The sequence below is a fragment of the Callorhinus ursinus genome, unplaced genomic scaffold, assembly GCF_003265705.2.
Source record: "Callorhinus ursinus isolate GAN/ISIS: 27379988/994484 unplaced genomic scaffold, GSC_fseal_2.0 scaffold9, whole genome shotgun sequence".
NCBI lineage: Eukaryota > Metazoa > Chordata > Mammalia > Carnivora > Otariidae > Callorhinus > Callorhinus ursinus.
The window spans coordinates 63919842-63973819 of record NW_027397071.1 but is presented as its reverse complement, the minus strand read 5'-3'; the positions used below and the strand labels follow the sequence as shown (position 1 = coordinate 63973819).

At 49.3% G+C, this 53978-nt stretch overlaps 2 protein-coding genes across 7 annotated transcripts; one reads left to right on the top strand and one right to left on the bottom strand.

Annotated features, from left to right (window-relative positions):
• Window positions 1-17640: 17640 nt before the first annotated feature.
• SLC5A9 (solute carrier family 5 member 9) lies at window positions 17641-41718 on the top strand. 6 transcript variants are annotated; one of them, XR_012379489.1, is made up of 15 exons: window positions 17661-17793; window positions 19907-19978; window positions 22925-23029; window positions 23349-23513; window positions 24894-24999; window positions 25567-25647; window positions 25961-26166; window positions 26347-26482; window positions 26981-27088; window positions 28992-29142; window positions 30729-30897; window positions 32658-32873; window positions 35561-35720; window positions 39064-40371; window positions 41647-41718. XR_012379489.1 is itself a non-coding variant. In XM_025871873.2 (14 exons), the coding sequence occupies exons 2-14, from the start codon at window positions 19964-19966 to the stop codon at window positions 39270-39272; spliced, it is 1827 nt and encodes a 608-aa protein (XP_025727658.2). In that variant the 5' UTR covers window positions 17641-17793; window positions 19907-19963; the 3' UTR covers window positions 39273-40409. The 6 variants fall into 6 exon arrangements, 5 of the variants coding, with proteins under 5 accessions (XP_025727658.2, XP_073752891.1, XP_073752889.1 ...); XM_025871873.2 differs by lacking the exon at window positions 41647-41718 and having other exon boundaries at window positions 17641-17793; window positions 39064-40409; XM_073896790.1 differs by lacking the exons at window positions 26981-27088; window positions 41647-41718 and having other exon boundaries at window positions 17641-17793; window positions 39064-40409.
• On the bottom strand, window positions 41559-49247 carry LOC112823990 (uncharacterized). Its single transcript, XM_073896025.1, has 3 exons — window positions 48230-49247; window positions 45772-45842; window positions 41559-41708 (listed from the first exon to the last, which is right to left on the bottom strand). The coding sequence occupies exons 1-3, from the start codon at window positions 49245-49247 to the stop codon at window positions 41559-41561; spliced, it is 1239 nt and encodes a 412-aa protein (XP_073752126.1).
• Between the last annotated feature and the right edge of the window lie 4731 nt (window positions 49248-53978).

Here is a 53978-nt window from a genome sequence, read left to right as displayed (position 1 = left end):
GCTTTATAGTAAGTCTTGAAGTCAGGTCGTGTCGATCCTCTGACTTTGCTCTTCAGTATTTGTTGGCAGTTCTGTCTTCTGTCTTGCTAGATAAACCTTAGAGTCAGTTTATCAATATCCACAAAATAGTTGGCTGAGATTTTGATTGGGATTGTGCTGAAGCTGTAGATTCATCTGTGGAGTCTATAGTGGGGGGAAGAATGGAAATCTCATAATCTCTTGAATAAAAGTTTTGCATTTTTGTTATATTTATTCCTGAGGACTTTATATTTTTGTTGCAATTATTAATAAATGGTGGTTTTGAAAAGCTATATGTGCTAACTCTGTTGCTGGCAGAAATGCAAGTGACTGTAATAAAAAAAAACAAAGTATCATTCAAAAAGTATAATTTCTGTGTAAAAACCTGAAAGAATATGCAGCTGAACAATCATAAATGATAAGAGATCTTAACAAGTTGATTAATAAAAACATCAATTATTGGGGCACCTGGGTGGCTCAGTCATTACGCGTCTGCCTTCAGCTCAGGTCATGATCTCAGGGTTCTGGGATCAAGCCTGGCGGCGGGCTCCCTGCTCAGCAGGGAGTCTGCTTCTCCCTCTCCCTCTGCCCCTCGTACCCCATCGCCCCTGTTCGTGCTCTCTCTCTCAAATAAATAAAATCTTTAAAAAAATCAGTTATTAACATTATGTTTGTGAAATGATTGGATGGATGTTGATATTCTTTGGGGTTATATGTGTAGGCTTATCGTTAAGGATGTTTGTATTGATCCCAGTTTAGTCATTGCCAGTAGTGGAATCATGAAATTTATTGTATGTATCTCTTGTGCATATGTACATATATTTCTATTGAAATAAGTAGGGATATTTGAAAGCACTTGAGTATCTTCTCCCAAAGTTAAAAATAAACATAGCCTATGACCCAGCAATTCTACTACTTTTTCTTATCTTTACTGCTATTTGGATATTTTTTATGCTGAGACTGTTCAGGTCCCTGGCCTATTTTTCTTTTGGCTTATCTGCCTTAAAAATAATTTGCATCATTAAAATTTAAAATATATGTATTCAGGAAGAGTCCTTCGTTAGGTGAAGCTTTGCAAATATCTATTCCCCTCCGCCCGTGGTACTGCTTTCATCTGTCGCCGTCTCTCCAAACGCCCTCTCTTTTCGGTGGGTAAATTAGACTGTGGCAAGAGATGTCAAACCTGTAACTTCTTTTTTAATACCTTATTTGATAGTCTTGTATTATAAAACAGAAACTTCACCATAGATTACACCATTTACATTTTCCATTCAAGCATTCCATTTTTTTCTAGCAAATAGAATTCTATTTATTGGCATGCTTGAGATCCTTCACGAACCAGACCCAGCTTAACTATGGAGTATACGCAACCAAATATATGTGTTCCCCAGTTCAGCAGGCTAATATATACTCCGTATCTTAGCAGTATCATCTTTTCTCTGTCTAGGATACCTAGAAAAAAAAGCCTATGCCAAAACTTATTACTAACAGTTGATTGGAAGGGTGCTGCAATTATAGGCAGCAAAAGTGAAGGGGAAATTAGAAAAGGAGAAGCCTTTATCTGCTTGCTTCCTATTTCCTGTATCTGATTGATCCACAATGATTTCACAAGCATTTAACTCACCTTTGCATCGGAGTCATTTTACCCAAGCCCTCTGGGGAGCGCCTGGGGAATCCAGATGCCACCTCCATGATGTGGTATTTCATTTGAATGCGCAAGTAGTGAATGGAACCCGAAGGTCACGGACCCAGGCAGGTCAGACCCTGGCCGTGACAGCTGGGTTATGGAGGTTTGGTGAGAGCTGGCCTATTTGCCCCTGCCAAGGAGAAGGCACACAGGTGTTCCCGTTAGGGAATGAGACAACATCAGAGGCAGCAACCAGGCTCTCCGTCTGGCAAGTGGCCTAGGCCAAGGGCAGATGGGGCCAAGTGAGCACGGGGATGGGCAGAGCTGGGTGTTGCACACCTTTTATGCTCTTGTCCACTGCAGGTGCCCTTCAGAATAGTCATCTGAGGAAGGTACTGAGCCACAGTAAAAGCACAGGAAGGAAGGAGGAAAAGAGAGAATCTCAGTGGGTCTGACACCTGTGGTTTGACTAAGTCATTTGGTGACACATCAAAAGGAATTCCCTCAAAAGGCAGGATTTCTAAATTGTCTCTGTTTTTTTTCCCCCATGTTACAATGATTTTTGCTGCCTGATGCCATGATTATGACGTCATTTTCGAGGTGGATGGAGCCCCCATTGTCCTCTGTATCTGGATACTTGGTGGCCATTCTTCTCTTACAGGTAACAGTACTCACTTCAGGTTCAATATCTATTCCTGTGTCACGTCTGTAAAGAAAAACAAGGGGGTGCCTGGGTGGCTCAGTTGGTAAAACGTCCAACTCCTGATTTTGGCTCAGATCCTGATCTCATGAGTTATGGGATGGAGCCCTACATCGTTGGGCTCTGTGCTCAGCAGGGAGTCTGCTTAAAGATTCTCTCCCTCTGCCCTCCCCCCTCGTGCTTTTTTTCTCTCTCTCTCTCTCTAAAATAAATAAATCTTTTTTTAAAAAAAGAAAAAGAATGGAGGTAAATGACCCTGAAGGAAATGAGAAAGCATTCTCACTGCTGATCTTCAGAGTCTACCCTTCTGATCTAGTTGTGAGGATAGAAACGAGTGTTAAAACAACTTATGATTAAGAAATGTCATTTCAATTACTGTGTCTTTTTCAGCCCCAGCTCCATGCCACACCACTGCCACAATGGGCCCGAGAGAAAAGAGAGATGAATGTCTAACATCTTCCCTTGGGGATCTCATATTCTCACTGGCAAAGCATAATGAATATATCCCTTATACTTAGGAGCAAACCACAATCGTTTACATGACGATATGAATTATAAGTTTAGTAAGATCTCAGATAAAGGAGTTGTTGTGAGCTTGAGCCATCCACAAATTTTCCTGAGCACAGCGGGACTTAAGTCTAATAATTCAGGTTCCTTATGGTGAGAAGGATCAACATTCTTGGCAGCGTCAGGAATGAATGTGGCATGGTTGAAAGGAGCAAAAATTAAGAGGCTGGGAGGCGTGGGTCATAGTTATTTACAGCTTCAGAACAAATTGTCCGTATGTTAGTGATTTAAAATGACAACCATTCTACTATATCTCAAAACTTTGGGTCAGGAATTCTTGCCAGTGCTCAGGGGGCAATTCTTCTGTTCCATGTAACAAAGACTGAGGTACCTTGGTGTCTTCAGCTAGTGGGGTGGCCGAAAGGGCCCGAGCAGGCTTCACTCACATGTCTCCTACTTTGGGAGAGTACGTTGGAAGACTGGGGTTGGCCAGGGCTGTCAGCTAGATTGTCTATACATAACCTCTCTGCTGTGCTGGTCTCAAGGCAGTCAGACTTCAAATATGGCAGTTCAGGGCTTCCAGAAAGAATGTTACAAAAAATAAAATGAAACAAAAACAAACAAACAAACAAAACACACCACCACCACCACCAACAACAACAAAAAACAAAGAGCTGAGAAATGAAAGCTGCTCATTCCTTAAAACAGGCCCAGAAAAGTTTGCAGCCCGTCTTCTGCCATATTTTACTGAGCAAAGCAATGACAGAACAGAGAATTTTAAGAGGAGAGGGTATTCCTTCTGTTTCTGGAAGGAGCATCAAAAAAAGTCTGTGGCCATATTTAATCCGCCAAACACAGACAGAAAAGCAACTGGTATATCTGATAGGTCTCGGCCGTTGGTCAGCTCCGTGGTCCACATCCCACCTCTAGACAATGGGAGTATCCTCTGCTCCTTTGTTAAATATTTACAGAGTGTGTACTCTGTTCCGGCAATGTTTTATGCCCTGGGGTAATAAAGAGAAATTTTAAAAGGGAATAAAACAGAGATGCTGCTATAGCGGGGCTCACATATTAGTGGGCCATGAGAAAAAATAAGGACAGGAATTAAAAATATCAGGTGGTGATACCTGTCGTGAAGATAGTTCGGTATGATCCAGGGAAATGTTGAATGGGATGCTCATAAGAAGCTGCAGTCCCAGAAGTTGACATTTAAGCTGGGACCTGAGAAGTAAGAAGGAGGCAGTGATGATGGGAGGGTCTGAAGATAATAAGGCTGGGGTCAGAGAGCAAAATTCCAAAGTTGGGAAGGACTTGGCATCGAGAATCAGAAAGAGGGCCAATGGGACCAGGGCAGAGGGATCCAGACAAAGCGTTTTCTTGTGGCCTACAGACTAGATCTGTGGTCCCTGACTTCCTCTGCAGAGCAGTTGACTGTGGGCAACTCCAGAAGTTTCCAGGTGGTCAGAGTGAGCCAACAGGCCGAGCTCTGCTACCAGCTTCCCCACGACAGCGAGCAGAGGATATGGAAGCGGGCTGATCCCAGGATCACAGTCCCAACCGGTTTCCTTGTAGGAGGAGAGGAGAGAACTCGCTGGACAAAGCACTCACTATGATATGAATTGCACCATTTTCCTGAAGGACACCCTGGGAGAAGGCAAAATTACCCTTGAAATTCACAACATCAGTGTTTTTGATCAGTGCCACTGTTTGTTTAAAGATCATAACACCCGTGAAGAGGCCACCATGGTTCTAAGGTTTCCTTGGTAATGCCCCTCTGGACTCATGACCCTGAATTCACAAAGGCTGGATCGTGAGGAAATGATCTCAAGGCATTTAAGATATATGTAGTTATTTATATTTAAATTAATTTGATTAAGTTTTTTGTTCCTCGATCGCACATTTCAAGTGCTCTATAGCCACATGCAGTCAATAGCTACCATTCTAGACAGCACAGGTTTGGAATATTTCCATCACAGCGGAACGTTCTATTGGGCCACACCAGCCTCAAGGCTAAACACAGAGACATACTGTCCCGCAGCAACTCAGATTTCCAGCTGCCCAAGCAGTCCCCACAGATGGGGTCCCAGTAGCTAAAGGCGAGCAGCAGGGAAGGAGGCTAAGATCTGCTCTCTTGCCTTACCTGGTGCCCAACTCTTGATACTGCATGTTCAAAGCAAGCCATTCAGAGCAACAAGTAAATGCCTGCCTTAAGAAAAAAAGAAAGATTTCAACTAAACGATCTCGAGTCGCACTGCAAATGACTAGAAAAAGAAGAACAAACTAAGCACAAAGTTGCTAGAAGAAAGGAAATAACAAAAACCAGAGTGGAGATAAATAAAACGGAGACTAGAAAGACAATAGAAAAAGTCAACCAAACCAAGAGTCGGTTTTTTTGAAAAGATAAACAAAAATTGGCAAACCTTTTGCTAGACTGAGAAAAAAGAGAGAAGACTCAAATAAATTAAATCAGTAACAAAAGAGACAGCTTTTCATCCTCGTACGACAGAAATACATGTGATTATAAAAGGTAACTAGGGACAATTATACACTGACAAATTAGATAAACCAAGAAGAAATGGGTAAATTCCTAAAAACATACAACTCACGGAGACTGAAGCAGGGAAGTAGAACATATGAACACATCAGTAATAGGTAAGGACATTACATCAATAATCAAAAATCTCCCAACAAAGAACCCCCGGACCAGATGGCTTCACTGGTGAGTTCTACCAAATATATGTAAAAAATTAACACTGATTCTTCTCAAACTCTTCTCAAGAAATTGAAGAGGAGGGAATACTTCCAAAGGCATTTTCTGTGGCCTTCATTACCCTGATACCAAAGTCAGGCAGGGCACTACAAGAACAGAAGATTATAGGCCAATATTCCTGATGAACATAAATGTAAAAATCTACAACAAAATACTAGCAAACCAAATTGCACAGCACATTAAGAGGTCCATTCACCATGGTCAAGTGGGATTTACCCTTGGGATGCAGGGATGGTCCAACAAATACAAATCAATAAATATGATGCACATTTTATAAAATAAAGAATTAAAATCATATGATCTCAATAAATGTGGAAAAAGCATTTAACAAATTCAACATCTTATGACAACAAAAGTTGAACAAATTAAGTATAGATGGAATATACCTCAACATTCTTTCATGATAAAATTCTTCAGGGACGCCTGGGTGTCTCAGTCGGTTAAGTGTCTGCCTTCAGCTCAGGTCACCTCAGAACCCTGCGGTCCTGGAATGGAGACCCAGGTCAAGCTCTCTGCTCGGTGGGGAGCCTGCTTCTCCCTCTCCCTCTGCCTGACACTCCACCCGCTTGTGCTCTCTCTCTCTCTGTCTGTCAAATAAATAAATAAAATCTTTAAAAAGTTCTTCAGAAATTAGCTATAAATGGAATGTATCTTAACAAATTAAGTATAGATGAAATGCATCTCAACATACTAAAGATCTTGAACTTAGCACACAGCTAACATCATACTCAATGGTGAAAAGTTGAAATCTCTTTTCCCCCTAAGACCAGGAGCAAAACACAGTTGTCCACTCCAACCATGCCTATTCATATAGCACTGGAAGTCCTAGCCAGAGCAACTAGGTAAAAAACGAAATAAAAGATATCCAAATCAGAGAGGAGGAAGTAAAATATCTCTGCAAATGATGTGATCTTATATAAAGAAAACCCTAAAGATTCTACCAAAAAAACTGTTAAAACTAGTAAGCAAATTCAGTAAAGTTTCAGGATACAAAATCGACATATAAAAATTAGCCACATCTTTATACATTAAAAATGAACTCTCTGAAAAATAAACTATGAAAATGATCCCATTTACAACTGTATCAAAAAGAATAAAATACTTAGGAATAAATTTAACCAACGAGGTGAAATTTCTGTACAAAGAAAATTATAAAACATTGATGAAAGAAATTGAAAAAGACACAAGCAAATGGGAAGATACTCTGTATTTATGGACTGGAAGAATTAATATTGTTAAAATGTCCATACTACCCAAAGGGACTTATATATTTATTATACATTATATAAATATTCATATAATATTAATATCACTATATTGTGTTAACATTATATATTACACAATATATATTATATAAAAATATATATGGTAATATTATTCAGCCTTAAAAATAGAAGGAACTCTTGGCATTTGTGACAACAGGGATGAACCAAAGGGCATTTTGCCAAGTGTAATAAGCCAGACAGAGAATGGCAAATACCGTATGGTGTCACTTGTATGTGGACCCCAAAAGAACTCAAACTCATAGAAACAGAGAATAGAACGGTGGTTGCCAGGGGCTGGGGGATAGCGGAAATGGGGAGAGGTCTGTCTGCTAAAGGTACAAACTTACAGTTGTATAATGAATGAGTTCTGAGTGTCTGACACACAGCTTGGTGACTATAGTCAATAATACTGCATACTTGAAATTTGCTAAGAGAATAGATATTAAGCATTCTCAACCAAAAAAGGGAACTATGTGAAGCGATAGATGTGTTAATTAACCTGATTGTGGAACTCATTTCACAATGTAAATGTATATGATATCATCACGTTGTATACTTTCAATATATTACAAGTTTATTTAACAATTATACCTCAAAGCTGGAAAAAAAAAAAAAGAGTAACCCTTGCAGGTCCACAGTCCCACCAAATCTGCAGAGAAGGCAACATCATGGGCTAACACAAAGCAATTTCGGAAGTGCAAGAGACTCTGAACACTTCTTCTCTCTGCCAAGGGTTTAGGAAACACACACGCAAACCTCTCCATCCTCTGAACTCCTACTTACTTGAAGTCATGATAGTAGCAGGTGTTCACCAGGCATTTATGCCTGACTACCTCTTACTACCTTGCAGTCTGCACGGTTATTTTCACTGGATTAGGAGAGAGTTGGAGAGGCAGGAGCAATATTCTCAAGGTCACACAAATAGTACGATAAGGACCAGGGAATTGAGCCTCTTTTGACAGACTCCAAATGCCTGGTTCTTTTCTCTGGCTCTGATGCTTGCTGAAACTTCCCTGGTGGGAAGGCGTCTGATCTCCACCTTCCTCCAAACTAGCGAAGGTGTAGCCCTGAGCTAGGAGGCAAGCAGCTTCCAAAGCTGGTGAGTGAGGAGGGTTTGTCACAAACAGCCCTTGTTTTGCCCAACATCCATTTTCGAGATGATAATGAGCTATGGTAGACAGATGGACTGAGAGTCACTGAGATTCAGAGAGAACGTGTGGTTTCAAAGACTAGAGAAATCCAGAAAAAGACATCCACATAGAGATTTTGGATCTCAGAGATTTAAAGAAAGTATTTCAAGGAGCTTCAGAATATTTCAGAGAGATAGTCACAGCATTCCAGAGAAAGTTTCCAAAAGTTCAGAGAAATACAGAAAACTGCAGATATTTGCATATTTTCAGAGTTATATCGGGAGAACGACACAGACAACTGGGAAAAAGTATTAGAGCAAGATTGAAAGTAGAGAAAATGGAATCAAGAGATTTTTCTGCCACGCTGGCTCCCACATGTCAGGAATGTCTCTGGGAAGTTTTGACATCTTACTGCAACACGAAAAGCCCAGTGAGTCCCCATCTATCTACGGATATTGTATGTGGAAGTTTAGTTTCAAATACAAGGTGAAAGGTGGCGGGGGGAGTGAGGAAAGGGCAGTCACCTAGTGGTTTCCCTGCGCCCTGGGACAGCCAGCTGGAAGAGGTCAAAATTTGTCCTATTCCTCCCCCCAGTGGCCATCTCTTGTACTGCATGTTCTGAAAAGGGCAACTTTTCCGGGACCTCAGACCCACAGGGGTCAGAATGACCTGCTCTGCAAGCCAGGGTCTTTTAAGAGAATCCACAGATGACTCTCTCCCTCCTCCGAATTCCGATATGACTGAAAATAATTATAGTTGTGCGCCTTCATCCTGCGTTTGCCAGCTATCACCAACGCAGGGCAAACTACGGGCAAAGGGTTTTATAGTCTCTCCTTTTGCATTCACACCAGCCAAGCCAGGTCTCGGAAGAGGGAGCCTACAAGAGGTGAGGCCACATGCCTAGGGTCACACAGTTAATAAGCTGGTGTCGTTCGACCTTATGTTTGTCTTACTTCAAATCCCCTATTCCTTTCTCTGTTCCTACCCTTAAGCTCTCCAGCTCAGTCTCCTTAAAGGAGGGGTCATTCTCCACTTTATTTTCTCTAGTCACAGGCCAAGCACGGAATTGGATACACAGTAGAAGCTGTGAATGCTGATGAGTACAAACTAACTGGGATGATTGATTGATGAGTTGCTGATTGAACATATATTGATCATTATGGACCAGTACCTAACTAGAGCCAGCAACTGGCTAGAAAGCCATCCCAGGACACGCCAGATGATTCTCCTCAAGCCCTACTAGGTTTGCTGAGGTCAGTGAGCTAGAGTACACCCTATTTGCTGCAGGCGACAGAGGCAGTATTGTGCCCATCCCATTTGCCACATGGGGATGCAGGGGAGCCAGGAGCCCTACAGATATGAGGGAACGTCCTCAGATAATTCCTGCAGGGAAGGCAAAGGACATGCAGTGGAGTCTAGCTAAGCAGGCTCCACAAGCCTGACAAGGGGCAAGTCTCTCTCTTGGCGACCTTTCCTCTTTCCAGTTGATGGGACCTGAGTCTGACAGGTCCTGACAGGCTATCAGGCTTCTAGCTGCAGAATAATCCAGGTGGTGCACCTGGTCTGGCCTGGTGGGCTGCGAGTGCCGGCCAGGGGTCAGCGCAGTGGGCCTGGGGAGGGCGGGGGTCCAGCAGAGCCCTTGGGAGACCTGTGCTCAACTCTTGTGCCTGCCACGCACCTGCCTCCGGACCTTGGACGAGTGACCGGAACTCTCTGAGCCCCCATTTTCCCACCAGAAAACTGAAGGTCATAACTTGCCTTGAAAAGAGAACGAACATTTCCAGATCCCGGAGCAGCTGTGCTGCGTCACCACACCAAATATCAGCATCCGTGTCCTTCGCCTGTGCTCTGGAGCTCAGCGCAAGTTCTCCAGCCCCATCTCCTGTCCCAGAGGGAATACTCCCGAGTCTGCAATAAGCCTAAAATGTGTGCCGCGTGTCTCTCAGCTTAGTGCTCACCAGCCTCCTCCCCAGTGCTGACTGAACGCACAGCTTTTTGGGGGAATTGGGAGGAAGGAGCCAAACCACCACCCTTTCCAAGAAGCCCTGGGCCAAAGTGACAGAGAGGACAGAGCACTGACCCTGTAGCTGGTGGCTTTGGGTGTCCATCTCTGTCTTGCTGTAAACTCTGCCCAACACCCTGTGGTCCTGGGAAATGTGCTGACTTCTCAGGGCCTTCGTTCCTTCCACTGTCAAGTGAGGACAATGCCCCTACTCCTTTATTTTATGTGGTAAAAATCAGAAAATGATACTTCAGAGTAAGGACACTTAATTGGGCAGAACGATTTAGGCTTTACTCATGAGTGTCTCCTTTCCATAGGGATGGTTTCTGAACCAGCATGTCACAGTCCTGGCTCTTATGGGTTTATATGTAGTAACCTTATCTTCATTTCTTGGTCTATTATGTAGAAATTAGAAAATGAAAAATTTGTGGCTGGCATTGTGTGGAATTCAAAAGTAATAATAACCGAATCATTCCGAACGCATAGCTTTTCAGCTTGGGGTATGCATTTTAAATCAGGGCCAGTGGACGGTGATAATAAGAAAACGGTGTGCTGTTTGGACTATAAAGTGCGGGACTCCTAGTACTCCCCAGCATCCATTCCTCTCTGTTCATGAGTAAATAAGTAATGCAGATTCTTGCTGGGCCACAGACCCCCCAAAATCATGAGGGCATTTCCCATCCTTCCCTGCAGCCTAGATGTGGCGACGTGACTGAGTTCTGGACAACAGGATAGTAGTGGAAGTGTTGTGTGCAGTTCTAGGAAACGTACACTGGAATGTCGAGGCAACGGCTGGACTTGGAGCAGCCATTTTAAACAATGAGGTAGAAGATGGCAGCAAGATGAAAGGAGTTCGGTTCGCTTAAGAAATCTGGGACTATCATACCAGTCTTGTTCCGTCCACCTCCAAACTTTTATGTGAAAAAAGATCTTGTTTAAGCTGCTTTTCACTTGGGTGTGTGTTACAGACAAACTTAGTCCCAGCTGATGGATGTTAATTTGCATGGTTTCGAGTTTTATACTTTATAAAGAGCTTTCAGGGGAAAGGAGGAAACTGATGCCTTATGTTATCGTTCATTTATTTGATGAAAATGTAACAGTGATGCACGGTCTACCAGGCCCTGGGCTGTGCACTAGGGACAGAAATGAATCCAACAAACCCTTGCCTTCCAGGAATTCACCCCTAAGAGGGGAAACAGAAGAGCAGTTATAACACAACTGATGGGAGTTTTAGTGGGGCACCCACAGGCAGCCACGGGGTGTCACGTAACCCAGAATTCAGGAGAGGGGTGGTACACACACAGTTCCTCACAGCTATCACAGAGACTAAGACAGGCAGGCAAGAGATTAGCTGGGGGAAACAACTAGAGGACAAAAGCAAGGAAGCAGGCATAACCAGGAGGAAAGGAGGGAAGGACAGAGAGATTCTAGACAGTTCCAAGAAGGTTTCTGCTGGCCTGGGGAGAGTCCTCCAGCCAGAGATGCCCATTCGATGAGCCACGCTTCCTGCAGGAAAGGGCATGCATGGTGTCAGCCACACTCAGCCGCTGTCGCCAAGAGAGGCTGGGGCCAGTGGACTTCAGGGTGAGCGCAGTGTTCAGTGCTGAGGGGGTGGGGGGCACGGGCACGCTGAGCACACCACTGCCAAGGCCACCTCGGCAAGGCTCGCTAGGAGTTCCATCTCGCATTTAGGTGTGTGTGTGTGGGGGGGTGCTTGGCCAGGCACCTGTTAGATCATTCTCACCCTTTGGACCTCAGCCAAACCCAAGACAGAAATAGTCTGGCATCTCATAGTTCAGCATCTCATTATATACACGTTATCTTATTTCATTTTCCCAACTCTCTATTTTTCTAATGTATTATTACCTCATTTTACAGATGCAAAATTTTGTGCTTAGTGGGTTAAATAATTCTTCCATCACAGTGTACCTAGTGAGCCACAGAACCAGGACTCAAATTCCTACCCCATCTGTAGCTCTCCTATTTTACCCATCAGCCATCCCAATCTGGCCACAGGAACTCACGACGGAGATCGAAATCCTGCAGGGGCTCAGCTAATGTGACCATGCCTCCCACAGACACTGTGCTTGGCAATTTATAAAACGTTTTCAAACCCACTGTGTTAACTCAAACTCATTCTTCCAACCACTCGTGAGATAGTTACTATCTCCATTTTAGAGAAGAGAAGAGAAAAGGGGACTAGAAAGGTGAAGGGCTTTGCCCCCCTCACCCAGCTGGTGCATGTAGGAGCCTAAATGAACTTGTGCTCGTCTGACTTGAGATCCTGTGTATTCTTGATGACTTCACAGTGTTGCTTAGAGAAGCTACTGGTTACGTGTGCGTACACATGCTCGTGTGTGTGCACGTGCCAGTCACACCTGTGCATGAGCTCTGGCCCAACCCCAGACCTTCTCCTAAGCTCCAAACAATGCCTCGGGAAACCTGTCCGCCCAGGGAAACCGTCTGCCCAGATCGGGGAGGGCTGTCCCCACAGTCACAGCAGCTGACTGGGAGCTGCGGTCTTCCCGGCCTGACCCTGGGGTCCTGGAGAACCCTGAGCACAGAATAAATTCTCCTTTCCCCAAGACAAGGTCACGAAGCAAGGACAGGTGCGGCCCCTCAGAACAGGGCCCCGCGGGCTGGAGGGAGCTTTCGGGCCCCCACGCCCTCCCCCAGGGCTCATCCGCCAGCAGCTTGAGCTCTCGGAGTCCGGGCCGGAGCCGCCGGACCGGGAGCCCGAGGTTGACAGCGGCCGCAGGAGGTTCTGTCCAGGCCGGGCGGCACAGGTAGGGGTCGGCGGGTCTCACGGGGATGTATCCGTAGTGACTAGAGCTTATAACCCTGTTCTTTTCCTTTCCTCTCTTGTCCCCATCCCTGGGGCTCTGTCACTGTCTTAGTCTGCCCATCCTATGTAATAATCCTTTCTTTTTTGGAATTTAGCATCTAGCCTGCCCCCCTGGGGCCTCCCCCCTTCCCCACTGTGCGATCCTAACCTGGGAGTACTACAGAAGCCTTGGCCCTTTGGGGGCTCGGGGTGAGGCGGCTCCATGAAGAAGCCAGTGCCCCCACTGGCCTCCACAGACACCGTGGTTCCCTCCTCTGCGGAGCTTCTCCGGGACCAGGCCGTGCTTACCTCTCTCTCCCCACTGCAGAGAGCAGAGCCTTCCGCTCTGCCAGGGCACCACTGACACATTCTTGGGGAAAGGTGCCCCCGGAGTTGTGCGATGCACAGCCCTGACAAAGCCTAGTGCAGTGTGCTCAGGGAGTGGCTGGGATCAATCAGATGGAATTGCATTTGGGTTTGAATTGATGTGATGATAAGGCACCTGGTTGGGGGGGAGGAATCATCGGCCATGGGAGCTGAGAGCTAGAGCAGTGGTGGGGGCAGGGCAGAGGTGGCCAGGGAAGGAAGGGTGGCTGAGGGCTGGGGTGGCAGGAGAGGGGCCGAGGTCTCTGGAACCAGATCCAGACCCCAACCCAGCCATCTTTTTGCCCTGCTCAGGGTTCCCACCAGAGGAAGCCAAGCGGAGCTGATTTCTCCTTAGACCGATCCATCTTCTGTGTTCTCTCCCCAGAGACATAGGATTAGGAGAAAAAGGAAGGGTGGTATAGCACGGCTGTTAGAGTGAACCAAGCCTGAATTCAAAATCCAAATAAACCATAACTGTGGGACATCACCAATGAGCTCCTCCCCTCGCCTAACAAACTGGGAATCATGAAGCCAAGCCCTACAGTTAATGTCACAATTTCGATCACCTGTGGGCTGTGACCTACCCAATACTTCTGGCATGTGCTGGCAAACTCAGTCCTTACCCTTCATTGTTCTGGAAGAGGAAGTTCACAGCAGGAAGCTGGCTTCGAGTGGTTTCTCAGGAAGAACTTGTGAGAAGGCAGGCGAGGCCAGCCAGAGCCACAACTGAGCCTGCTTGGGGTTCTTCCTGGGGCTGGGGTGCCGGGGGGCCGGAGGAGAGGGGGTTACCCAGGCAGCAGTGTGACAGGCAGTTTCCTTCCACGTGGAAGACATCGATTCCACTGTGGATTTGGGAGGGCCCTAGCCTACTTTGTATCATCAGCATTTCATGCCTCGTGTTCAAGATCTTGCCATTAGTGCCTCATTCCCTTGGCCAAAGGCTTCCCACCCGACCTGCGTGGGCTACAAGGTCGGTTCTTTTGGGGATGGAACAATCCCCAAGGCTGCTCTCTTGTGGCTCTCTGGAGGGGATGAGCACTTGTAGGCACTGGGAGTTGAAAGGAAAGGGCACCCGCCATGGAGGATCCTGGCCCTGGCACCACGGTCAGAGCAGGGACCCCAGGGGAGAGGAAGCTGCAAAGATAGACACGCTTCCAGCTCAGTAAGAACAGCCGGGACCCTCTCCTCTCCATCCTTTCAACTAGGCGCCAATCTCACCAAACCCGTTGTGCCACTTCCTCATCCTCCTCCAACCCCCATCCCAGCCCTCAGAGGGATCTTCTAGAATGCCAGTCTCCCCGCCCCCCTTCTTCTCATGCCTCCTGCCCCCACACTCTCCCTCCAGACCCCAGGCTGCAGCCCCCGCCCCTTCCACCAGCCATTCCCTGAACACACCGCTCCTGCTTACACTCCTGCAGAGCCCCTGTCTGCTCCCGCCCCCGGCCACCCCCTCTCTCACCCCAGCACAGTCCCTCAGAAACGACCTCCCCTCTCTAAGGGCTCACCTGGCTCCAGTCCCCAGGGACAGGAACGGGAATGAGGTTCCTCGGTCCCTGTAGGGGCTCACATCTAGTGATGCCACAGCAGTGCGATCAGTGGGGGGCGGAGTGGGGGGAGTGGGGACCTTCCCCAGGCCAGAGGAGAGGAGTCTTCTGGGAAGGGTCGGTGAAGGAAGACACAGCACAGAGGAGAATTGGAGGTGAGGCGGTGCGTGGCCCTCCCAGGCATGCAGCAGCACAGAAGTGCAAGGATTCTGACCCGAACTCTGAGGACACGAGGGAAGGAGGAGCCTCACATGGGCAGGCTGCCTGGGGGACAACCTGGCCACTGTGACAGCTGTGGACAGCCTGCCAGTGAGGAGCAGGAGGGTGGAGAGGCCACAGGCCCTGGGCCCTGGGCTTGGCTGGATGTGAGCAGCCAGCAGGAGGGTGGGGGAGGGGCAGGGCAAACACAGCCTCGGGAGGGTAGGGAGGGGGCAGGTGGGCTGTCCAAAGGGACTGATATTTTGGGTGGTGACCTCCCAAGACAAGGCCATAAGTCTGGATGAAGTCGCTGGCCCCAGGATTCCAAGAACTCTGGTTTCCAGGATCTTCAATGACGGCACAGCCTAAAGCCTAAGGGAGATACGGGCCTGAACACCAGAAGTCAGGCTTGGCTTCTAGTTACTGCAAACTACACATGCAATAAAGAGGATATAGGGAGGGGGACCCAAAAAGCAGCCTTCTCAAGTATGGTTCTTCTGTCCCCCTAGACTGGAACCCACCCAGTTCCATGTGTGTCCCCATGACCAGTGAGCCATAGCCATCCCCGCAGTGGCTGTAACTCCGAGAACAGTCTCCCTGCAGCTATTACTCAGAAATTATAATGTCCCGCACCATATGTTATTCACCTGTATCTTCACTGAAAGTTAACCACTCTCCTTGCAGGTCCCCCACCTTCCAGGGCGGGCTGCAGGACCTGCGTGTCGGGGGGTCGGGGGAAGGGGCTGTTGTCAGCGGGTCCCCTGTCTCTCCATCTCCCCGCCTGCCACACCTCTGCTGCACTTGGTGTGAAGGCCTTTCCCTGTAAGCCCGCCCAGCCTCCCAGACTGGACTCTGTTGCTCCTTCCGTGAGCTCCTCAGCTAGAAGGAAGGGGGTGGGCGGATCCTGCGTGAGCGACTGTCTTCCAGCCAGCCTGGGAGCCACAGCACGTGCACCGGTGTCCCCCCCCCCCCCCCCCCCAGCCAGGTGCAGCGCAGGTGCGCCCCTCCTGCAAGAGTGACAGTGTGACCACATCCTCTGTCTTGGGAGCTCTCCAAGAGGATTTCCTGCATATGTGAGGCCTCATCCTTGAATGCCAACACCTGCCTACACTGTTAAACCATTTTGGATGCAACTCTTCCTGTCTGGATTTCATAATCCACGCTAAATAGAAATCCATAAGGGTCGCACTATAATCTTTCCTCAGTGACTCTGGGCCATCGGTATGCACACGAATCCCCAGCTGCTGTGCAGGAACGCCCTCCGTTGAGAGCTGATGGAGCCTAACTTGTCAGTTTGTTCGCTCCGAGTTGGCGCATCTTTTCTCCTCATTCTTTCTACGTTACCTGGTTGTCAGGACGCGCATGAGCTGGGCGGCCATCGGTGGCTGGGCTCCCCCGCGGCCCTGCATGGCCCTGCCCGCCTCTGGCAGCCCCGCTCCCGCCGTTAAGTTGTTGTTTCTAATTTGTTGTGAGCACAAATAACGCGGCTCTGGGCAGAGCAAAACTAGACAGGCCCTGAGGGGGGATCTGGGGCTCACCGATAGGTCAAACATTGGGCTTTGTGTTACAAGCTTCACAGTATCTATTCTGAAGATTTCAAAACTTCCCTTGCTCCCTTCCTGGCCCTCTCCGGACTCGGGGCTGCTAAAATGCCCGGCTGGCTAACCGGTGGGTCTCAGATGCATCAGAGGAGGGGCTGCGGCGGGCCCAGGCGGCTGGCTTCGGGCCAGGGAAAATGTGTGGGGAGGGGCTCAGCGTCAGGCATCTGGGACACTGGGGCTGGGGGGCCAGGGCGGTCTGTCCATGGTCACTCTGCAGTGCAGTGAGATGTGCTGCTGGCTCGGGAAAGCAGGCCGCCCTGGTCCTGGGGTGGCTGGTCTTCCCTGGACCCAGCATGCTGTCTGTCCTTTCCAGGACCATTCATTTATCCCAGCACCCATCAGGTGTGAATTCTGGCCCCCCCCTGTGGCTTGGAATAAACATGTCTCTTCCCGGGCCTCAGTGTCCTATGCTGTAAAAAAAAGGAAAAGTGACACCTGGGGGTGGAGGAGTGGAGGCAGGAGCACGCGATGTGGTAGAGGCTTTGCAAGGGTCATGGCACTCTCTCCCCCTCTCCTCCCGTGTCTTCCTTCTGGGAATAAGGAAAATTGCATTGAACTCACTACTGAGAAACCTGGACTCTAGTCCCAGCTCCACCTTACTTCCCTGTGTGACCTTTCCCTCCCTGGGCCTCAGTTTCCCCTCCACATAAGCAGGAGCTTGAATAGCTCGACTTCTGAGGTCCAGAATTCCAGCATTCTCCTTCTTTCCTCCTCCGCTTCCTCCTCCTGCTCCTCTCAGGGGTGGGAGTGTGCCCGCGTGTGTGCATGTACGTGTGTGTATGTACGTGTGTGCGTGTGTATGCACGTATGTGCATGTACGTGTGTGTGCGTGTGTGTGCACGTGTGTGTGTGCATGTACGTGTGTGTGTGTGTGCGTGTATGACCTGGGGGCAGGGAAAGGGAGAGTCCTGCAGAGGATGGGGTGGCGGTTAGGAGAAAGGGGGACCAGGACTTCCCGTGCCAGTGGGGCTCAGAGCTTTCTTAGCAGCTAAGGGCACTTGGGGCTGTTTAATCATTAAAAGGAAGGAACGAAGCCAGGAGCGCCTCAAAGTCCAGCTGGTGGTGAGTGACTCTAACAGAGGAGCATGGAGCTGGCAACAGTGGGGCCTGGAGCGTCAGGAAATGGGGTCAGGACTGTGACAGCCCCACGCTCAGCACCGGGCTCTGGAGTCAGCCTGCATGCCTACGACATCGCGGTCCTGGTTGTCTACTTCGTCTTTGTCATCGGCGTGGGGGTCTGGGTGAGTAGTCCCAGAGGTTGGGGCCTGGCAGGGGAGGTGGGGCAGGCTCTCATCTCTGGCTGGTGGTGGAGCTGGAGGCAGGGTGGGCAGAAGGAAGGCAGATCAGGGAAGCACAGGGTTAAGATGCAGAGGCCTTCAGAAATCCATCTCTCCAGGCCCTTTTTTATAGACGGGCAGACTGAGGCCCAGAGAGGGGTGTGACTTGCCTGAGGGCACACAGCGAGCTGAGGCTGGCCAGGCAGGAACCCCCATCTCCCAGCTCCCTGTCTCGATGCATCTGCTGCCTTGGGCGCCACCCGTCCCTGGCAGCCCGGTCCCCACCCCTGCCCTCCTTCCCGTACCAAGATTGCCAACTCTGCGCACGCTCTACTCTTGGCCTACCCCACCCTCCACAGGTAGGTGTCTTGGCAAGGAGTAGTGCTTTCTAATGGAGCTGGGGTTTGTGTGCTCATGGAAAGGAAGCTAGGCAAGTCCAAAGGTCCTTCTGCTCAACATTGTTCACCAGAGCCTCAGCCCTGGGGCAAGGGGCCAGGCTCTGAGGTCAGGGAGTCCTGAGTTCAGATCCCGACTCTGACAGAGCCACGGAGCCCTGGGGACATGCAAATGCTCTGTGAGCCTCCGTTTTCTCGTGTGGACAGTGAGAACGATAAAGACTGCCCCACAGAGGGGTCATGGCCCTGAGTAACATGACACACCAAAGCACCTGGCCCAGTGCCCTGCATTGCAGGCAACAATACCGGGCAGGTGTCATCATGGCTCCTTCGGGAGACGGGCCAGCCCCCTCAGATGCTCCTGGGCGGCAGTGATTCGAGTCCCAGCCCGTCGTGACCCCGTTATGGTGGCGGGGTCACGAACCCTCTCTGGGCTTCAGTTCCCTCAGCTGTTCAGCGGGGTGAACAGTCCCTGCCTCCCAAGGCTGGTGTGAGGAAGAAATGAGCACACAGCTGATCACCGACTCCTGGCAGGAAAGGCACCAGCTCCTCAGTGACTTTGGACAAGTTGCTCCCTGACTCAGGCCTCAATTTCCTCATGTGTGAGAGTTCCTTCTGCTCATCTGGCCTGCCTGAGAGCCAGAGGTGACAGGTGAAGTTCAAGCAAAGGCTTCACAAGAACCAGCCCCTCCCCCTCATCACTCCCTAGCAACTAGGGACATTTCCTTGGGGGCAAAGAATCCCCTTTTACATTTCTCTTTTCCCTTCTTCTCCTTCAGGTATCTCTCCCATCTCTAGACCTAATCAGAGACCTGTCAGCTTCAGCATCTTTTTTTTTTTCTTTTAAGATTTTATTTATTTGTCAGAGAGAGACAGAGAGAGCGAGCACACAAGCAGGGGGAGCAGCAGGCAGAAGGAGAGGGAGAAGCAGGCTCCCTGCTGAGCAAGGATCCCTGATGTGGGACTCCATCCCAAGACTCTGGGATCATGACCTGAGCCCAAGGCAGACACTTAGCCAACTGAGCCACCCAGGCTTCCTGAGCTTTAGCATCTTAATAAAGTCTTCAAGTTTCTGCTTCCCTGCTCACCACCCCGGCTCCCAGCCCTTGAGGCCCCAGAGGAAATTCATTCACATCCACTCTCCTCTTGTTCTTCAGAGGAGGGGTCTGTGCGGGCTCCTGCACAGGCTTCACAGCGTGGTCCCACTCCAGGCCCGGGCAGGAGAAGCCCCAGACGGAGCCCTCCCTCTGCCTGGGGCTGCAGGGCTTTCTGCCATCCAGGCCCCAGTGCGGGAGTCCTGCAGAAAGGAGGGAGGGGGCGGCCTCCGTGCAAGCCCGAGAATCAGAATCAGATAATTTCCTGAAACGAAGGTTGGACAGAGGGAGGGCTAAGAGGACAATAACCGTATCTTGCACACACGTCCAGCACAGTGCTGTCCGCGAAGGCTTTAACCTCTGTTGGCCCCTGGCTCTTCACACCAGCCCTGGCGGACGAACGGCGAGGCCCAGAGAGAGGCTGTGACCCTCCCAAAGGCGGGTAGAGTAAAACCAGTGAAACTACCCATCTGGTTCTCATGGTCTGGGTGCCCCCCCAGCGCCTGACCCAGGAAGAGGGAGGGACCTGAGGCGGGGCAGAGGTGCGGGAGCTCGGGAGACCCTCACCTCTCTCCCCTTCCTTACCAGTCATCCGTTCGTGCAAGCCGAGGCACCATTGGTGGCTATTTCCTGGCGGGGAGGTCCATGAGCTGGTGGCCGGTGAGTCGATCGTCCTCCCTGTCCCCTCCCACCACTGGATCCTCGTCTCGTCTGCTCTCGCCTTGACCAAGGCAGCAGCCCCCTGAGTGGGTTTCCTGGCGCTCTGGGTTCCTTCTCTGTGGTCCCCAGGCACCCCACAACCCAAGAGATCTTGCTAATGCACACGTCGGGTGAGTGCCTCCTAAGTGTGCGCCCTCAGCTGGACACTGCACCTATAGAAATAACCTAGAATGTTCCTGTCCCAGAGAAGCTCAGATTAGCTGGGCAGACAGACTCACAGACAACGGGAGGGAAGGAGAGGGGCTGTGAGTGCCTGTGGGAAGCCTCTGACCTCAGCCAGGGGAGGTGGGAAGGAGACATATCTGCTTAGTACCGTGGAGCAGTGAGGTGAGGGGGATCACAGACATCAGTCCCCAGCAACCTCGGGGAATCGACCCTGACACCTTTGCAGACCCCAGTCTCTTCTAGCTGACCACCTCACTTGTTTCTCTTGGTCCTCAAAACTGATTTCCTCTTCCTGAAATAGCACGGTGGGAGGTACGCCCTGCCTGGAAATCGAATCTTGGGATTGTCAGCCCCTGTGGTGCTGAGGCTGTGACACGCCCAGTCACGCCCAGGTCACACACACGTGTGTGCATGCACTCACAAACCACCAGCCACCCCTACACCCCGTTCTGGTTCTCACCACTTTCCCCACCTGCGCTGGTGACAGACTCCCTGAAGAGAAGAGGAGGTCCAGGACCCTGACAGAGCTCTCTGGAAGGTTCCAGTATCTGGGACAGGAGGAGGTAGGGCCAGGGAGCTCTCACGCCTTCAGCATGATAGAATCCCCAGGAGTGCAGGGGGTGGCGGGCCTGGCAGTTCACAGGGACGGTGACACTGGGTTCCTCAACAGGAGACAGCAAGCCTCTTGGAGGCCATTCTGCTCAGCTGATACATTCCCTCCCCACCGCCCCCATCACAGCTCTGGAGGGACAAGAAGCAGGAGAGAGAGCACCTCTCTGGTCCGTTCCGGGAGAGTGACCAGGGGCTGCCCTGGGCGCCCGCCAGTTCTGCAGAGAGCAGACCTCCCTGCTCCATGTGAAACTCTGTGTCTCCCTGTAGGGGTGAGGAAGCAGGAGGAGGGTGCTCCCAAGATGAGCGGCTGTGGAGACGGGCAGCCCCGGTGGGCGGGGCCATGAGCTGGGCCTCCTGTACTGGGCTGCCTGCACTGCTGAAGCCTGAGCAGGACCAGCCCTGCTTAGGGGGGTCTCCGTCCCATTTGTAGCCCTGGAGCTTGCATGTCTAGGTGTCCAGGTGTCTGTGACAGAAGTCCCATAGCTTTGTGCCACTCCCTACTAGGCCAGTCCTGAGAAGTGCCTCATTCCCCTCCCTATACCCCAAAGAGAGTGTGTGGCTGGGAAGCCAAGAGCAGAAGGAGCAACAGCATCCCTGCTCCAGAGGGGCCTGTCTGGTCCCCCTGCCAACCCTGATGGCCGATGTCTCCTTGAGTTGTGAGCTGGGAGCCCTGCACTGAGTGGGGGCGAGGCCCCTCCCTGCTCCGAGAGCAGCCTCGGGAAGGGCCCAGTGCTCTGTGCTCTGGCTAGGTGCTCCAGCCCAGCCCCACCAGCATCCCCAGGACCACCTGAATGTGAATGTGTGTGTGTGTGTGTGTGTGTGTGTGTGTGTGTGTGTGTGTGGCAGCAGGCTGTGGCTTCAGCAATGAGCAACATCAGGCCAGTTGTAATCTCTGGGCCTTTATGTTCTAGGCGGTCTGTTCTCTGAATGTCTCAGTACCTTTCCTTTCTCTTCACTTTCTATTGCCCAGCACCCCCAGAACAGGCAGTGGGAACAGGTGAGTCCCCACATTTTACAAGTGGAGAATCTGAGGATTTGCAAGAGGAAGTGATTTTATTAGGGTGACACAGGGAGCAAGCCCAGAGCGGAGCTCTTCCCCTCTGGCCCCGGTCGCGTCCCCAAGGCCTTGCCTCCACCCAGGCCCCAGAGCTCCTCCCTCTGTCCCTTTCCCTGCCCAATGAAGGATCCCATCAAATGATCAAAGATGACAGTAATGAGTGCTTATTAGGTGCCCAGCAATAATCATGCACTAGTTACTGGAGTCAGACAGCCAGGGTTCAAAGATTCTGTCACTCACTAGTTCTGGAGCTCGGGCAAGCCATTTATCTGTGCCTCGGTTCCCTCCTCAGTCAAATGGGGATAATGATGGGACATCCAGCCCAGAGCTGTGGTGAGGGCTGCCTGAGGAAACCTAGAACAGCACCCGACACTTGGCGACGCTGCTTCCATACTAACCGTGATGTTGTCCTTCTATCAGTGTCTCTATGGCCTCAGAGTAGTTGGCTACCTCCTGGAGAAACATGACTCAACTCGGAGGCTGGCCCAGCCTGTGTTCAGCCCCTCGGCTCCTCCCTCTTCCTGGTCTTGCCCTGGAGCCTGGAGGCACTGGGGTGGCGGGGGCCTCCCCAATCCCTCTCGTGGGGACTTCCCCTCCTCCCCTAAGCATCCTCATCTCTGGAGGCCCCTAGATGGACGGCCCCAGTGCAGAGCCTTCTCCTCCCTACATGACCCTGCTCTCCGTGGCTTTCCTTCTTTCCCACTTGGCCACTCACTGCGTGGCCTGAAGGCCTTGGCTTTGTTTTTCCCAACATTATTTCCTTCCTCTGTAAATTGAAAAGATTAATGCTCATCTCTCGATATGTTTATGCAGATTAAGTGTATTGGTGCATATTAAATGCCTTGCACAGTGCCCGCATACAGGAGGTACCCAGTAAATGTCAGTTCCATCCCTCCTCCTCTGTGCTCCCTCATGTGCCCTCCTTCCTCTGATCTCAGATTTCCTGAGCCTGGCTCCTGCTCTGTCCACAGCTCCTGAAGCCCATGGTCCTGGCTCCAGGCTGATTTGGATTAAAACTGACCCTGACCCTTGACTCCACTTGTGCCCTGCAGATTGGAGCCTCTCTGATGTCCAGCAATGTGGGCAGTGGCTTGTTCATTGGCCTGGCTGGGACAGGAGCCGCTGGAGGCCTTGCTGTGGGCGGCTTCGAATGGAACGTAAGGAAGCTGGCCTGGAGGCTTCTCAGGGATAATGGAGGTCTGAAGCCCCTTCGCCCCCCATCCCAGGCTTTAGTGCTGAGGGGAACCTTGGAGGTGCCTGGGGAGGCTGCATGGTAAATCCAGAACCCATTTTACAGATGAGGAAATCAAGGCCCAGAGGACACAGAGGGACTCATCAGAGGTCACACAGCACTAAGATTAGGTCCCAAGTCCCTTGTTCCCAGCTCGGTGCTCCCCAGCATCATGATGTGGGGGAGGGGCCTGCCCCTCCATCTGCATCTAGGACATGGATACCTACTTCTCTCCACTCTCCAAGGCAACTTGGCTGCTTCTGGCCCTGGGCTGGATCTTTGTCCCGGTGTACATCGCCGCCGGTGTGGTCACAATGCCGCAGTACCTGAAGAAGCGATTTGGGGGCCAGAGGATCCAGGTGTACATGTCTGTCCTGTCTCTTATCCTCTACATCTTCACCAAGATTTCCGTGAGTACCCACTCCAGTGTGGCCATCTTGTCTCTCTGAAAATGCTGTTTATTTTTTTAAGAGTTTATTTATTAGAGAGAGAGAGAGAGAGAGCACTAGCAGGACAAGGGGCAGAGGGAGAGGGAGAAGCAGGCTTCCTGCTGAGCAGGGAGCCTGATGTGGGGCTCCATCCCAGGACCCTGGAATCATGACCTGAGCTGAAGGCAGATGCTTAACTAACTGAGCCACCCAGGCGCCCTAAAATGCTGAGTTTACATCATGGCTTATTGCTGGATGTAGGGATGGATGGATAGATAGATAGATAGATAGATAGATAGATAGATAGATAGATAATAGGTAGGTAGAAGGAAGGCAGGCAGGGAGGGAGGGAGGGAGGAAGAAGGGATGAATCCACATACCTTCAATGCAAGCTCCCGCTCAGCAGTGGAGTGATCACAGATGGATGAGAAATGTCTGTTGCGTAAATGACGTCCCTCTATTCAAAGGGTTACTCCTCTAGAGCGCATTCATTCATTTATCTTTCCGCTAATTGATTCTCCATTCAGCACCATGCACTGATTACCTAGAATGTTACAGTTAGAAAGGTCCTTGTTCTTCCTCCACTGACCCACACTTAGAAAACAAACCTAGGGCAAATGGTTTGCCCATGTCCACACAGGATGTAGCCATGGGACTGGAACTGAAGTTTGGGTCCCGTGCCCCGGGCCAGGGATCCTTGCACACTGTCCTGTTGTAGCCCTGGGATGGGTTCATGAAACAACCGTGCAGTGGGGTCAGCAAGAAGGCACTGAAAGGGGCCGAGTCTGTGAGCTTCCAGGTCAAGAGTCGGGAAAACTGTATAGCCGCTTGTCTACCAAGGCTTGAAAATGAGCCCAAGTCAGCTCAGGCAAAGGACGTTCTCTGAGTCCCCTAATAAACCTGAGCGCGCAGAGCGTCCGGAGGTCCTCTCACTGGGCTCCCGGCCCGGCCCGTCAGCCAGGGCCCGCCTGCAGCTGCAGGGGCCTCTGCTCTGCTGGGGAGCAGGCAGCGAGCTTCTGGGTGCCTGCTTTCTCTTCTCTGACCCCTGCTCCCCACTTCACCTCCTCTGTCTTCACTTCACTCCTTCACCCCTGCCTTCAGGGCAAGACTCTCCTATCTGCGCCACCAGATGACATTGCTCCAGGTTTCAAAGTTTTATGTGGTTCTCCTTTGCTTGACAATCCCTATGGCTCCTCAGCATCTGCAAGGTCAAGCCCATCCTCAGCATGGCACTTGAGGGTCACCCTCATCATGTGATGAGGACTGACAGCACTTGATATCGCTGAGCAGGAGGCGACATACCCTGGTGGCCACAGCGAGGGCCTCAGGTGACCTGGACTCCTGGGTCCCGGCTCTCTGCAGACTGACATCTTCTCTGGAGCTCTCTTCATCCAGATGGCTTTGGGCTGGAACCTTTACCTCTCCACGGTGATGCTCCTGGCAGTGACGGCCATCTACACCATTGCCGGTAGGGCCGAGGGCAGGTCTCACTGGGGTGCGGGCACCGCGAGCAGAAACCGAGAGACAGGGAGAGGTGGAGAGGGATGCCTAGGGATGCAGCAGTGAGCAGGGGTGCGGCTAGGAGACCATCATCAGGACTGGAGTCACCAGGACTGCTCCAGACAAAGCCACCAGCCCTCCTTCCCCTGTGTCCCCCAGAGCACCTCTCGCAGGCCTGGGCACCTGGGACCCTGGCTTGTGGCTAAGTCAGCCTGCAAAGATGGGGAATTTCCATGGTGTTGGGAGGGGAGGGAGGGAGGCTTCCCGGTGGAGCTACCAGCACAGCAGAGAAATAGCCCTGGGGTGTTAAAAACAACAAGAGCTAACTGAGGCACAGTGGCCACACTCAGGGGCCGCTGAGGAGAGAAAGAGCTAGACCGGAGCGCCTGTAGCCGGGAACGGCCAGTCGGGGGAAGGTAGGTGGCCGGAACCCACCTGCTAAGAGGGCTCCCCAGTGTGGCCAAGCACAGGACAGACACCCAGAGAAGAACCCGCTGTTGGTGCCGACTGATGAGCCCTCTCCTTGGGTCTGCAGGGGGCCTCACAGCCGTGATCTATACAGATGCTCTGCAGACAGTGATCATGGTGGGCGGTGCCCTGGTCCTCATGTTTCTGGGTAAGGAAGAGACCTGAATACACCCCACCATCATGTAGGAATTGCTCTCTGATCTATCTTGGGCTTTCACCTCTGTGGTTTGATTAGAACTTTCCAGAGCATCCCACCACCCCCACTGCCAGGATGGGGTTACCAAAGAGCAGAGTTCTTGCTATACCAGCTAAGGGTCTGAGCCCCACATCTCTCCCCCATTCCCAAGTCCCATACCAGTTCCAAGCCCCAGGGCCCCACATGGGACTGGAAGCTAGGGTAGGGGCATGAGACACCCAGTGGGTCTCAGGGCTGTGTCACTAACTGTGGTCTCTCTCCACAGGCTTTCAGGAGGTAGGCTGGTACCCAGGCCTGGAGCAGCGGTACAGACAGGCCATCCCTAATGCCACAGTCCCCAATACCACCTGCCATCTCCCCCGGTCTGATGCCTTCCATATGCTCCGGGACCCTGTGAGCGGGGACATTCCTTGGCCAGGCCTCATTTTCGGGCTCACAGTGCTGGCCACATGGTGCTGGTGCACGGACCAGGTGATGCCCCAGCCAGGCTTGGCCCAGCCCATCACAACCTGGGGTGGCTCCCTGCAGGAAAACCATGCATCTAGATGCAGAGAGGGTCGGGGCTTGTTTCAGGACCACCTCAGGGCCCACCTGTGACTGAGCTGAGCCCCACCTGACCTGAGTGGCCTTCCTCCACCCCCCCCTTTCCAGGTCATTGTGCAGAGGTCTCTCTCTGCCAAGAATCTGTCCCATGCCAAGGGGGGCTCTGTGCTAGGGGGCTACCTGAAGATCCTGCCCATGTTCTTCATCGTCATGCCCGGCATGATCAGCCGGGCCCTGTACCCAGGTAGGAGCTGGACAATGCTGCACTGGTGGTGGGGGTGAGGGGTGGGGAGGGGGTGTCCCATGCTATTTCTATTAAGATACATATGTGTTAGGCTTTGTGGGCCAAACATACAATAAGTATTTCAGAAGAAGAAATTTGTATCTAAATGTCATTTTAAAATCCTACACTCCCTTTATGAGGGAAAGACCAAAGAAGGCATTCTCGGTACCTTCCAAGGATTTTTGCCTTTTAGCAAGATATAAGGCCTAAAACCCACAGGAGTCTGTCAGGCTTTGCAGGGTAGTATGTGGTCAAGAGATTTATTGGAGACAGCTAAATCGTGGTACCCAGACATCTGCCTGCCCCTTGAACCTCTGGCTCCTGCAAGAGATGCTGGTTCCTGCCAGAGTCACCAGGATACACTTTCCTGTAGTTTTTTTCCTGTTTGAAAGCAAATATTGGGCCAAAGCAAGGAGGCACAGGAAGACTTGGCTCTAATAGCCCTCACTTCTTCTATAGATGAGGTGGGCTGTGTAGACCCTGACATTTGCCGAAGAATCTGCGGGGCCCGAGTGGGCTGCTCCAACATCGCCTACCCCAAGCTGGTCATAGCCCTCATGCCCGTCGGTGAGTCCTGTCTCCCCACGCCACCCTTCACATCATCCCCCAGCTTCCTCCAATCCCTGCTGCCCAGGAGGGTTTGCATTAATGGTGGACATGGACGGGAATAGGGAATAAGAACCTTCACCTCCACACCTCCTTCCCCCAACACACGTGCGCGCACACACACACACACACACACACACACACACGTGCACGTGTGTATGCGTGCGCGCACACACACACACTTCTCACAAGTGTCTATAAAGCACCCACTCTGGCTCTAATCGTGGAGATGCAGGGATGAAAGGCAGGCCCCTGAGCTCGGGCTTTATGCCATCCCCAGGACACCTGGGCTCACTGAGGATACAATGCTATGTCACCAGTGTGGGGACACAGTGGGGCTGAGGGAGCCCTAGGAAGACACCTGACCCGGCCCAGGGGAATGTTGGAGAAGGTTTCCCAGAGGAGAGGAAATGGAGCTGAATCCCAAGGAACATCTTAGGCAGACGAAGCTAGATGCAGGTGGGAAATGTCATTCGGGGAGGAGGGACTATGTGTGCGAAGGCTGAGGGCTGGCAGAGAGCAGGGTCTGAAGCAGCCCCGCAGGGTTCACCTGCAGAGGAATGGACGACAGTGGTGGAGAGGAGGCCGTGGCCACACCTCACCGTGGAGCAGAGCCTTTCCTCTGGGTTTTAGGCCAGAGCACATGAGGGGATTTGAGCTTCTGAAGGACCAGTGTGATGGAGGGTTCACTCTGCAGGAGGCAGAGGGATGGGGTGCTGGTGGCCGGGCCAGGTCTGTGGTTTCAGGGGTGGACAGAAGGGGTTTAAAAGATCTTCGTGAGGTAGAGGCGGCAGGATTTGGTGACTGATTACATGTGAGGGAGGAGAAAGACGGAGGGATCTAGAGGGGGCTCCCACGTCCTGGGTTTACAGTGATATTGAGAGTGGGGACATAGGGAAAAAGCCAGGGTTATGAGGGAAGTCCTTGAGTTGAGCCTTCCCCTCCCTCCAGTAGAACAAGAAAGGAATCAAAGAAATAGTAGAGATGGTAGGAGGCCCGGCTAGGACAGGCCGTCCACAGTGGGGGCTGATCGAGGGAGGTGGGAAGGAAGGGCAGCAGGAGGGGGTCCAGGATAACTGAGTGTCTGCTGTGGAGATTGGAGTTTGCTAACCAAAGGAAGCAACAGAAGGCCCCGGAGGAAGGTGCTGGCCTGGGTTTGTTTGGAACGCCTTGAGTCTTTCAGGGAGACCTCCGGGAGGTGATGAAATACTTGGACTGGGGGGAACGAGGGCCGAGGTGGGCCGACAGAGAGTGGTCTCCCCAGGGACCCATGAGTGGTTGTTTCTAGAAGCTTGATCATTAGAGTCATAGAGACCTCAGATATCAGTGGGTTCCACCCTCTCCTGCTATGCGGGGGGAGGATAGGTCCAGAAAGGAAGGAACTAGTTTAAAGATCACACAGCTAGTTGCTTGCAGAACCAGGAAACAAACCCAGGCCTTCTGCCTCCCAGTCCACGGCCTTAACCCGGCACCACCGTGTCCATGAAAAGGCACAGAGACTGAAAACACTCCATTCTTAACAGGCACCCTCCTCCCCACCAGGGGCCCCTAACCAAGTGTCTACAAGCTCTGAAGCCCAGATTGAGGTGTCAAAGCTACAGGGTCACCTGGGCCCATCGCTCTTAGTGATGCAGATGAGGAGGCTGCGCCTGGGCAGGGGCGGTGTAGGGGACTCACTCAGGGCCGTGGCGCTTATCCGGAAGCGGGCCTCCAGGTCTCCCGGATTCCTCATCCGTACGGATGGGAACCTCATGCAATAGCATCCCCCACAACCCTGGCTCTGCTGGACCCTGTAGCCACCGTGGCCCCTGGCAGAGCTGGCCTTCCCAGGCTGGCTGCCCATGGAGACCTCGCCTCTCCCCAGGTCTGCGGGGCCTGATGATCGCCGTGATCCTGGCCGCCCTCATGAGCTCACTCACCTCCATCTTCAACAGCAGCGGCACCTTGTTTGCCATTGATGTGTGGCTGCGCTTCCGAAGGAAGGCTACAGAGCAGGAGCTGCTGGTGGTGGGCAGGTGCACTGGCCCCTCCTTCTGGAGCGCCCCCTCCCAGCAGGCAGAACCCCTCTCCCCTCTCCTCCTTGTCCTGGGCTGCCCTTGGCGGGGAGGGGGATGAGGTGGGGTCTGGGCCCAGACTGGCAGTCAGAGCACCTGGTTCTATCACCAACTTCCTACATGACCTCAGGTGAGTCCCTTCCCAACTCTGGACATTCCTCTGCTTCCAGAATAAGGAGAGGAAAAAAAAAAAGTCTCTTCCCGGTCTGTTCAACTTTCTCTTTCTCTGATCAACAGAGTAAGTGAGAGAAGCTGACAAAGCATTTAAGAAAGGGAAGGTGAACTGCATGGGGGGGATAGTTAGCAAGCAGCTCACCCCCAGGAGCTTTAGATCTGCCCAGCTGTTATCCCAGGAAAACAGAAAGCTTGTTAATTTACTCCATCAGACTCACCCTAAGCATTCCCCTTGCATCACAGCTTGTGCGGGGGACACTGGGGCACCTTGTACTAGCCTGCCCTGAGGGCTGCTAATGGCAACAGGAGTGCAGGTAATGCAGCGTGGGGCCACCTCAGCCGGGAAGTTCGCAGGGAGGCTGCCTCCAGTGGATGCAGAGCCTTGAACAGCAAGCTGGAGAACTTGAACTTTATCTCCTTGGTTTTGATTTTGTGCTTTTCAAAGTATCACTTGGTGGCTTATTTTCTTTTTCTCCCTAGGCTTGTCGTTTACACTGGGTTAAGGGGCACTTCCCGAACTCTTTGCTTCATAATTTAAGGCTCTGTGACTCAGGTGTCTGGGCTAACACGCGGGGCCTGAGCATTTAAGGATCTGCGAGGGGAGGGATGAGCAACTACCACTTGGGTAGCTGCTGCTCTAGTGGGGCCTGAGGGGGAAAATGAGGGAGGGAAAGGAGAGGCGAGGACAAGTGCGCAGAGGCATTTCCAAAGACCCCTCCTTCATTCTTGTACTCAGCCTATTGCACTGCCTTTTATTTCATCCATAAGTGGGGTTTGAGCACCATCTCCTGGCCGTGTGCATTATTGCATCCAAGAAAAGTTTTCAACTTGTTCGCACAAAATCATAAGAGAGTGCTTTAGGGTTCTTGGGCCTGAGCCAGGATCAGTTGAGGGGGAGTCAGGAGGAGAAGGTGGGGTCCCCACTCTGAGCTAAATGTCAATGTAAGGGAGCAGTGGGTTAGAGCTGGAGGAGCACAAAGAAGGGAAAAGTCTCTGGAACTAAAGCCATCCTAGAGAAGGGGGCTGTCCTGCACAGGGTTTGGATGCAAAAGAGAAGAAAAGGCATCCAAGCCAAGACCAGAGGCCATTTACTGAAGTCGGGGTTGTTGTAAAAAGTATGGCTTTCTCCCTGAAGAGCAGGTGGCCTACGTGACCTCACAGACCCCAATTCAAAAAACCTGGGTTTCTTGGATTCTGGAATTCTGATATTCTGAGATTTTAGAGGCCTAAATTTCTGGAATCTTAGCATTTCCAGTCTCCTAGCATTCTCGGACTCAGTGACCATGCATTCCCTTCCCTTCTCCCTTCCCAGTTTCTGTGCCCCTCCCGTCCCCCCTACCCCATGCCTATGCTGCCCTGTGCCCTCCTCACAGAGTGTTTGTGGTGTTCCTGGTTGTCATAAGCACCCTCTGGATCCCCATCATCCAAAGCTCCAACAGCGGGCAGCTCTTCGACTACATCCAGTCTGTCACCAGCTACCTGGCCCCGCCTATCACCGCCCTCTTCCTGCTGGCCATTTTCTGCAAGAGGGTCACAGAGCCTGTGAGTGCAACAGGGCACCTGTCTCTCCCTGTACACCAGAGGGTCAGGAGGTCCGGTCTGTCTGCAGCCTGGTGTCTCTCTGAGACATATCAGACATACACACTGCCTCCTTTAGGCTTCCGTCTCCCCATCCATAGCGTCGGGTTTTGATTGATTCGTTCACTTGACAAACATTCATTGATCCTATTATGGAGGCTTCTAGATGCAATGGTTTACAGGGTTCATGTAGGTCCACCATCACTGGGCCAGATGGGAGGAAAGATGACTCAATAAGAAATACCAATAAAGTCTGCTGTGAGAGTGGGGGTCAGGGGTACCTAACCCATGGGATGCCTGGGAGCAGGCCAGGGAAGCCTTCCTGGAGGAAGTGACATCTGATCCTAGGCCGGATGGGGAAGAGAAGAATGTTCCTGACACATGGAAGTGTGTATAAAAGGCCAGGACAGACGGGAGGATCTCTGGGGTCTGTTCCCTCTCTAAACCCATAACGTTCTGTATGTAGGCAAAATACTAGCCACACATGGCCCCGCACATGCATCATTCACGAAACTGCTGAAAGGCCTGGGAGGAGCTAGCGGTGCCAGGACCACTGCCTTGGTTACCTCCAGGAGAACCTAGAAAAGAGGGGCCCGGTTCTGCTGGCTGTGCTTTGGGGGCTAAGGGATGTCATGGACACAACTCCACAGGGGCCACAGGAGAGCTCAAAGTCATTGCAAAGGACAACTCAGAAGCCCCTTTCCCCGGGGAGTACCCAGGCCACTTGTCGACTGTTTCCTGAGATCTAACCTCCCTGCTGATCACGATGGTACACAGCATGGCTCGGCTCGGCTGAATTCTGGATGTTTCTGCTCATTCCAGAATTTTTTTTTTAAGATTTTATTTATTTATTTGACAGAGAGAGACAAAGTGAGATAAGGAACACAAGCAGGGGGAGTGGGAGAGGGAGAAGCAGGCTCCCCGCTGAGCAGGGAGCCTAATGCGGGGCTCGATCCCAGGACCCTGGGATCATGACCCCAGCAGAAGGCAGATGCTTAACGACTGAGCCGCCCAGGCGCCCCTCATTCCAGAATTCTTGATATCAGGATCGGCATCTCATTTTTCTTAAAAAATACGAGCCCTCTGACCCTCACATACGGGGAACAGGTATAGGTTTGGGTCAAGTGGTTTTATAAACAAGATAGGGGAGTTGCCAGAGCTTTGCTTTGCTTTGCTTTGCTTTGCTTTCCCTTTCTTCTTTTTCTTTTTCTTTCTTTCTTTCTTTCTTTCTTTCTTTCTTTCTTTCTTTCTTTCTTTCTTTCTTTCTTTCTTTCTTTCTTTCTTTCTTTCTTTCTTCCTTTCTTTCTTCCTTTCTTTCTTCTTTCTAGAAGAGCTCTATTCTGATTTTTTATTTATTATAACAGAAAATCAGGATGGGGGATCTTGGTTTTCCCCGCTCATTACAAAACCATATTCCATTCTAGTTGAATACTAAGCATCTATACTTAGTATATACTAATTTCTCTTATCATTGCACATGAGAAAACTCCAAGCCAGTGAGGTTGAGTCTCTATTTCAATCATTCTGGAACAGAGCCAGGATCCAAATCCTTGTCTGTCTGACTCTGGAGCCTGTGCCCTCCCCAGGGCACCACTCTGCCTGCCTTTAAGTTCAGACAAAGCCTCAGCATTAACAGGGAGCTCACTAAGGTGGGCCTGCAAACCCTGTAACAGACCGTGGCTTTGAGCTTGCTCGGGCCTCCCATGTCTACCCTCTCTCCACAGGGAGCCTTCTGGGGCCTCATGTTTGGCCTGGCTGTGGGGCTTCTGCGCATGATCCTGGAGTTCTCATACCCCGTGCCAGCCTGTGGGGAGGTGGACCAGAGGCCGGCTGTGCTGAAGGACTTCCACTACCTCTACTTTGCCCTCCTGCTCTGTGGGCTCACTGCCATCGTCATTGTAGCCGTCAGCCTCTGTACCACTCCCATCCCTGAGGAAAAGGCAAGTGGAGTGCTTGCGCTGGGGCTCCTCAAAACGCTGTCCCTACCCCCGGGGCCTGGGATTCTACCACTGAGTTTCATTCCAGTGGGTTGTCTCCTCTGTGGCCATACACACGTCCTTGGGACGGGGAGCTCACTGGACTATTCAATCCCAGGTGAAAAGTAATTCTCTCAATTGGAAAATTACTCAGGGAGCACCTCCTGCGTGCCAGGCACTGTGCTAGGGTTACAAAGATGAATGGTCCCTGCCAGCGACTTTTGGGGACAGACACCAACGCCGACAGTTACTCTACCAAAAGAAAGTGCAGAAGGACCAAGCTCAAAGGGAGGGGCTGAGCACAGGGGGGGCAGTCACCCCTGCGGGGCTGCAGAGGGTTCCCCGACAAGGTCACTTCGAGCTGGCCCTAGGGGAAGGAGGAAGGATTCGTTGGCCAGTCAAGAAACAGGTAGATGAGAAAAGACACAGCGTCCCCCAGAGCAAGTGCTCCCCTCTCCCATGCTGACAGATTTTCCAGTCCTCAGTCATGGAAGCTGTCTTTTGAAACCTCTCATCTTTACATCATGGGCGGTCATGACAGGGCACTGCCATCTGCGTGGCTTCAACAACTGAAGTTTATTTTCTCACAGTTCTGGAGGCATGAAGTCTGAGATCAAGGTGTTGGCAGAGTTGTTTCCCCCGAGGCCCCTCCTTGGCTTGCAGATGTCTGTCTTCGCCTCTCTGTCGTCACCCCGTCTTCCCCTGAGTGTCTGTGTCCTAATCGCCTCTTCTTAAAAGGACACCAGTTGTATTGCATTAGGATCACTCTAACGTCCTCATTTAACCTTAATTACCACTTTAAAGGCCTCATCTGCACATATAGTCACATTCTGAAGTACTGGAGGTTAGGACATACGAATTGGGAGGGGGTAGAATTCAGCCCATAACAGAGCCCGTGCCAGAAACTAGTCCCTGGAACATTGGGTGGAAGGCATTACTAACATCCCTTATCTGTATGGTGCTGGAGAGTTTGCAAAACCACTCTAGACCCTTGATGTCACTAATTCCTCCTACAAACAGAGGAGCCAAGAGAGGCGGGTCTCTCTGGTGGCTCGCTCCAGAAGTGATCTCTCCCCACTGCTTGAATCCTCAGCTTCTCCGTTGTCTGCTGCCTCACTCCCATACAGAAGTGTCTCCCACTCGAAACCCCCTCCCCGGACCCCGGCCCTCCCTAGTTACGCTGCCTCCCGCTGGGCTCCTCAACAGCCGACTTTGCAGGGTGATCACTCGCAGCCTTCACTTCCCGCCTCTTGTCTCCTTCTCATCCAGTCTGGCTGATGTCCCCCCTTTCCCCGAAATTGCTTTCACCAAGACCCCAATAACCTTCTTGTTGCTAGAAATTAACGAACATTCCACCATCTTCATCCTCAGTGAGTTCTGAGGAGAACCAGCCACCACGGACCACTTCCTGCATCCCGAAGACCTCTCTTCTGCTCACGTCCATGACACATGTCCCTCCAGTTTGGTTTTCAGTGTCCCTTAGGGTCCCACCTATGACCTAAAACCCTTCTCACCCCACACTGTCATTGAGCTGTCCTATCCATACCCGGGAACTCAACAATCCTCTACAGGAAGATGAAACTCCGTTCTCTCTCTCTCGCCCAAGATTCAAACCCAAATCCAGCTGCCTCCCATGACATAAAGAGACACCACCCATACACGGCTAATGACACATTGTGTAAGGATGAAGTCACACTAAGAGGCACTTTCAAGTGGAGAAGCAGTCTGGGCTCTCCTGAGACCGTACAAAGACATAGCTGGAAGCCAGCGGAAGGGTCCTGGAGGATGGCCGCTCACCCTGGGCTGCTGGACATGCCTGTAGGAATTTGGCGGCAGGGCAGGGGATACCTGGGCCAATATGTAACCAAGAGCTGCTGGGCCAGGAAAAGAGCTTTTTGGAAAGTCCAGAGTTCAGATAGTCCTGGTTGGGTCCAACCAATTTCAGCTAGAGAACTTGCTGGATTTTCTGCTGCGCCACCAAAATGGGAGAGGAGAGAAAGCCACCAGGGCTGTCCAGGGGACGTGGGCTTGCTGCTCTGTCCCTGGACATCTCCACTCTGTGGCAGCAGGCTCTGCAGGCACTCTGTAGGCAGACTCTTCGAGCTCGTCCGCCACCCACCTGATGGTCCAAGGCAGGAACCTAAGAGCCATGTTCGCTTCTCCCTCACCCGAAGACCACACCCTTCTCCTCCCCCAGATGCTCTGTATTTCTTGCTCTGCTGTTCCAACAGCCTCCAGCTTGAATCCCTTCAATTCACTCCAAGAGATCTTTCTAAATCCCACAACTTAGAGTCTCTTCCTTTTGTCTAAAGTCTGCAGGGGCTCTCCATTGCCTATGAGTTTCTTCTTCCAAGGTAGGGTTGTGGAAGCCTTCTGTCATGGGGCACCTGCCTCTCTGTCTGGCTTCTTCCCTCCCAGGCTATGAGCGTAGAGCCTGGAGCAGGTGCTCAGGGGGAGCAGGTACTCAGGGGGCGCAGCTTTTCAAAGGAAGGGGCATTTGGGCTCAGAGCCAGGCCTCCTGACTCGGTCCTGTGCCTGTTCCTCATGCTCCTCACTGCTCTGTTGGCCTCCTGTGAAGGGGAGTCCTCTTGTTCCACAGTAAGACTACCCCCAAGGGTACCCAAGTCAAGCAGTATTTTCTTTCCCTCCAGCTTGCTCGCCTGACGTGGTGGACACGGAACGGTCCCCACCCTAAGCTGGAGAAGGAGGCCCCGGAGGGCACGCCAGGGACATCAGAGATGCCATCTGGGGTGAGCCCTCCAGGAGGTGGAGGGAGAGAGAGCTCCAGCCAGGGCCAGGACCAGCATGGAGGTAGGCTGGGGGCATGCTGGGGGGCACACATCACAGAAGAGTAATGGGGATGCCATGTCATGGGGCCCCAGAGACCCTCCTTTGGGGCTTCCTGGGGATGGGGTCTCTGAGGGATGCCAAAAAAAAAAAAAAATGACCGTTCCTCCCTTCCCGCATGGCTATTAAACTATTTGAGAAATAAGACAAATAAGGAAGGCAGATAGGAGCCAAAATATAGGTAGAGAGATTTTGTTTGTATCTGTGGGGAGGTGCGTTTCCTTATGGTGAAGCCCGGTGTTAGACAGAGGTGCCCATCAGCCACCTACCCCTGTGACCCCAACATTGACAAGGAGGAGGGAGGGACACAACCAAGCATGTCCCCTCCATGCTTCCCAAATCTACCAGGAGGGGAGAGTCCCCTCTCTTCCCCTGGGTTGAATGAGTCTAAGGGCAGAAAAAAGAGTGTTACACTGAGTTCCCTCCAGATAGAAGGAAACATGAGGCACATCAAAGAAACTGGCCCCCACTTTATTATTTACTTATTTCCCACAGGGCTTAAAAATTCTGCCTAAGGTCACAGAGACGCATGGCTGTCCCTCACGGGATAAGAGCAGCCCTGGGTCCATACAGTTCTGTCCATCTTCATAAGGTTCCTCCAGCCTGACAGCCATTCCTATGGATATCGTCCTTGAGCTGCTGATGGGCCACATACGTTTTGCCTCATAGAGGTTCTTGCATGTGTTAGAATAGTACCTCAGTGAGATGTACTCCAAGGCCACACAGTCTCTAAAGTTGAAAATTGGCATAAGACATGTTTCTGCTTTGGACATAATGCAACTATAACCTTCCTACAGTGTGATTAAACACCCATGTTAGAATAGTCTGATATAATGACATTATAGAGATTTCCTAAATTATAAAATTCCTAAGGGAAAATTATAGTCAAAAAAGTTAAATCAGGTGGCAAGTTAAAGCCCCAAATCAATTTCTCTTGCACTCGGGAATTAATAACTTAATGACATTTAAGTCCTAAATTTACTTCCTGCCTCAGTTAGAGGGAACCCCACCACCTGGGTAGAGTTGGGGTGCCTTTGTCAGCTGCCTCCTCCTTCAGGGCCTCAACAATGTCTTAGTTCCATTCCCAGCCTCTGGTGTCCACACTTTTAATAACTCATGTAAGTCAAGAGCATAGGTAAGGTCGTCAAAGTGCCTGTTGTCGGACCGGAACAGGTCCCTCATCTTTGCCAGGTTCGCGGTGGGCGGGGGGGGGGGGCTTTTGCTCCCCTGAGGCCTGAGAAATTGCCCACCTTTCTTGACTCCCTCCACTTTGCTAAGGCCCTGCCTAGAGAAGCAGCCAGGTGCCTAGAGTTAATAACATCATAAGCTCCAGCATCCCACCAAGATCGAACACTCCCATCTTCTTGCCCAAGCTGCAGCAATTAAAAGCCAGTGGTCCACTATAAAAAGCTATGCGTAATGGAGAATGTAACCCTTTACAAACTTCCAAGGTCAAAACCCACATAGGCTGACTTCAGAAAGCACCACTAAAGCTCAAAGTCAACATCGTCCCCCGACCCCTGTCTAATCAATTGCCCCAATAGTTCCAGTGTGTTTTGCTTTGCACAATGTGACCCCTTGTCTCTTTTTCAAACTTTGTGGTCCATGCACCAGATGAGGTCTCAAAACAGTTTCGCCCCGCATCATGGCAAGAACCAGGTCTTGCCCCTATAAAATGTATGGCAGGGAGGAATCGCAGGCCCTTCTAGGGAGGTAGATCCAAGGGAAGAAAGGGACGGGAGAAGCTAGGAAGGTAGCTTCAGTGGGAGGAGGAAGGGCACCACTCGCGCTGTCCCGGCGGAACCCCAGCACGAGATAGACGGCCATGATCGTTGCGGCTTTCCCTGGCCGGCCCCGTGCCGCAGGGCAGAGCCTATCCCTTGAGAAGCAGAGAAACTTCTGCTCCCTGTGGGGGGCTTGCTCCCCACAAGACGAAGGAGCACTTCCCACTCCTATAAGGCAGCCTCTGGAATCCCCCTCTCAAAAGGTCTACAGGCAGATGAAGTCTCATCCGTGTTGTCCTCAGGTTAAATAGTGAAACTGCCCTGAGGCAGGCCAGTGCGGAGTGGGAAAGTGGTTCCCAGTGTAGTTTTGTGTCCTAAAAAAAAAAAAAAAGATGAAAAATATTTTAAGGACAGCCGAATAGATCTAAAAGAAGTGTACACATCCAGGTTGTAGACAGACTTAGATGGACTGGGTCACCAATAACCACCTAGGGACTTCTGAGCCTCGGAATTTGCACGTGACGCCCCGTGCATCATCTGCTTCTGAGGGCAGCCCTGAGAATCAGAAGAGAGTTCTTGGATAGGCTTGTAAAATGCTAAGACCTAGTATACTTGAAATGCCACACGCCTGGTATTGCTTAGTGCAGCCTTGTCGCTGTGTGACCTCAAGCAGGTCCCTTCCTTTCTCTGAGCCTTTTCCCTCCTGGGTAAGGAGGGAGCAGGACCAGATGGTCTCTTCATGGGACCAGAGATTGCACTCTGTGGTCACACTGAGCATACCAGGTACCAAGTTCCAAAGTCATTAAGATAATAAAGCATTTCCAGTGGGTTCTGTCCAACCTCAATGAAATATTTATTTTAATATGCTGTCTGCTAATGCAAAAAAAAACCCAACTTTAAAAATACTTTATTACTTTCTTTAAGCTTAGTTTTTAAAGAACTGAGCTACTCTTTAACCTCAAAACAGCCCCATCCTGGTGCTGGGGAGCCAGGTCCGCACCGGCTCAGTCTCATGCACGTTTGGAACCTTATAGTCCCCAGAGCCTCTCCCCTGCTGCTCCAGCATGGGTCACTTTTCAAAATGCTAGCAAATGTCCATTCTTATCTGATGCTCAAAGCAACCTGGAGAAGAACCAAGCATCACGGTTAACCTGTTTGAGAGAGAAGCTGCAGCTCGGAGAAGCCGAGTGGGTGACATGCACAGGACCTCAGGCAGGCCAGTGCGGAGTGGGAAAGTGGTTCCCAGCCACCCTGGGAGAGATCGTGCCCCGCTCCATCTCATGCTCTGAATCGGGATGAGCCCCATCATCCTCACCCCGTCCCCAGTCCCCACTACCTGCATCACTGACAGGCTCTGCTGGATGACTGGACGCTGGGGCCAGATCTCTGTCCCAGTCCCCGCTGGGTGCCCAGTCTGTAAGCTCCCAGCAAGGCCCAGTGCCACCTGCCTTGTTTTCTGTGCTCCCCCACCACCCTGCCTTCCGTGTCTCACCAGCTCCCCCTCCCCTGCCCCCTGTCACTCCCCTGTCTGCCACCTGGCCTCACCTCCCCTTCTGCTTCCCTTCCCCCGCTGTGGTCCTCAGCCCCGCGCAGGCGGTGGGGCAGGCTGCTGTGGGACTGGTTCTGCGGGCTGGCTGGCAGCCCCGAGCCTGCGCTGAGCCCCGAGGAGATGGCCGCACGCCAGCGGAAGCTGACCAGCATTGCCGAGGAGCCGCTCTGGAGAAGCGTCTGCGATGTCAATGCCATCCTGCTGCTGGCCATCAACATCTTCCTCTGGGGCTATTTTGCCTGACTCCGCAGACCTGGCTTCAGTGGAGACAGAGTAAACTGGACTGGAGCTGGGCCCATCCATCATGCTGTGAAAACCGGGGACCACTGAGGCTGAGACGGCAGGAGCCCCTGCCCCAACCTGCACACTGGCCACGTGGGGAAAGGGAGACCAGAGAGGGCTCTGGGTTTGCTCAGGGCCACACAGCAGGACTCGCACCCAGGTCTTCTGATTCCAGCTCTTTTTCCATTATACTGCCTTATGTTCCTACCTCAGAAACACAGTTTCCACCCTCTTGGTGCTTCCATTTAGGAGCTTTTACTATACATGTATTTTGAGGCTTAAAAAAGTGGAAGATATAAGAAAAGGGTTGCAAAAACATTGCAAAAGTCCAAGTGCATCTTTGCTCACCTGTATCCCTTCCCTCCGCCCTTTGTCCTCTCCTCCCTCCCTCGTTCCCAACCCCTAGTCATCTATTTCCGGCAGGCACCGACCCAGGAGGGCCTTTACTTCCACTGTCGGACCCCAGGGAGTGAGGGACCAGGGTGGAATGTAAGCATGGTGACAGATGGTGTTTGGGCAGGGAGCTCTGGGGGGCTCTCCTTGGTGCCACTCAAATTCTGCCCCTTCCCACCATCACTTCTGAACACATGTGGAGTTTCCACTGCCTTGAGGCATTTAATGTACTTGCCACAACTGGGTCAGGATCCCACACCCTCTGGACCTGCCTCTGTGACAGTACCAATCACTGTCCCGTGATGTTTATCTCCCCGGCTAGGCTGGGTACTCCAAGGGGCAAGGACAAAAGACCAAGGGCCACGTCCCAAGTGACTATGTACCCAGAAAGTAACAGCGTCCAATAAATGGTGAATTAGTAATTCCCTAAGGTCCTGGAAGGCTTCGCGTGGCGGCTGGCTGGGTAGTGACTTGGGGGGCCAGCTGGCAGGGAGGAGCCCCCTCCAGCTGGAGTGTGCACACCATGCCTCAGATGTCTGGAAAGGGACCACAGCCCTGCCCCGTTGCCAAGGACACAGTGAGACGGTCCCTTCCTTTCTGTCTCGTGTCTAGGCTGCCCCTACTCTCATCTGACCCTCTTCGATGCTACCTCTGATCATCACTCACTGTAAGTGACTACAAATAAAATTCTCGTCCTTTAAGGCTTAAACACAGCTGATTCTATGAACGCTTCCTGTTGCTGCTGCCTCCACATTTCCGTGTCCCCTGACCCTTGACCTCATCGGTGTCACCTCACTTGGCCGTACTTTCCTCACTGTTGCCTACTGACCGTTACTGGGAACTCAGCTTTTCCCCCTCATTTTACCCAAAACCATTCCCTTGAAGCATTTGCGTGCAACCAAATGTACTGAGGGTTTGGGGAGGGAAAGAATCTTAAACCACAGAAGCACAATTTAAAATTAAGTACTGAACATCCCTATATTCGAAAGATTCTAGCAGCCTATGAGAGTTCCCCACGGGCCTCTGAGTCTCTAACCTCCTGCCGTCTGCCCTGCGGTGCCCACTCCCCTCCGCAGACTCTACTGTCCTGCAGGGCCTCCACCGCAGTGTCCCCTCTCTGTGATGCGAGCCTGTCTGGGTCCAGACCTCTGTCCTTTCAGCCAGAGATGCGTGGGCATGCTATCAAAGGTAGTAGGGCCATGAGACAGGTAGCCACTCTCGTTCTCTACTCTCTTTGCCTGGTTGGTTCCTACTTATTCCTTACCTGGCCGTAAAAATTCTACACATCCTAAGGGAAGCCATATTTCCCAGTGATGACCTTACTATGATCAGCTGTCTTCCAAAGCAGCTAAGTCCCCAGCACACAGCATAGAGTCTCATGGTCCCCTGACTTTACCTTTGAAGAAAATGTCAGAGTGACCTATCTGTATAATGATGCCAGGAATATTCATCTCATCTCCTAGATTGTAAGCTCCCCAACCGAGTCACCATTTGCACCCAAATGCAAAGGTACCTGGCACGGGATGTATGCTAAAAAGAATGTGTTATATGAATAAGTGAAAGAATAAATTAATGAACGAGAGAAAGAGCATCCTTATCAGAGCAAACCAAATGTTCAAAACACAGAGGTGGGGGAAAACCAGGACACAATCAGGAAACAAAAAGTAGTTTAAAATATCTGCATTGGCAAGGCCCCCACTAACCCATCTGGCTTCTTCATGCAAGTGAGCAAAAAGTGCCTTTCCTTCTTGGTGTGGGTCCCCTTGCCAGGGCTCATGGGTGGCTGTGTTTCTGCCCCTACACGCCCTCCTGGCCAGATGCACTTGTGCAGGGCACCACCTGCACATCCAGATGTCATAGCCCCGCTGCGTTGGGGAGTGGCGAGGGAGGTAAGTGGGGGCTAGCTTGTGCTAAACCCGGAACTTCATTATTTCTTTCCCAGATCACCGCACCAGCCTCTTGACGGTCATCCATCTCTGTGTTCAAGCTCTCTTTCAATTCACCCTATTACCGGAGCAAGAATGATCTTTGTAAAATGTAAATCTTGTGTTGCCCATCCGTGTAAGATTCTCTACAGTGTTTCCTAGCCCAGCAGGGGGCCCTATAAAAACTGCCAGCAATACCCTCAGGGTTTAGTCTTTCGGACCCCTTCTCTACTGCAGCCAAAGAGAGGCTGTTCTGTACAGTGGTTAAGAGGGGGGACTTGGAAGCCTGACCTTCTGGAACCTTCTGGTTCTGCCCCTTGCTAACTACACGATCCCAGGAAAGTTGCTTAACCTCTCTGATTCCTTTCGACAAATTGGAGATATTAATTATAGCTACTGCAGAGAGTTGTTGAGGGGATTCAAGGAGGTAATTAATATAAAGTATTCTAAACAGTGCCTGGCACATAAAGTCGTAATTAAACTCAATAAACATTAGCTATTATAACTACTAATAGTAGAGCTGAGATGGGCGCACAGGAGGCTCGACACTACGTCATCCTATTATTTCAGAGCTCGCACAACATGCTATCAGAACAAAGCAGGGGAGTGATTAATTTTTCCTGAGGAATCAGGAAAGGGCATAACAGAAAAACTCATACTGGAGCTGGACTTTGGAAGATGAGTTGGAGTTTTCTAGGACAAGTCATGCAGGGCAGAGGGACTGCATGACAAAGGAGGTAAGGGGCAAAAGTGCATGGTACGTTCCCATAAAATAGGGATACTATTTGCTCATTTGCAAATATTGACCCTACATATTTAATCTCCCTTTATAAATCATGTTTCATTTCAGCCTCTCAGCTCGAAGGCAGAGAGCTCTGAGGTTAATTGCGCAGAGACAGGAGTGAAATCTGCATCTGACCACTGACGCAGAGGCGGCCCAGCCCCGCTCATATCTCCCAGGCCAGCACCAGCGCTGTTTGCTGGGTGACTTTCTGCAGAAAGCCCTACGGCTCTGTGCTGAGAGCTTTCTCTGGTTGCAGAAAAATGCTTTGCTGCCTGCACAGAGCAGGCTGGAAGTGGCGGGGGGTGGGGGGGGGGGGGTAGTTAAGAGCTTGGGAACAGCGCTCAACCAACAACAAACAAGAGTTGGTGAAAGAGCTAGGAGGCTTGTTGTGAACCATTTCCAGAGCTTCTCGGGGGCTTGAGCCCCAGTTGCCCACAGCGTTAACCTGCCCACGAATAAATAGCTGCCTTCCCTGTGAGGAAATGCTGTCTCATTTCCTCACGTTCCTGCTAGGATCCTGGGATCACCTGACAAATAAGCTACTTGCACCTGCTTTTACGTGCTACTTCTGGGAAACCAAACTCAGTCTTTTGAGACTCAAAAGTCCTTGTGACCAAGCTTAATTTTGCTACTACTTGCTTTGTGAGCACCCCCTGCCCCCACCATACCTCAGTTTCTTCATCCTTAATAAGAGTGGGGGGGGGAGCTGCAGAGATTTGAATTAGCTGAGATGAAATCAGGAGTCCTCTAATGCTAACACGGCATGCTTCTGACTTGAGCCCAGCTCTGTCCGGGGGCGGGGCGGGGGGGGCAGTGGAGGAGGGGTACAGGGAAAGCTGCACACTGGTACACTGGAGCGGAAACAGCACAAAGAGAGAAACACTGAAAAGTAGTTTTTGGGGAATTGAAATGGATTTGCCATGAGCAATAATGACATGAATTTGCTGCTTTGGACTATAAAAGGGTGATGTTTAAAAACAAATCGTACTCTTAAAAATACCATGAAGAAACATTTTTAAAAGTGATTTGTAATTGAGCTTGGACCACAAAAGCACTCAATTTAATATGTGAGGTTCATGACTATGTCCCTGAGTGTGAGAGTTCACATCAGTTAGAAGGCAGTGGAAACTGCTGGGAGCCCAGGCAAAACAGGGTCAGTTTTCCATTAAACTACAACTAGTGTCTCTCTCGACTTCCAGCACTAAGTAAGATGGCTGTAATTTCTTCTTTTCTCCAGGGTGAAAAGTTGGGAGAACTTTAAAGGTTATATATAAATATAAATCCTGGAGACTTAAATTGAGCTAGTAACAGTTTACTTTCATATTTAAAAACCAAATCTCAGCTTTAGCTCAGACTCACAAAGTAGAAATGTCAGATTTGTTACTGTGGTCTTACATAAAATCCACAACTTTCACTTAAAGAGGAAAGAAAACCCCCACCATTTTACCTTATCCCCTGAATAGAATACAAAAGCCTGATCCGGCTCTCTGAGTGGTTTGTATGTAAATTTTAGAATGATGTCCCTTCAGAAAAAGAAGGATCCTCAGGCATCAGCTAGCTCAGCCCTCCTTTGCCTTTGCCCCTCAGGCCAGGTCATACTTTCTCTGATCAGCCTTTTCTATGAGTAAGGCTCACCAGCCTCTGCTTGTATGCCTCCAGTGACGGGGAACTGCTTACCTCTGAGCCGGAAGCCACCATTGGACTACACGGACAATTAGAAAGTTCTTTCTTTTACTGCCTAAGCTCTGCATCCCTGCATTTCCAACCACGTACACAAACAAACCCAACACTGAAAATAACTCAAATGAATCATTTACTCCAAAATTACATCCTCACTGTTGGTGATTTATTCTTAAAAGAATAATTCACAAAACTGGGAACTCCCTGTAGAAGGGCAGAATAATCTGGAAGGAGAAGTACATGAAGACTAAAGGAACCGGCCATTTTAGACCACTCACCATTGCTTTATAAAGACAATTCCACATCAATCACTTCGTGTAGCTCTCAGTACCACTCTAGGATGTTGAATTATTTACAAATGAAGAAGCAAACTCAGAGGGAGAGTGAGGTGCCCCAGCCCCGTCACTCAGTAGTGGCAGTGGTCTTCGAGCCCAGAGATGGGACTCTGCTGCATCACCCCACCACCCTGCTCACATATGCAGCATTCTTTGTGGATGGTACTAGCTTCCAGGCACACGGAACAGATGTGCAAAGAATTGACAGTCCAAGCAGAGGTCAATCTAACAAAAAAGGCAGGCAAGTATGTTATTGCAGTACATTGCAGTAAGGACTGAAAGTAGAGGTAGGAACAGAATACTTTGGGGAAATAGAGAAAAGAGAAACAAACTACCTGGCAGAGTTGGGGAGGTATGTTCACAGATGTGACATTTAATTTGGATTTTGAATGGTGAGTAGAGATTTCTGTGCAGAAAAAATGGAATGTATTATATTCCAGGCAGAAGAAACAGCACAAAACAAGACAAGTTGGTGCTAGGGCACAGCACGTTTGGGGTAGAGTGAGGTGCTTGGTGTGGCTGGAGCATCAGATGTGAAGGAGTATAAAGCAGACCAGCTTGGAGAAACAGGCAATGCTAAGGCCACGGAATACCACTAGAAATTGAGCGCCATGATGTAGCCGAGAATGGGATAGGGTCAGGGAGGGTGAGGAAAGGGCAACGGATATATCCAAGGAGGATCTTACTGTTTGTTCCGGAAGAAAGAGAAGAAATCAAAGGATCAGAGGCTGTTAAGGGATGGCTGTTTATGGGATTGTTGCAGTATCAATGCAAGAAAGGAAAGAAATAAGGAAGAGTCCCCAGCAGATGAATGGATAAACAAAAATGTCTATACACACAATGGAAACCTTTGTAGGTTTCCTGTAAAAAGAGTAGGTTTCCTGTAAAAAGAGTAACCTTTTTAACATAAAAAGGTATGAGATTCTGATATATACTACAACATGGATGGACCTTGAAAACATTATGCTTAGTGAGATAAGCCAGTCACACAAGGACAAATGTATGATTTCACGTATATGAGATGCCTAGAACACGCAGATTCGCAGAGACACAAAGTAGACTAGAGGTTCCCAGGGGGTGGGGAGAGGGGGAAGGAAAGAATATTGTTTAATGGATATGGAGTTTATGTTGAGGACGATGAAAAAGTTTGGGGTAGAGATGGTGGGGAAGGGTACCCAGCATCGCGAATATACTTAATGTCACTGAATTTTACAGTTACAAATGGCTAAAATTATATTGTTGTACATATTTACACAATAAAAATAAGGATTGGTGGATGGATGGATGGATGGATATATGCTAAAGCAAATACAGTAAAGTGATGAGTTCAGATTTGAGCATACTGTTGCTGAGGTACCTGTGAGATATCCCGTTGGAATTGCCTGAGAGCTATTTGTGTCTGCGGGTCTGGAGCCTGCGGAAGATCAGTGCTGTGAGCTGTAAAACGTCCTTATAATTCCTGCTTGGGGGAAACACAGCCGGCCTCACGGAGCTAGTACTGGATCTATGCTTTTGTGTTGGGGGGTGGGGGAGGGTGCTGCCCAGTGGTTAAGTAGTTTTTGGGTAGTGAGTCACTTGAGACTTTACTTTGTTGGGGTAAACTGGGAAAGGGAGAAGTTGGAGCTTCTCTCTGTCCAGTGAGGCTTCTGGAACTGGTTTGGATCGCGTATGTGACAACCGAATTTGGAGGTGGGGAGAGGCGAGGACAGGAAGGACATGCCCCAGCTGCTGGCAGTTCTGTTGGGAGGCAGGCAGCCTTCAACCTGCAGCCTCACCAGGGACTGGCCCAGCAGGCAGAGCCACCTTGTCCGAGGTCCAACCCTTCCCGGGGCAGCCCACATCCAATGACTAATAGGTATAAAGGCACAGTCATTTTGGCCTAATGTGAGACCTGATGGGTCATGTTAGCTCAACAGCCCCCTGGGGTTGGCCAAGGCTGCTAGTAGGCCCACATCGCAGCTCAGCCTCTCCCTAGCCCAATCCTGTGTCCTTCCTTCCACTGGTGTGGACCCAGGGCACTCCCTATTAAACATCTTGCACTCTGAATGCCAGGCTCAGAGTCTGATTCCAACCTGTGACTAATCAAGCTCCTTTTTCTTTTCTTTTTTTTTTTTTTTTTTAGTTTAAAGAGAGAGAACAAGAGAGAGAAAGTGAGTGGGGGGAGGGGCAGAGGGAGAGAATCTTCAAGCAGATTTCCCACTGAGCACAGAGCCCAGTGCAGGGCGGGCTTGTTCTCACAACCCTGGGATTAGGACCTGAGCCGAAACCAAGCGTCGGATGCTTAAGTGACTGAGCCCCCCAGGCGCCCCTGACCAAGCTCCTTTGACTTTACCTAGTCGTGGTCCTTGCTATAATCACAAACTCTGCTGATTCCACCTCTGAAGACAGACCCTAACCTCTGCCTTCTCTATGTAGACTGGTGAGTAGCTAAGGGCTGTGTTCTGTTTTACAAGACAGACTGTTAACAGGCTTCAATTAATCCAGTTGGACAAGTAACAAAAAGACTCTCATGTGTTCAGCAAATAGTTCCATCCTAGCTGCCCCAAACACCCCCACAGCAAAAGCCATTAAACCTTGTGTGTTTTATTTTCTCTTTCCAGCAACCCTGAAGTGTTTGCTGACATTTGAAGTCTGGTAATAATCATTGTCCCCTAGCCATGTTTCTGAATCTTCAGGCAAATTCATGGCTGTCCCATTTTCTGAGTCGGATGTTCTACTCAACTAATCCATTCTAAACAGCCTTGCTCCTGGATATAAAAGGAAATGATAAAAACAAACATCTTTAAATCTCAGGGTCCAAAATTACACTAGAAAAAGTTCCCAAAGGAAACACTGGATGGTCACAGAAGACAGGTTTTTATTAATAAAAATAAATATATTTTGACACTTCTATACATTCGCATGAATCAAATGAACCAAGACTGGGGACAAAAGATTGATCATTCAAAGCCTCTTAGAGGGATTTAATTTTTTGTTTTGTTTTGCTCTTGGTCGAAGCCCAGAATATTACGCAAAGTGCATCTTGCATTGTACTCAAATAAATCTCAGAATACATAGCTGACTTAACAAGGATAGGGATGCGTAAACCTTTATAAATAAAAAAGACTTCAAAGAGATTCATTCCTTAACATTGCAGCAGCCTGCTTAACAATAGCGAAAGTTTGCTGAGCACATAGTGCCAGCCGCTAGGCTAAGTATTTATATGTATTACCTTGTTGAATCCTCCCAACCCACCTGAGATAGGTAGGAACTCGGTGTGCAAGCAATGTGAAGGATGCCTCCCTCCTACAGTTGGGCAACATGCAACCCTGGGCCAGGCATTACTTTCTTTTTTTCAGATGAGAAAATGGAGGCAAAAAAAATGATTTGTCCCCTTGCCACCAACTCACACTATCGGTGCGTGATTCCGAGAGGGCCGGAAGCAGGCTGACTTGACTAAGCCAGGGCTCTTACCATGCTACCCTGCACTTTCTCCTCTGCTCGAAGGCACAGAGCTCACTGCCACAGGCTAGGTAGGCCAGGCAGTGTCATCTCTTTTATGATGTCCTCCTTGTCCTTAGCTGTTCTCGCTGCCTGTACAATCCTGCTGCACATCTCTGCCCGCTCAAAACCCATGCATCCTTTAAGGCCCAGCTCAAATGTCAAAATTTTCCCTGGACCATTTCTTCTTGTAGCAGAATTAACCAGATTCTCCCTTTGTCTTCACAGTAGTCTGTACCTAGACTTTTTTTTTTATTAAAACACAATATTTTATAAATATTCTCTGCTGTGTGGATTTTCTGATGAAAGTGAGAAGTCTACATTCTGAAGAACACTTATCACACTCATCATGTGTATTGGATTTATCACCAGTATGGACTCTCTGATGAACTTGCAAACGTGAACTTTTACTAAAGCCCTTACCACAGTCAAAACATTTGTAGGGTTTATCTCCCGTATGGACTCTCCAATGGGCTTGAAGATGTGAGGTCTGATTGAAGCTCTTACCACACATGCCACATTTATAGGGTTTCTCTCCTGTGTGGATCCTCTGATGAACATGAAGATATGAGTTCCAGATGAAGCCTTTCCCACATTCTTCACATTTGTAGGGTTTCTCCCCAGTATGGACTCTCTGATGGGCTTGAAGATGGGAGCTCCAACTGAAACCCTTCCCACACATATCACACTTGTAGGGTTTCTTTCCAGTGTGGACTCTCTGATGGTCTTGAAGATGTGAACTCTGACAAAAGCCCTTACCACATGTCTCACATTTGTATGGCTTCTCTCCTGTGTGGACTCTCTGATGGACCTGAAGATGTGAAACCTGAGTGAAGCCCTTACCACATGTCTCACATTTGTATGGTTTTTCTCCTGTGTGGACTCGCTGATGGACCTGAAGATGTGAAACCTGAGTGAAGTACTTACCACATGTGGCACACTTGTATGGTTTTTCTCCTGTGTGGACTCGCTGATGGGCCTGAAGATGGGAATTCCAGCTGAAGTTCTTATCACACACATCACATTTATATGGCTTCTCTCCAGGGTGGATTCTCCGATGGGCTTGAAGATTTGAGGCCTTACTGAAGTCCTTCCCACATACCTCACATTTATATGGTTTCTCTCCAGGGTGAACTCTCTGATGAGGACCAGGATTCTGATTAACTAGCCTGTCACATGCCTCCCATTTGTAGGTTTTATCTCTAGGGTGGGCTCTCTGATGGGCTTGAAGTTGTGATGTCTGATTGAAGCCTTTATCACACATCTCACATTTAGAGGATTTCTCTCCAGTGTCGTCTATACTGTATTTTGTTTTTCCACGATAGAAGAGTAACAGCATTCAAAATGTTAATGAATGCACCTCTGGTATTCCTAACAGTGGGTTGGGGACAGGTATTTCTCTTCGTCCTGGAGACAGGAAAGAAGCATTTTCTCTTGCCCTTTTACTTGCCCTCCAGCCCCCATTTCTCTCTCTCTCTCTCTTTTTTTTTTTTTAATTTTCCTCTTCCTTCAGCCTCCAGAGTTCACAACTGGATTTGTTTATACTTCCTATCACATTTTCCACATTGAAGTCTAACCCACCTTGTTGTGTCGTTCTCCTTAGGACGCGAAGTTCCTCAAAAGCAGGGATGGACCTTCATTGCTCTCTGTATCCTCTTTCCTCAGCATCTAGTACTGGGCCCAGCACACAAGTGTTCAATAGAGTTCACGAAATGCTCCTGTGTGCTTGATGCATATTTCTCTGTGTCTTAGTTCAGCAACAGCAAAGCACTGATCAAATATACAAATCTATAGGACATAATTCAGAATGTTAGGTTCAACTGTTACTGATGGAATAAAGAATTTATTAGCCCATTTCAAAATGGCAGCACAGAACATACAAAACCCTGTATGTTAACTCTTTCATTTGTGCTATGATTGAAGAAAGGTTTCCATTTCAGAGGGAAACCACCATGTGCTTAAATTAAATGTGCCATAATGTCCGTCTTGGGCTAATGCTAAGTCTTGCATTATAAGTTGTGCAAGATGATAGTTAAAGATATGCATTCTAATCAATGGAGGTGAAGGTGTATGATATACTAAGTTATCATATAAAGGACTCAGGGTAGTCTAAATGCACCTGTGCTTCTCTCATGTTAAAATTTATATCAAATTAGAACATTAGGCCAAAGTAATTTTATCTCCTAATTTGGGGAGACAGACTCACATTTACACTGACCGCTAAACTCTTTGGACACAGCAAGTTCATCAATGAAAACATACTAGTCAGAGCTGATGACATAACATCAATACTTAAGAGGTGGCTAACAGGACATTTTTGTTCTTGTTTTACGCAATCATTTCACATTGGTGACCGGGTCTCCAAGCCTACTCTATGTCAGAAACAGAAAATTTGAAGAGGAAAAAGAAATTCTGAAATAATGAGAAGTGCCAATTTTCAGCAAGGACAGGACAGACACCAAAGCAGCATCAATGCTAAAAATAAAACAAAATGAAGAGCCGTAATCATGTGGAGGCAGTCACTGCAGGCCACAAAGGCTCCCCACCACCTCAATAGCCCGGCGTCAGTGTGGGCTGATATAATACCTGCTGTTCATATTGGTGAGCCAGAATCATCATGAATGCATTAGAATATACTATCTTCTAGTTCAAGGAAGTTAGGAAATATGTGATAAATTTAGATACTGCAGTCAATAGTTAAAAGAACAAATATTTCAGTGGAAGTATAATAGAACTATTAGAGAAATTCAAATATTCACAACTCATTAGGGTTCAAATAGCTGAGGTTTAGAGAATGTAAAGCCCATCTGACATAATTTTCTTTTAAAGGCAAACTTTCTAATACCATCAGATGTCACTGCTTTTTCTAATTCAGATTTAACTTAAACATCACTACTTTTTAAATTAGTTCATCTCAATATACTTAACTCGAAGTACAACACAATTTATCTCAAAAATCATTTACATGGAGGGGCACCTGGGTGGCTCAGTCAGTTGTGATTTCGGCTCAGGTCATGATCTCAGCATCATGAGATTGAGCCCCATGTCAGGCTCTGCACTGGGCGTGGAGTCTGCTTAAGATTCTCTCTCTCTCCATCGCTCTCTCCTGCTCCTCTTCCCCCGCTGCCGCCACCTTAAAAATCATTTACATGGTGTGGACAATCCTGCAAAGAGACTTTCAGATGAGAGCAGGATGGTGTGTTGCTGAAAATAAAAGGGATAAACTGATTTTTATGCTTTCTTCCCTTTCCAGTCTTCACATTTGGTTTAATAATCAATATAAAGAATCGCAATTTATATAATGTGTGTCTTTGCCAAGTAGCATCAATCATACCTTAATTGTAATTATTCACATCTGGCAAGACTTCAGGTCTAACTGGACACATTTTCTCTTCATATCTTACAAACATTAGGAACTTAAGAAAGGCTACATCCTTTATACTCATGTATAACCTAACAAGCCAGAGAATCATTCAGTGTTTCCAGTTTGCTATTTTACCTTCTGACAAGTTTTATAAAAGCGAAGGGAATGAAATGAACTTGCATTACATACAAGATGTTGCCTACACAAATGCGAGAAAGGAAGCAAAACGAACAGCCAGGACATATGGTAGTGAGCTGACAGCATAAAGAAGCTAGTTCCACATGAGCGACGAGGAACATCTTGAAATGTACAAGACATATGTGTTTTAGGAAGAAGACTGAAGTGTTTCATAATAAAACAGGACAAAGTGAACCATGAGTGCCGAATAAAGTTTTAATTAAAAATGGATTTTTAGCCTTCAGTGTGAATATACAATATGCTTCACAGATGGATTTTCTATTTAAGCCTTACCCAAACCAAAAAGTAAGTGAGACAAATAAAGCTTCTGAAAATGGCACAGAGGCTAAAATGTATGTAAATAATAGAGTGTTCTGGTACAAACAAACAAGGAGGGAAGAACAACCCTTCTGTCATCTATTTTCTGCTTGCACATTGCGTAAGTAGACCATATAACCTGCCTTTGGTGCAAACACGTTTCTCCTCACTTTAAATGTATAACAGACACATACCACTGAGAAATAACCTACACATCCAACCATAAAGGAATGGTCAAATTGCTTCAGAGTATATCAATGCAATGTTAGATAACCATTAAAAATACAATTATGCATCGTTTTAGAAAAAATAAAGTGTACGTATTAACATTGAAGTAGTAAGATACAATATTTGTAAAAAACTAACAACTTTGTAGAAATTGCATAGAATACCACAATAGAACATACAAAAATATTACCAAGTTATCTCAAATTTTTACTTTTATGGGAGCACATACTTCTATAAATCTTCTAATTTTTATGCAGTACTGCTTCTTTAAAATCAGGAAATAATGTTTGAGAAGTCTAGTTTAAGCTGAAATATCTACCTAGAAAATGTTCTAAGTTTATCAGAAAACGTTTTTATATTAATCTCTGATGCCTGAACAATGGTGGCCCTTACCGGCATAGTTTCATTCTTGTCTGAGGCAAGGAGGAATTATTCCTAAAGTTCACTGGCTATGGGCAAACAATGAACCACACACAGGCATCGAACAGATTGAAGATGTGACAATTATGCTTTCTGTGTACACAGGGTCAATGGTTAGACTTTCCTATTTTTTCCTTGAAAAAAAAAAAGCCTAAATTAAACAAAAGGCTATCTAACTCTCTTTCTAATGCATTTAAACAGCATGAGTTTAAGCTGAAAAATCTCTGGCAATGACTTTAGTGTTTGAAAGTGTCTTGATGCTAGAAAATGCTCTTCTATTACAAAATATTTATTTTTTAAAGTTCAGCTGAAGAGTTTTATGTGAGATCTTTAAGATGGACCAAAAGTAAATTCAGCAATAGCCTTTCTTACTAGGTTTCCTGAAGACTTCGTTTCATGTAGAAGACACATTTATTTATTGCCAATATTTACTGATGTTCTCCCTGCACAAACTCTAGCTCCAGGCAAGTGACCAAATGCTGCCCCCAAACACAGTATTTAACCCTCATTTCCACACCTTCCTGCTGCTGCTCAGTATTTTCCCACTTACAGACTTTTCTCCTTTCTTACCTCCTCCAACCCGACCCAACCATCAGCCTGAATTCACATCCCTCCTCTGTATTCATGAAACCTTTTCAGATCAAGGGCACCGATTCCTCCATCTTATGAACTCTTACTATTCGCGGACTCTTCAGCAATTACAGATTCCTTTGTGATATCTCTTATTGTGATCTTTACAAATATTTATGCCATCTGCTAAAGTAGACTGAAAATTCAGTGGGAACGTTTGACAATTATTTTTTTTTTGTCATCTATAGTGTTTACCGTGCAAGTGCAATAAATAAGCTGAAAGATGAAACACAGTCAGAAAAACAAGACTACAAAACCCCGACTCTTGTCTTGTCTGACTTACAGCCTTTGGGATGTCAGTTATATCTGCTTAATGATACTAGGAGAAGGAAATGGCATTATTTAAGCACCTAACGATCTTTTTTGGTACGAGGACTCAATTCACAATCTCTAGTAAAGCATAGGAAGAAGGGCCTTGATGTGATTTCCATATACATCTCATCCTCCTCTTGGGCCCCAATTTTACCATGGACCCTTATATGCTCACCATACTAAACTTCCTGCAGGTTCCGGAATATGCTGTGTTTTTTCATGCCCCTGCAAGTTCTGATGCCCTGCCTCTCCTCTTCTGATAAAATCATCCATTAAATGACTGAGATAAAAGGGTATTCTTTTGCAATGTCTTCCTTTACTCATTGTTTCCTCTTTCATGCTCCTAAAGCATCCACCCAAACATCTCTTTCATCCATTTATATTGTGTATTTCCACTACACTTAACATTTTAGAACATGCTGTGTTTATAATGTGTTTGTGAGAGGTCAAGATGTATCTTAACTTATATTTGTCCAATGTCACTCACAATAACTAGTTCACAGTAGGTATCCAATGCTTTTGCTAATGCATACATAGATAAATGAATGACCTTGCTAACTCTTTAGATGAAGGGAGAAAAAAACCTGGTATTTAAAAGTTAGCCATGGATAACCCAAAAAG

What these genes read in the sequence shown, in the direction of transcription:
- SLC5A9 (XM_025871873.2), top strand. An exon ending in TGGGCGGCTTCGAATGGAAC is followed by an intron (nt 23,030 to 23,348) that starts GTAAGGAAGCTG and finishes CCACTCTCCAAG; the next exon opens with GCAACTTGGCTGCTTCTGGC. An exon ending in CATAGCCCTCATGCCCGTCG is followed by an intron (nt 27,089 to 28,991) that starts GTGAGTCCTGTC and finishes GCCTCTCCCCAG; the next exon opens with GTCTGCGGGGCCTGATGATC.
- LOC112823990 (XM_073896025.1), bottom strand. Translation starts at nt 49,247, where the DNA reads ATGCTGTTACTCTTCTATCGTGGAAAAACAAAATACAGTATAGACGAC. An exon ending in TGATAAGTGTTCTTCAGAAT is followed by an intron (nt 45,843 to 48,229) that starts GTAGACTTCTCA and finishes GATCTTCCGCAG; the next exon opens with GCTCCAGACCCGCAGACACA. An exon ending in TCACAGGTACCTCAGCAACA is followed by an intron (nt 41,709 to 45,771) that starts GTATGCTCAAAT and finishes CTCCGGTAATAG; the next exon opens with GGTGAATTGAAAGAGAGCTT.